Below are 72,089 nucleotides of genomic sequence, written 5' to 3' on the forward strand. Positions count from 1 at the left end.
AGATGACCAGGTCACTGCCCAAAACTTTGCTCACTTGGAAATTTCCTCTCATTCCTGTCTTTCAAGTATCAAGGGATACTGAGCCAATCCATTTATGAACCAAGCTCTGACTTTTTTCTCCCCCATCAACTGGTGATAACAGGTCTTCCACGCGATGTGAGAGAGAGGCACTGATAGAATAGTAGTAGATGACATTGGTGTCTAGGCTATCTGATCATGTAGACTGCATGTTCTGCACAGTCTTGCCTGTGCTTGATCTCACACGTACTAATTCTATCTCCTTATGGATTACTTCTGGGCCTGCTCAACCTTATGCCTTGGTGGGTCTGACAGTATACAGCTCAGGATAGGCAGTGCCATCTGCATGGTCATTTGATGGCCTTTCAAAACAGTGTAAATTTCTGCTGAAGATGGCACAATTTTGTTCCAGAACTGATGGTGTCTGCATTATGATTCCCATATTTGGGCTTTCCATAAATCTAATGGCATCTTCTTGTGTTACTGGTATTTCCAATAGTAAAGGATCTTTCATATTATGCAGCCCAGGAGGCACGGCTGCTTGCATCACTACCTGCATCTACTGCAAAATCCTTTCTACTACTCTCAGCCCCACTAAAATCTTGCAGCATTTCATCTTACAGAGAATGAGGTGTAGCATAGCATTATTCTCAGTTGTGGCATATGGTGCTTCCATTGTTGAAAGAGGTCTCCTAAACATTGTGTTTCCTTATTCATGGTAGAAAGTGCAAGTGTAAAAAGCAATAATTTGTCCTGTACTTTGGAGGGGATGTCTTAGAATGCCTTAGGACATTGGACCCTAAAACATTGCTAATATGGTGGTTCCCTGAAACTATTTAGAGGTTATCACTCCCCTCTGGAACACTTGTGTCTTAACAAGGCCTTCAATGAATAGTCACTTTTTGTTCATCTTGTTCAATCTGCATGATGTTATTGATATAGTGAATGAAGGTGATATTCTGCAGGATGTCCAGCTAACTTATATCTCTTCAGAGTATATTGTAATAGATGGCAGGACAGTTAACATAGCCTTGGGGTAAGGTTGTAAATTTATGGCCCATTTAAGAGCAGCCTTAGAAACACTGTGTTCAGACCATCTCCCAAGAACCTTACCAGGGTGTTAAATCCTCTATCCTAACACGGTGTTTCCTAACTGAGAAACTTTTATGTTCTACATCCTCGATCACACACCCTCCAAATCCAGTGCTGTACATAATCTCTCTGCTCCTGATGGTATATGCTGGTTAGATTCTGTAGCTGCTTTTGGATATATTCCTTCTTTTCAGGCCCAACATATCTGTGGCCAGATTTTACTGTTAATTAAGCCTACTTATAGATATAGGTATCAGGAGGGAAAGAGAGGGAAGAGCCTGGGAAAGCTAATGTCTTGCTAGGGAAAAGGCTTTGCATTGCCTTAAAGAAATGAGGGAATGCTAGTCGTTAAGAAAAGAGTAAGTCATTTCTAAAGACCAGATCAATTAAAAGAATCGAAGGATCATAATTTTCAGTGTCATCAACTTTATCCCATGTGTCATGGTCCCATTTCTCAACCAGAGTCCTGACCTTGGCATAGAAAATATGCATTTTTTAAGAGTTTAACCTTCTTTGGAGCTCTGCTACTCTTCAGTCCTAGTCTTGGTCCTCAGCTTTCTCTCTCTTCTTATTGTAGGAACTGAGAGAGTCGATGCTGCCAAAAAGTTCTTCCAGCCTCCACACTTAGCTTTTAGTTGCCAACTATCTTTTTTTTTTTTGTCTTTTTCTAGAGCATCAATCAAACTTTGAAATTGTCATTCAATTCCTTTATTCTTATAATTAGTATTTCCTCCATATTTTTCAAATTCTTAATTACAGTGAAGGCATTCCTTTCCAGTAGTATATGTTGCCAGTTCATCTCTGCTGGAAGTTTAAAAAAACTGCCAGGGGCTATCTGTGCTCCACAGACATTAGTGGTTAGGCATTCATTACCTGCCCAACAGTGGGTGACCCAGCTCCAAAATCCATCCACTTTGGCCTCCTTTCGTCTTTCCTAGCAACAAATGTCACAGGTTGATTTCTCTGGAAAGCAGACTCTGAGATAAAAATCAGCACACTGAAGACTTAATAGACAGTGCTATTTTGGCTATTATTTCTTCCAATATTCTTTCTGTTCCACTCTTGTCTCATCTCTCCCTCTTGGACTCCAACTACACGTTAGATCATTTGATATTGCCCTCCAGGTTACTAAAACTGTCATCATACTTTTTTGAATCTCTTTCTGTTCTTCACATTGGATAATTTCTAGTACTCTGTATGCAATTTCACTAATCATTTCTTCTGGAACCTATAATCTGACGTTTAGATTACCCAGTGAGCATTTTACTCCAGACACTGCACTTTTAGCTTGAAAAGTGACATTTGGCTATGTTTTCGGTCATCTCCATCTCCCTGTTGGTATTCCCTATCTGCTCAGTCTTATGGCTACCCTTTCTTTTAAGACCTTGAATATACTTATCACAACTTCTTTAAAGTTCTTTTCTCTTATTTCTAACATCTAGATTGTCTTGAGGTCTATTTTTATATACTGGAGGATTTTGAACAGAGCAGTGACATGCTCTAAATTTATGTTTTTGAAAAAGTGCCACTCCAATAGCCATGTGGTAAATGGAGTATAAAAGTCTATGTAAATGAGGTAAATGGATAAATAGGGATACAGAAGTCAAATATTGGACACAACTTATGATGAGTTACAGTTAGATGGAAGATGACAGTGGTTTTGTCTTAGGTGGTGGCACTGGTGTGAATGAGAGGAATTCAGTTCTGACCACCAGGTCTTGCTGTTAGACTGGACAAGGAGAGAAAGAGGAGTAAATTAAAGGATAAACCCCTGGTTATTGTACTCAATTACTAAAATGGGGTTGCCATTTGCCTAGATATCAACAGTGGAGAGAAAATATTCAAGGACAGAAGAAAACTAAGAGTTCTGTTAGTACATTTAAATATGAGGTATCTATTAAATAGCCAAGTGGAGATGTCGAATAGGCACTTGTATATGAGTATGGAGTGCAGAGTGAGGGCCTGGATGTTAAAAATTTGGAAGTCAAAGGTATATGGGTGATATTTAAAGCCACAGTCTTAGGAGAATAGATGTGAGGACTGAGCTCTGGTATACTTGTATTTATAGAGGTTTGGGGAATAAGGGGAACATAGGAAAAGAGCTTGAAGTGAGGTGGAAGGAGAAATAAGAGAGTGGTATCCAAAAGACAAAGTGAATATGGCTCAAAATAAAGGGAGTAATTGGTTTGTCAAATGTTGCTGTTAACTGGGAAAGGTGAGAAATAAGCCTTTGTTGTATCAATCTGTTGAGATTTTGGGGTTTGTTTTTGTAGCATATTAATGTATTAATCAATACTATGTAATACACCTTCTTGATTTTCTTGGAATTTAGATTCTAAAAGTAAGCATTTAACATTAACTAGTAAAGCTACTGAGAGTCCTATATGAGAAAATTTTGGGCATTTGGTCCATAATATGATCTTGTCAATTAGAACAGTTATTTTCTACTTGTCATTTGAATATTCATTTATGGGTTCTTACTTTTTCTAGTAACGTTTATAAAAATTATCCTAATAATTGTATTTCTGAGAATAATAATTTATCACTGAAATGTGCATTCACCTCCCTTTTGCAGCCCAGTGATGCAGAGCTTGATACACAGTTGATATTCAATAAATGGTAAATGTGCCCATTAAATATCTATTTTATTAATGTTATTTAACATGCTATTACCACAGTGATTGCACCATTAAATTAGGTTGTCAAGGACCAATCTCAGATAGCACAATGGATATGAAAGTGCGTTTCCTTACTGAAGGGTCAGAAACCTAATTTAAAAACATGAAAGGGAAATGAAGTATGTTGACTCAGGGCCACGAGGGCCACGGCAGAAGACTGTGTAGATGCCAAGGTCCTCGTTGAGGGTGTCTGAAGTCTAGGCCAGTCTCTAGTCTCCAACCTACTCTGTTAGGAGGCTTTACAGGGTGGAAGGAACACTTTTATTAGTCCACCCAAAATAGGTAGGTACCTTTTGGTAATCAGGTCTTGAGGGGGTACACTTATTAGCACAAATCAGCATATCTGCATATAGAAGATCTTGCAATGGAGTGGTATCTGGAAAAAAATATCATTTTCGGTCTGACGGGTTCAGACAACAGTTTTAAATGGGATCTCTCAATGTGTGATGAGAACCAGAAAAAAGTGGCTATTTCTAGTAGCTTCGGTACAATTGAGCAAGAAACACCAAAGGATGGTCTTTTCATAACTTTAAAGCAGTGTGGTTCTCAAGTAGGGGGTATATTTGCCCTCTGGGGAATAGTTGGCAATGTCTGGAAACATTTTTGATTGCCATGACTAGAGGGAGGGGCGGTCACTAGGCCTCTAGCGGGAGTAGAAGCCAGTGATGCTGCTAAATATCCTGCAAATACACAAGATGCCCCATCCCCAAGAAAGAGAAATGTCCATTCCAGAAGTCAACAGTGTCAGTTGGGAAACCCTGCTTTAAAGCTTATTTTCTTAGAAGAGGACAGCTTTAATACCTGAAATCTAATTTTATGTTTAGGCCCATGCCTATCTTCGAAGGACTCAATTCCAAGGAAATTCTGTTCGTAATGCATGCTTTCTAATTCCAGTTAATTATAGCGCCTTACAGTGTGCAGAAGGCAGAGGATTGTTTTATTCGAAAGTGATCCCTTTTACTTACCTACAAACAGATATCCTTAGTTTGAATATAAAGTTCAGATTTTTGCTTTTAATAATATTTATATTCCCAATCCAAGTCCTCCCAGAAATAGGCTGAGACGAAGGGAGGCCAGATATCAAATCCATTCCTAGAGATATTGTGTTCTGTGGGACCGAAAAAAGACAAAACTTGAACCTTGACTGGCACTCTAAGGATTAAATTCTGCTGCTCTTCTTAGGGTATCTATCGGACTGTCCCTTTGGTTGTAAGATACCACTGCCATCTCGAGGAGGACTGCATGCCTCTGTGCAGAGCCAACAGGTAACTCGTCCTGGCGGCTCTGTGTACCCAACCACAACCCTAGACTGCCAAGAACACTGCTCATTCGAAGGCGAGCGAAGCCGGGAAGAGGGCCAGCGTTAGGGGAAGGGTGGCACAAACCCTTATGTGAGCTGCAGCACCGGGGCAAGAACAACGGGGCAGCCCAGGCAGGTCTCGGGTCTGCGAGACCACTATGCGTTCTACCGGCAGTCAGAACCGCTGCAGAAGGGGCGCAAGCTGGAAGCTGCGGGAACGCAGCCGGCCGGGGAAGCTGGAGGGGGCGGACCCGGCCGGCGAGCGCAGGCGCTCCCTGGCTCACGCGCGCACCTCGGTCCCACCACCTACCCTTCCGCCGCGGCCCGCCCTCCGGGGCGGGGAGGAGAGCGCGCGAGCCGCGGTCTTCAGGACCCGCCCCTTCGCCTCCGCGAGCTGACGGGCGGGCTGGCTGCGCCGGGAGGCGGGGCCGCGGCGGCCGGCTGGGTGCGCCTCGGCGGCCTCAGAGCTCGCAGACGCTCGGGGGAACATGGCGGCTGCGGAGCCGGCGGTCCTTGCGCTCCCCAACAGCGGCGCAGGAGGCGCGGGGGCGCCGTCGGGCACAGTCCCGGTGCTCTTCTGTTTCTCCGTCTTCGCGCGACCCTCGTCGGTGCCACACGGGGCGGGCTACGAGCTGCTCATCCAGAAGTTCCTCAGCCTGTACGGCGACCAGATCGACATGCACCGCAAATTCGTGGTGCAGCTTTTCGCCGAGGAGTGGGGCCAGTACGTGGACTTGCCCAAGGGCTTCGCGGTGAGCGAGCGCTGCAAGGTGCGCCTCGTGCCGCTGCAGATCCAGGTGAGTCCTGCGGGAGGCCGCGCGCCTCCCTGTTCTCGAGTCGTCCCCGTGCTGTCCCCGTCCCCGTCCCTGTCCCCGCCTTCGCCGCGCTCCTCAGGTGCCCCGAGCTGCCCGGGCCCCGGGCCCTGCGCGAGTGGCTGAGTCCGAAGGACTGCGCGGCTTTCGCAAGTTCCGGGGCCGGCTGGGGAATGCCCCTGTCCAAAGGTGATGGTCACCAGCTGTCCCCGGCGGGGGCGTGGGCCTCGTAGCTGGTTTCAGCGCCCGCGAACGCCCCCACGTGTGTGGTCCTCGGTCGCCCGCATCCTCTTTTTATGCCAAGAGCAGGTCCCAGCCTCCTGCGTAACCAAAGGGCTGTGCTGTAGTAGCTGTTTTTATTTTGGGGTGATGGGTGATGCAGAATGGGGGGAAATGAGATCGTGGGAAGTATTGGTCTTAGGGTTTGTTCCTAGAGTTGTGTTAACCACTTGCGGAAACGCAAACTTTGGGAGTCAAACCCTTTCCCCCACCTCCCGCCTTCCCAGGCTCTCAGGTCCTTGGGCTTAAGAGTTCCCTAACCTTAGGCAAATAACCATTTGCTTAGCCTCCTCTTAGTAAAGTGTCTACTGACTTGATTACGTTTTGTCGTCTGCATTGAAAAAGTCATTTGACTCCAGGATTGTAATTCCTTCTTAAATACAAATACCCAACTTAAGCTAGACCTTGAGTTCCTGGGCCTGCTGGCTGGGAAAGTTGTTCTACCTGAGGACTGCTTAACAGCATTTATTTTAAGCTGTGCTCTCATGCTAGGCGGGTTAATCTCCCGCCCTCTTTAGGATCAGAGCGTTCACTGGCGAATTTATATTTTGGAAAGGAAAGAATATAAGGTATAATTTGGGTAGTACACTGTCAATATCATTTCTTTAGCTGAGAAACTGATAAGTCATTTTTTCAGAAGACCAAACTGAAATGTGGGATTCGGGGATAAAAGAGATTTTAATATTTAAGTGTCATTTTCTTTTTTGTTTTTAGTTTTTATGGGCACATAATAGTTGTACATATTTGTAGGAGATGTGATATTTTGATTCAAGCATACAGTGTAGTGATCAAATCAGGGTAACTGGAATATACATTACCTGAAACATTTATCATTTATTTCTTTGTTCCAAATTCACTTTTGTGGTTATTTTGAAATATACAATAAATTACTGTTAACTATAGTCACCCTATTGTGCTACTGAACACTAGAGCTTATTCCTATTATCTGACTGTGTTTTTTGTACCCATTAACAGTGCCATTTTCTGAGGATTATTCCCTAGTTTTTTTCCGCTGTAGTTGGCAGCTGAATTGATGATGTTTCCTGTCACCCCAACACCTGTGCCAGAAGTGTCCAAAGCAGGTACTTTAGCTTCGATAAAGTTCCTGCATTCAGAGGACAAAGTCTGAGAGACTGCAGTCTCTACCAGTGGAGAACCTGGAACCAGATACAGTGATCTGATACCCCAGAATCTGACCTGCTGCCCAGATAGGGAATTGCAGTTCTTATGTGCTTAAGACTCCCCATTTTTATGTCTTCAAGCGTTTTCGTGTCTGACACCTCGCTGCAGCCTTCCTTGTCAGTCCTTTTACGTTACTGCTGCCAGAATACTCAGATGTTGGATGCACCTTTGAGAAGTCCATTTATAAAGGCTAGAATCCAGATACTAACTGTGGAGGTCTGGGACTATACTTAGGATGCAGACTTCTTTACGAAGCATCTCCTGTTATGGCTGGGAGGGAGGCTGGGCTCTTATCTAAGTTAATGCTATTCTAAACTAGGCCCCAGCTCTGTAAGAGTCCCCCGCTCCAAGGTAGGATTTTTATATTTGAAAATTTCAGGGCCTTGGTCTGGCAACTCTTAAAAACATTCTAGAAATTAATGAAATGTATGTACCTGAAAACGCTTGTACATTCTCAAAAGGCGTTATATAATTCTGGTCACCTGTGGCTTTTGCAGTGTTTTGCTTGGTATAGGAGATTATGTATAGTTCATTTTTTTTTGTGAGGTTTAAAATAACAATAGCATTACTCTATTCCATCTTCAAAAGAAATTTTTTCCACCAACTAGTCTAATAATTCTTAAGCATTAGTTATATTTTTGCATTTATATAGCTTTATATTTTTAATTCTTTAAAAATATTTTCTCTTCTATATTATCTCATTTTAGTAGTTATACTTTGACTTCTTCAGCCTGATGCCTCTCCTAGCTTAGAGGTAGATAAAGGAAAGGGATAGATACATAAATATGCACACACTGTATACCGTATATACCTTCTGATACCTATTTATGTCTATATGAGAAGAGAGATATATATATACACACATACATATATATGCAATATGTGTGTATAATCTCAGAAAGTCATGATATTTCTCATGACTACTGTACTATATTCTTTGGAACCTAACAGCATAATCCTAGAGACTTGGATGTTTTATGGCTGTAAGAGACCGTACAGTTCATTCCACAACATGTGAGTGGCAGCTTTAAATGCCTGGCACAGTGAATGCAAACTTGGATTCAATTCTTGTTCCTTACCTAATAAATGAACTTTCACTTTGAGGAAGTGCAGAAGAACATAGGGAGGTGGAGGTGAGTAACTTGCTGCAGGTTACGTGGCAAGTCTCTGCATATGCCTGGCTAGCTCCTCCGCAAATGCGTGTGGAGGAGCTAGCCAGGCATATGCAGAGCGTCACTTACAGCCGAACACAGCACTACTGCTTGCATGTTTAATGAGAATTGAGCAGTCTGGAAAACAAGTCACAAACCTGAGCTCTTGTTTGTTCATTTGTCTTGATGCTGCTCCTTGTTCTTTGGAATAAATGCTTGTCACTTAGGAAGACTCAAGGTGGCCCATCAGTGAGTCCATGTTACTGGGGATGGTAGGCCCCTTCTTGAAGGCAGGGACAAAGAGCACAAGTTTGGCCACATGTAGTTCATTGCGTAAATAGCGATTTATTATTTCTCCACACTTGGGCCCTGGAGCCTCTGTGGCCCTGGCTCACGTACTGTTAGTCTAGAATGTATTCTTCATTTGCGCCATGGTATGAGTTGCCTTCATGCTTGTTGTGACAGCTGTGGCTGGTGACCTTGTGAAACACAGTGGCTGCTTTGCCACACTGCACCCGTGCTTGTTAGTGGTTCTATGAGAACTGATCTTTAAGACCCCCATTGCCAGTATTAGGCTGTGGTGAGTTTTTGGTAACTTCTTTTCTTAAATATTCTGTCAAAGTAACAGTGTCTGCTGACAGCTCAGGTAGATGAAGGCATAGCTCATGTTTCATGCTTGGTTTGTATGTCTGCAACTTTGCCAAATGCTTGAGATCTGATGAATTTTGAGACACGGGAAAGAATATAAATGAGAGGATTATGTAGTGGGGATTTGGGTCATTTTTATGACTTAAAAGTTTTAATTTTTCAAAAGGTATTTTCCAAGTTTTAGCTAAAGGAAACATTTAACTATGAGAATTTACATAAATGTGGTATCATGCTACCACCAGTGCATTTTCCAGCCTGTGGCCAGGAAAGACAGAGCCCAGGGAGAAGAGAGGAGGAAATGGACAGTGTAAGAAGGATGCCAGTGAGGGGATTTTACTTCTGTACATAGCAGGGAAGGCTTTGGCAGCTTTCTGTGGCCAGAAGATAAGGGCGTTCCAGGGAAGGTTATTTTGACCTTTTCCCAAGATGGTTAACTGGCAGGGCATTTTGCTCCAGCTTTCATTTTCTTGGAAGTTTATTACTATTATTATTATTTTAAACAGGGGCATGCACATTTTATAGCTAGAAGAGACTGACAGGTTCATGGTGGGAAGGGAGGGAAGGCAGGAGGAAAGGAACCTTGTCCGCCTTTGGCTTGATAGTTTGAAGGTAGTGGTTTTTGATTACAAGACCTTTGCCACTGGAGCGTGGCGGGAAGAGCGGGTAGATGAGCTAATGCTCAGAGAGGAGACAGCTGGATCCTGAGGTATTGTCTCCACCCCATTGGTTTGATGTGTGTCACTTTAAAAAAAATTAACATTCCAGAATAATACCTAAAGCATTGTATCCTTTTTTGCTCCTTGTGAATACATTAAAGCTACCTATAAATAAACTGTGTTTGAGAGTAGGAGCTATGATCTGAATTTTGAATTTTTTTTCTTGCATTTAGCTAACCAAGGAAATCCTAATGTAGATTCTAATGTCATTGTGGTCCTGGGCTTGTCTAGCTTCACCTTCACCCCATTCTGAGGTACAGTCTTAAGAAATCCTTCAATCTTCACCCCTGGGGTGGGTGGAGACAGCCAGCCTTCCTTGGGGATTTAGAAAACTCATACCTTAACTGATAAGCTACGGTTGTAACCTTATGCCAGTGACATCAATGTTCACAATAGGTGAATATGTTGTAAAAATAAGAGCCAATAAGTATTATTTCACAGCCTAAATTAAAAAGTCCCCGATCTGTTTTTCCATGAACAGTCTTGTCTTAGTGATTTGGTAAGGTCTTGGTAACATCTGGAAATCTACTTTATAAATTACTTTATGATTCACTTTCCTTATTCTGCATATTATGTTAACATAACAAGTTATGCAATGTTAGCATTCCTATAAATGTATTTATAGGTTTCTAAAGGGATCTTAATTGTAAATATTTATCCTCATTAGAGGGTAAGTTTTTTAACATATGCTAAGTTTTAGAGTGTAGTGTTTCATATATGAGGGACATCAGAATAGCCTAATACATTTATTGATTGATTATATGAAGCCCATTTAGTCCTTGAAATACCCCTATGATGCAGATACTATTTTTCTTGCTGTGTTACAGATAAGGAAATTGCATGTGGAGATATTTACCTAAGTTCATGTAATCGAAATTAGTGAAATTGAGATTTGGACTCAGATTCTAATGCCTACTGAGGCTTGTGCTATAAGGGGATCTTTGTAACCTGGGGGAGTCACATCACAGACCTCTGTTGTAAGTGAGTTGACATTGGAGCCAGGCCTTACTATAGCTGTGGTCATCAGATTTCCTCAGAAACACTTGGGAGTGAAATAACGATCCCCCAGGTCCCCTTGCAGACTTTCTCCCCAACAGATCATGCCTATTTTGTGACTCTAATTGACTACCAAATTTTTTAAACATCGCATTTATAGTTTCAAATTTTAATTATTCCAAATCCCTGTAGTAATTTGCTATGGGGCTGGGTGATGTGAAAAGTCTTTTGAATATGAAATCTAAGGTCAAATCCCAGCTATGACAATTCTTAAGAAAGTAGACAAAATATTTATACTTGAATCTGATCTCTTAAACTCTTGGTTGAGGAAGCCATTGGCTGTGATCAACTTTTTATATTTAAATATATATATATATATTTGTATATGTATCATGTGCAAATGTGTGTGTAGGACTATGTGTAGGCATATAGATATACAAAGGTGTGTAGATACATATATTTATATGTGATTTGTTTATATTCCTTAAATATGCATAGATCTGTAATTGCTATGCTTTTACTCCTGGTGGCATTTGGTCCAGTCCACTTTTAATTTGCTGAAGCAGGACTGGCTGTCTTACAGTTGCAACATGTAAATGTTTGGCTACTGGCGATATTTTTAGTTACCTTAAAGATTTTGTTTTAAGAGAACTTCATGAGTCAAAGTAAGAAATTTCCGAAATGTAGAGAGTTGTATGATTTTAACAGCCTGTTGGAATTCATGTGGATTTGGGGAGAGGATTTGGGAGGATTGGTTGGACATGATTAAAGTTTTTCAGTATGTTTTTGGTAGCCACAAAAGTTCCTTTCTGTTTGTAAGGTATAGAGGTTATTCCCCTATCATAGCATAGGGAGGCCATTAAAAAAAAAAAACAACTAACTTTTTATTTTAGAATAGATTTACAATAAAGTTGTAAAGATAGTACAGAGAGTTCATATACTCCTGTACCCAGATTCCCTGTTGTTTTTGTTTGTTTGTTTGTTTGTGAGACAGGGTCTTGCTCTGTTGCCCAGGCTGGACTGCAGCCTCAACCTCCCATTCTCAGAGGATCTTCCCACCTCAGCCTCCTGAGGAGCTGGGCCACCAAGCTCAGCTAATCAAAAAAAAAACAAAAACAAAAACATATATATATATATATATATATATATGGTTGGGTGTAGTGGTTCACACCTGTAATCCCAGCACTTTGGGAGGCCAAGACAGGCAGATCACTTGAGCCCAGGAATTCAAGACCAGCCTGGGCAACATGGTGAAACCCCATCTCTACTAGCAGTACCAAAATTAGCCGGGTGCAGTGGTGCACGCCTGTAATCCTGGCCACTTGGGAGGCTGAGGCACAAGAATCGCTTGAACCAGAAGGTGGAGGTTGCAATGAGCCGAGATCACGCCACTGCACTCCAGCCTGGGCGACAGAGTGAGACTCTGTCTCGAAAAAATATGTTTTGTAGAGACAAGGTCTCACTATGTTGCCTAGGCTGCTCTTGCAATCCTGGGCTTAAGTGATCCTCCCACCTTGGCCTCCGAAGTGCTGGGATTACCAGCATGAGCCACTATGCCCAGCTGGATTCCGTAACATTAACATTTGATATTCCTGCAGTACATTTGTCACAACCAAAGAACCAACATTGGTACGTTACTATTAACTAAACCACACTTTATTCATATTTCACTAGCTTTTTCCTAATGTTTCTGTTCCAAAATCCAAACTAGGATAGCAATTACATTTAGTTGTCTTGTCTCCTTTGGCTCCTCTAGTCTGTAGCAGTTTCTCAACTTTGTTTTTAATGACCTTGACAGTTTTGAGGAGCACTGGTCAGATATTTTGGTAGAATGTCCCTCAATTTTGATTCATTTGATGTTTTTCTCATTATTGGACCGGTGTTGTGAAATTTCAAGAGGAAGGTCATGAGGGTCATTCTCATCACATCATATCAAGGGTACATGTTATTAACATGATGTCATTAATTACATTAATCTTGATCACCTGGCTGAGACACAGTACTCAGGTCTCTCCTTTGTAAAGTTACTCTTCCCCCTCTATACTCTCCTCATAAGAAGCAAAGTACTAAGTGCAGCCACATTCAAGAGGATGTTGGGAGTTAAACACCTTACATAGATACTCTCCACATCATATTCAAGAGCATGTGGAGAATGTTTATGAAAGGTAGGGTATTTTTTATTCCGTAAATTGTAACCTGTACTCTGCTTTAAAAACATGCCTTGCCACTGTATTCTCTATGGTTTCTTTGTTTACTGAGTTTGTGGATTGTAAGTTCCTATACTAGAGAGATTTCCCAGGGCAGTGAGGATTTTAGGGCTGTATTTTTGACCTCCTCAATGTGTGTCTAATATGACACATCTGATGCGGTCCCCTGTCCAGAACCCATGGCTAAAATGAAGGGCAGGAAACACCAGCTGGCAAGAACTGGAGACCACAACTCTGGATATTTAGGATTCCTGGGTAGGTAAGGATTTATTCTTTTAAACACCTCAACTTAAAAATATCTTGACCATTTTATAATGTATTCCTTCTGAAATATATAATTTAACAGTTTTCTTAATGAGTGTGCTGGAATGATGTTTTCCTAATTTATAAGTTAGAACAGCTTGTTACTCTTCCACTGGCGGTCTAGACTGTAGCGTTATTTGAGTTTTGACCTGTTTTTATTGTATTTTGAATCTTTTCTCTGTCAGTCATCATTTCTTCCTGCTATCAGTTTGCCTGCCTCCAGCAGTTTCCTTCCTGATTTGCTGTTTATAGCCTTCTGTTAATTTAGAATCCAGACAATGAAACTTGTTAGGAATGTATACAGAGGTAGTCAATACAGTATAAAATAGGATCTGAGAGCTGGAATTCTAAGCAAGTATAAGCTTTAAGCATGTTAGTGAATGGCCTCCACCACACTTATGCAACTGCCCAGGAATTTTATTTTTCATATTTTTTTTTGTTTTTGCTGGTTCTGACCTGTTGTGAAATGGTGAGATTGGCTTAGTTGCATTATGCTTATTTCAGTAGGCCTGCTGCAGGCAAACTGCTTTATGTAGTGTGCCCTAAACACATTGTGGATGCCTAGGAGTCCATGATTCAAATTTATAAAAATGTAGATATTGAGCCTTTTGAGTCAATATTTGATGTTTACAGAGAATTTAGTGATTGGTTTTTAAAATAGTATCCTAAATGCACAAAAATTAGCCTTCCCAGCAATGCATTTATATTAGTATTTAAGATCCTAGTCACTGGTTTTGAAAATGACCAAAGTGGAGGCATAATACTTGCATTAAAAATTAAGCAAAGGAACAGCCAAAGCTAGAACATATAATATGCTTGAGAATTTATTTTAATCTTACTTTACTGGAAAAGTAGGAAAACCCTGTACATAGAGTAAGAATTACAGATGGCTCTCACATTCTAACATGAATTTGGTATTGGATTGTGCATAGCTAGTTAATACACATCTATAGAGTCAGTACCAGAGGGAGTTCTTCAGACCAGGACATAGATAAAACAAAGTGCAAACCAATTAGAACAGTTATATCATTAAGGATTAAAGATTTCTTAATGGTTAATTTAATTCATGTAGTAATTGTTTCCAGAGAGTCAACCCCTGCAGAGATACTAGGGAGAGTCTAAGGCTGTGCTGGTGGTGAAGCCACACCATGTAATCCGGACACAAACTCCTTTAGAATATTATTCATAATCATCTGTAGGTGGTTTTAGGGGAAGCAAAGTAGGATAATTAGAGGGATGATTTAAGGGAGTGGCTAGTAAGGGTATTGATAATGGTTCATTCAGGACTAGAATAAATCCTTTACAGAACTTCCTGCAATTTGCAAAAGAAAGAAAAGCACCTCAGACTTTTAAGAATCCAGTGAGAGTAAATTCTCATGTTTAATGGTGATTTTTGCTTTTTAGTGGATCCATATTGGGCCCAAATTGTTATAGACCAACTACAGCAATTAATATGAGGTTTGGTAATCTAATATCCACTTTTTGTGGATATTATTATTGTGATAACTATAGTTTAAGAATGGAGATGTCAAATATAGGTCTCTTCCTTGTGAAGTAAACGACAGTTCATTTAACAGCAATGGTGTGCTTGGTATCATTTCGTTGCATTTTGTTTGAACTCTAAAAGTTATTCTTGAGAATAGCATTTTCATATTTCTATCTTGATGATAGCAGTAATTCTGGATTTGCTTCTGTTTTTTTGTTTTTAGTTTTTATGTTCCTGCTACAGATATTTTAAGTTTTACTTTTTATACTTAACAAGCAGCAACATCAGATTTTTTTCTGTTGTAACACTTTTTCTGATTATAAAGAAATTTCCTTAAATAATATTCAGAAAATATGTTTAAATAACACTTGGAAAATATAGGAATGGTATAAAAAAAGAAATTACCAACACCCCTAATTATATAACCACTTGTTAATATTGTAATATACTACTACTTTTATTCATATTTTTACATTATTGAAATACTATTGAACTGCACTTTTTAAAAATTAATATTATGAGTATTTTTCCTTGGATGGTATGAATTCTTTGAAGACATATACATATGTTTTTTAATTGGCTAAAAAATGTTTTGTCATGTGAATGTGTTAAAATGTGTTATACCATATCTGTATTGTTGGCTGGTTCATTTCTAATTTCCACTATTAAAAGCAATTCAGAGAACATCTTTTTGGGTTATTTTTTTTCCTATAATTCAAATACTTTTTTTGGATAATAGCTGTAGAAATTGATTTACTGGCTCAAACAATAGGACCATTTTTCTTCCTTTATTGACCTCCACTGAAAATAAATGTCATTGTACAACAAGTGCTAAATCATTCTTTTTCTTTTTTCCTCAGCTCACTACCCTGGGAAATCTTACACCTTCAAGCACTGTGTTTTTCTGCTGTGATATGCAAGAAAGGTTCAGACCAGCCATCAAGTATTTTGGGGATATTATTAGCGTGGGACAGAGATTGGTATGCTTGTTTATTTGGTCATATTTGCTGAATCATGGTATACACTCATATATACACATATATGTATATAGCTAATTGTTTTTGTGTTTGGTTATTTGTTTCAGTTGCAAGGGGCCCGGATTTTAGGAATTCCTGTTATTGTAACAGAACAATACCCTAAAGGTCTTGGGAGCACGGTTCAAGAAATTGATTTAACAGGTGTAAAACTGGTACTTCCAAAGACCAAGTTTTCAATGGTATTACCAGAAGTAGAAGTGGCATTGGCAGAGATTCCCGGAGTCAGGAGTGTTGTATTATTTGGAGTAGAAGTAAGTACCTGTTACTATGATTTAGGTACAATATTATTTATAGAAAACTCGATATTTGTGGAATGTTATTTCATATATGGTATGCCGAGTAGGCAGTAATAATGAGGAAAGATAGCCACCATGTATTATGTTCACTATTTGCATGGCACTGATCCGAACATTTTATAGCTGTTTATTAAGTCCCTTCCAGCCACATAAGAGCCAAATACTCAGTAGTCTCCCCATGTTAAAGAGGATACTAAAATACCGAGATGTTGTGTAACTGACTTGAATGTATGTAAGCTGATTGATTCTTGGTTCTGTATTTTTAACTACTACTTTTGGAATACATTTTCACCAAAGGCATTTTTGTAATATATGTGTTGTAGGATTTCAGTTATGTCATATTTTTGTGCTAGAAAAACCTTGGAGGTCATGTAGTTCATTGTCCTTCAAATCATGTATGTATCTTTTTACAGGGGAAAAATACTAATGGATTCCTATTGCTGATTTCAATTGATTTATTCCTAGCTTTTATACAACTATTAAACTAAAATTTTAAAAATTATGAAAAAAACACTAAAACAATGAAATCAAAATATTAATTCAATGTGATTATGACAATTTGAAGGTAACTTTTATAGTAGTAGGTTTTAACAGTAGAAAGATACTTCCTCAGGCTTAGATGTATGTTCAATATTTCTATATTTTGGCACAGTAAAGAAGAAGCCTGTTTTGTATAAATATGTCATACCAAGTGCTGTTGCTGGCTTTGCACCTTTTTTTGCTTGTTCATCATCATTAGACCTTATGCTCAATCACAATTATCTTTGAGTAGTCCTTCAATGCTAATTTTAATGAGGTGTCATTTGATAATTCTCCAAAATGCTCTTGTCATGTGAAGATAAAGTTGACGTTGTGGCATCATTGAAATGTACTTTCATTGGTTGTAATACATGATTCAGTCATTGTTGAAGCCTGTTTTCACTCTATAGTATCTGTTAATGAATTGACACAAGTTAGTACTTACAAAGATGGAATCTGTATAATACATTTGCGGATGATATGAACTAGGTATTTTTTTCCTGTGTCATAAGTTATTTTTAACTTGGCCTACCTTTACTACAGAGTGCCTCGTAATGACTCAGTTTTCCCACTAAGTTCTCAGTCTGCAAGACTGCAGACTCATTCTTCATGTTGGACACTTAGGGTGAATGAAGAAAAAAACTCAAAGTCGCACCAAAACTGAGTGCTAGTAATTCAGCTATGTGAAGGTCATCCAGATCACATGGAGCAAAATCTTTAACAAATTCTTGTAGAACTCTAAGAATATGTTTAAGGTTCTTAGTATCAGAAACATTGGCCTAATTTAGTTCCTGATTTTACAAATGAATAAACCAAAACCAGAGATACTGTTTTATGCTCCAGATTATCTAGCTAATTAGAAGCAAAACTAGATGTAGAACAAGGTCCTTAGATGATCTGTAGTGCTCTGTCTGCTTTATCATGTTGTTGTACATTTGTAAACTACTTTTAGTTTATCATGTCATTACATATGATTTTTGTACTTTTCTACTAGACTCATGTGTGCATCCAACAAACTGCCCTGGAACTAGTTGGCCGAGGAGTCGAGGTTCATATTGTTGCTGATGCCACCTCATCAAGAAGCATGATGGACAGGATGTTTGCCCTCGAGGTAATTGTCCTGCTTGGGAATAGATCGTTTGTCAAGTTTTCCAAATAAATTAGAAGAATACTGGATATTTAACAGTAATGAAAGGTTTACCTCCTAAATTTGAGTTGGTCTGGCAATATCAGACTGATTGATTTCAACTGTGCACTGACTGACCCTTAAGGCTTCACCACCATATCCTATTTTATGTCTCATTTCCTCCTTAGATCAGGGTTTCTAGCGTTGCCACAAACTCCTTTACATCTTTCGTCCTATGTTTGCCCTAGTTTTATACATGAACTAGGAGATATTCCAAGAAGCCTAACCTAAACTGTTTAGAGGTTTGCAAATTAAAAATAGCTCAGTTGAGTTTAACTCATTTAGCCAAAAGCTAGAGCAGAGCAGGCCTAACCTGGTTTAACATGTAGTGGACCTTTTGTATCCGCAGGTTCTATGTCTGTGGATTCAACCAACCACAGATAGAAAATATCAGAAATAAAAAGCAATAAAAAATAACATCACAACAATAAAAATAAAAATAGAATGATAGTGCAGAATAACATCTATTTACATAGCATTTACATTGTATTGGTATTATAAGTAATATAGAGATGATTTAATGTATATAGGATATGCATAGATTATATACAAATACTATGCTATTTTATATCAGGGACTTGAGCATCCATGGATTTTGGTATGGGGTGGGGTGGCATCCAGGAACCAGAGATGACTATTAGATTTCCTCAGACTTGAATTTCTGGGACTAGGTGGTATGTCATTGACTGTGGACACCACTCACACCCAGTGTTTCATGGTATTCTGGCATTAGAGTGTCACCATGTCCCATGGAATCAGGAGTCTGTAATACTCTGTCAACATTGCCCAACAGTAGGATGTCAAGCATTTTCTTTTCCAAGACTGTTAAAAAGCAAACTACCACATAATCTTGGGAAATATTCGATCCATATTGTGGTTTGATCTCTCTCGCTCTCCTATTTAGTTCTAATTTTGTAATAATTTTAGAGCAATGTGCATGTGAATTTAATTGCTGAGTTCTTTAACTGTTTATTGAGAATGGGAAATACATGGGTTTGTTTTGTTGAGACCCTCCAGTGTTCTATGCACAGTCTGGCCTGTGAACTGCCTTGTCTGTAGTAGGAATAGTAACTCATCCCTTTAGCCTACTGTGTTCCCCAGGGTGGTAAGATAGAGCAAATGAGAAAGGGGAGGGGCTTATCAGAGGAAAGAAGGGATAAGAGTACAGGGCCACAGGGTGGTGGGAAGCAGGCGGGTAGCTGGCCACAGCAGTTGTTTTAGGGTCCTTATTGGCTCTCCCTTCTCTATTATTGCTGAAGCAGAATCCTATATTGAGATTACACATAGAAATTATTTATTTTGTTTAGCTATTTTCAAGTCCATTAGGCTATTAGATTCTCTGGTAGTTAGGTACTAAGTATTGCTACTTCTTCCAATCTCAACAAAGTCATTTAATCCATTTCTTTTTTTTTTTTTTTTTTTTGAGAGATGGAGTCTTGCTCTGTCGCCCAGGCTGGAAATGCAGTGGCACAATCTTGGCTCAACTGCAACCTCCACTTCCTGGGTTCAAGCAATTCTCCCTGTCTCAGCCTCCCGAGTAGCTGGGATTACAGGTGCCCGCCACTGCACCCGGCTAATTTTTGTATTTTTAGTAGAGATGGGGTTTTGCCATGTTGGCCAGGCTGGTCTCGAACTCCTGACCTCAGGTGATTTACTTGCCTCGGCCTCCGAAAGTGCTGGGATTACAGGCGTGAACCACTGTGCCCGGTCAGACCTTTAATCTATTCTTACAGTCATGAGTTAATCAACTCCTATTTTTCAGGTTTTCCTGGTAACCAGAGTTTAAACACTTCACTGTCAGGTCCTCACCACCTCAGCAAGCAGCTCTTTCAGCCACTGTGGATAAACCTTTATTGTAATGCTGAGGTCCAGAACTTTGGAAATAAAAAACAAAAAACACAAAACAAACTTCCTTGCTTGTAAAAAAGGACTTTTTTCAAGGACTTTTCTCCTACATTCATATTTTCTTAGATATGTCTTTGTTATGGCAACTTAATGACAAAATTTTGATTGGCAATTCTGTCTTTGCACAAGACTCAGATTAAAAACAATTCCCATCTGAACCATTCTTTTTAGAGGCAGTCTGTAATGTCTCGGATTAGGAATCCACACAATGTGGGGATAACGTGGGTTTGAACGCAGGTTCTGATGTTTTGTAAATTTGTGTCTTTGAGCAAGTTGTGTAATCTCTATGCCCAGATTTCTCATTGGTGAAATGGAAATGATAATAGCAACAAGATCATAGGATTTTTGTGAGAATGGAATGAGATATTGATAGCAGTTAGGACAGTGCATGACACAGTAAATACTCAGATGTTAGCTGCTGCTTTTTTTGTTGTTACTGATCGTTGTCTTCACGTGGTTAGTCACCAGAAATGTGTAAGTATATAACCTCTAAGACCCAGAAGGGACTGGTTCTTGGAAGTTCTGAGAAGGGAGGGAAAGAATCTGTTGTCTGGGGTGGATTTGGAAGGGCCTGGAGTACCAGCATTGCCTGGGGTTAAAGTGTTGAGGTTGAAAGGGAAAACCGATCATAGATAAGTCAGGTGGTGATTGATAGGGAAGACCTGCCGTATTGCAGATTTTTTTCCTTTTAGTCTTGATTTGATATGGAGGCGATTTACCTTGTTCCTAAATTTGAGGAGGGGGGCAATGTTAAGTGTTCTGGTTTGTTTTCGTAAGTGTGAAAGTTAAAATACCATTGTGGTCCTCTCCCCTTCCTCTCTATTCCTGTAGAACATAACTACTTAAGATAATTCCCAAGACTAGCTATATTGCCTGTTAAGATTATTTTAAGATTCATAGTTTGCATTGTTGAAACTTCACTGTACCAGGGTCTGTGGCATGTGCTTTATTCAAGAAATGTTTTCTGGGTATTTGTCATCTGAAAGACATTACTTCTTTCAACTAACAATTGTAGAGTGCATGAAGAATAAGAGAATAAAATCCTCTCTTGACCTTGATGTCCTTGTATTTCTGGGGAGTTTTAGTGTTGCTTGGAAATCTAATGGGTTTAGTCTTTTTCCCCCCTCTCTGAGGCTTTCATGACTTAGTGCACATGCATTTTTTAGGTTTGTGGGTCAGAGCAATCCTTCTTTTCCTTTGGCCTAGTTGGATTAGTTTTGCAAGTGTAAGGGGAGAACTTCAGAAGTCTAATGCACAGGTACCCGTGTGCATTAAATGGCTGGAGTTTTAACTGCCCCTTTTTAAGCCAGGAGAGAAAGTGGACTTGGGACCAGCATTGTCAGGATGGTGGGCAGGGACCTGCTAGGTATGTCTGGAAAGCTCCTGCTGTTCTTTCTCTGCTCAGGCACCTTCTTTGGTTGGGAAAGGGCAGGCACTGTGGGAACAGCTAAGAGCCAGATTGAAAACCATTGCATTTGCTAAGCTACACCTTTCCCTAACACAGGTTCCGGGCTAGATTATTTTAAAACCCAGTCAGTGTTGGCCACATTTCAGTCTTGAAGCAAAGCGATAGTGTATGGGTGTCACTTTCCTAAAATGTATTTCTGTGATGTACACTTCCCACTCTGCCCCTGCTATGGCCACCTGAGTCTCAGCATCACTGAGGCTTGTTAGGCTCAGGTCAGTAGAGCACTAGGGAGGGCTGGACATTGTAGACAGGCTTCTTGCAGCGTCACCAGATTCCTTCCTTAGACCTGGGAACAGGTTTATCTTTCCTGCCTCACTAAGGAACTGGGGAGATTATCGAGAACTAACCTTTATTGGCACATTGGAGTATACAGTGTAAAGCACTCTCACAGACATTGAAAGCCTGTGATTTAGTCCTTGATTCAGACTGAATCATTGCAAGTCCATTGATTCAACAGTGAGCAGTAAGGAAGACAGGGCTGAGCAGGGCAGGCAGCTGGTGATGGGGAGAGCTGGACATGAATGACTAGACATTCAGTGCTGTTTTCACGCAACTGGACTGCAGCTTATCATATTTATTATCTGCCTTTCTGTCTGAAGCAAGCACACAATCTTTTCACATTTTTGAATGGTTTTGATATGATTAATCAGCGGACTGTAAAGCAAGGAGGAGGAAATTAGGGCTTCCAGAAGTCTTAAAAAAATCCTCAGAGATAACTCACCCCTGGTGTGTGTCTGAGCTTATTGCCTTACCCCAGGCCCCCAACCCCCATAAATAGCTGCTGTTTTTGTTTTGTTTCATTTTGTTTTTTTAAAAAATTGCTGCAAAGTTCTGGTTAGCTGCTCTGCACCCTTTTCTGTACTGGTCATTGAGGTCCAAGCTTGCTTTCTGACAGGTAGGTTATGGCTTATACTCCCTTGTACTTCATTACGGATAAAGATAAAGAGTCTGCCAGTGGAAAGGTTCAGTCTGCTGATGTACAGCCATTGAAGGAAGACTGACTTACACTCAGCAAGGCTATTTTGGCTCTGCAAGGGCTTCCTGGGTTTTTTCCTCTGACTTACCTAGGAATTGTTTCCAACCACTTCCTCTTTCACGCTTTTTACATATACGCTTTTTGTGATAACAGTTTGTGTCTTTTTTTCCCTGGGATTTCTGATAACACATAAATCCAGAGAATGAATCTGTGCTATAGAATTCTTCTATTTTCTTCCTTTCCTCTCTCTACCCTTTCCCCCCGACTTTCTGTTCTTTGCTGTCTTCCTTCCCTTCCTTCCCCTTTCCCTTCTCCTTTCTGTCTGTCTTTTCCTCCTTGAGCTTTCTGTCCTTAGTATTATGATTCCACTGGGGTAGTTTGGCAAGGATATTCTTTGACCTGTCAGTGAAACTTTACACAACCTTGAATTTTACACTCTTGTTTAGTGGTATTAAAATGTTTATGATGGCAGCAGTAGTGGTGGTTCTCTTATCATCCAGGGGGTCTCCTGACACAGAGAGAGCTCTTTTAGCACCAGTCATTTCTAGACAAGGGAACTCTTAATTATAGGAAGGACTCATATGCTATAGGTCAGATGTTTGGGTGCAGTAAAAAGAAATTAAGAACCGTCATTTTAATTCTTATAGTAGTTTTAATCCAATTAAACAATTTATATGAAATTTGATAGTAAATTACTAATGTAATGTTCTAGCAGCTACAATTATATCTGTAGTACAGCTAATGGAGCTTTAAAATATTACACTCCCCTCGATTTTTAAAACATGAAGAGCTACAAAATGCCAGGAGTGCCAGGCATAAGTATTAATATGCATCACGATCTCATGTATTATCAGTTAAACTACAGAGGGGGAAAAGTGGACAGGGGCACCTTTTAAAAAAATCTCAGTAGTAGAAATAGAAATAAAATTTTAATAAATTTAGAAGTCACAAGCAGCCCTCATTTGAGTCAGTGAATGAGTAAGACATGAAGCACAAACCTGCCAGGAGTGTTCAGGAAATAGCAGCAACTAAATGTCCAGATGTTCAGTGATGGGCATATAGTAACAACCATTCCTTTTCTTTCTCTCATCTCATGTTTCACAGTCATTTGCCTTGATGACTCTCCTGTTCTGGGCACATATATGTCATAACTTTGGCTACCTGTTCCGTTTTACACATTCCTAGTCCATTTTACTAATATTAAGAATAATCATATTGACTTTGTGGTATGCCTGGTCTTGAAATCCATCCCCATCACTGAACTTGATGGTATGGCTGGGAACCATGGTTTCAGTGGAGGACACTAATTAATGCATCCCAGCATAGTGTTACTCTTCTGAAATAGTGTTCATTCTCATGCTCATTTCTTGATTTGCCTTTATCTTTTTGTTCAAGCGTCTTGCTCGAACCGGGATCATAGTGACCACGAGTGAGGCTGTTCTGCTTCAGCTGGTAGCTGATAAGGACCATCCAAAATTCAAGGAAATTCAGAATCTAATTAAGGCGAGTGCTCCAGAGTCGGGTCTGCTTTCCAAAGTATAGGACATTTGAAGAACTGGTATGCTACTCACTGGTGAAGGACAGTCAGGTGAAAGACTGTAAGCCCACACAAGCTCTTCTTATCTCTACTAGAATTAAAATGTTAAGTCAAAAACAGCTCCTTTTTTGCGCCTCTTAGTGAAACTTAACCAGCTAGACCATTTGAGTACCAGCATTTAGTTACAAACGTCAAAGGCTTCCGGTGCTGCTTACCTTCCTTTTTTGTTAATGTGCTTTTATTTATTAAAAAAAAATTACAATGAAGGTGCCTGTTTTGTCTATACTGTGTACTCTGATCGTATCTTTCCAAAGTGCAGACTCTTGTGAAGTTTTCTTAAATTGTGCACTTTAAAGAAAGTGAAGTACCAACAATGATTTGACTTTTATATTACTGTAAGATGTTATAATGTTAATGTGGATGTAGTACTTTTACTTTACAGATTGATTGGAATAAGATTATCGTATATGAATTTACCCACAGGTCTCTGAATCATGTTACCCACTCCCCTCACAATGTTGTCCACTTACTGATTGAGTTGCATTGATCTATCCATACCAAATGATGTTGAATAATTACCTACCTTTCTTGACTATACTGATTTCTTATTTTGGTCACTGTTACTAAATCTCTGTTAATGTTCTCTCTTTTAACTGAAAAGGGATGGGATAGAAGGGTTTGCAATGCCATATTATTGGTGGAGGGCTGTTTTAACATCTTTGAAGTATGACTTTAGCTGAATATCTTTACCACCATCTTGAATATATCTTCTAGTGTCCACAAGATTTAGCAAAAAGATAAAGCCTGGGTAGAATATCATTTTAAAATGTTCATGTTCTGTTCTATATTTTCTTCACCTACTCTCCAAATATTGTAATGCAAAAAGTATCAATAATGATTTGGTAGTGTTAATTTTGTGGTCATTGTTACTCTTCGATAAATTTATTTTCGTGAAATACTTATTAGAGGGTTTTGAAATTTTTTCAAATATGTGAAATGTGAAACATTGCTGTCTTTTCTATTAAAGTAATTAAAGAAAATGTATTGTGATTGAAATTATTTTGTCCTCTACAAGATGGCTCTATGAGTATTCTTCCAGGGATTCTAATATTTATTTAAGGTAATAAAATCTTGACATTTATAATCTTTCAACTCATGGGAGTTTTCAAAGAAGGGAAGTCCTTTGTACGTAGGGGCAGATGGATTTTACTAAAGGGTGAAAGGCCTTCTTCATTAGGAGCAGATTTTTTTTATTTTTCCTATTGGCAGTGGTAACAAATAGCAACCTGGTGTGTTTAAATACTTTTTTCCAACCATTTGTGTGTCAAAAAAGAAGAATCAAAGATTTCTGCACCTTTAAAAAGTTTTTATTAAATTTAACCTAGTGCTTCTCAAACTTTAATATGAATGCAGATTATTTGAGGATCTTGTTAAAATGCTGATGCTGACTCAGTAGGACTGTTGTGCAGCCTGAGGTGACATTTTGCATTTCCAAGGTGACATTTCGCATTTCCAAAAATTGGGCATTTTCCACCAGTGCTGTTCAGAAAGGACCATATTTGAAATAGCGAGAATTTAACTCACAGACAACTGTTTTCCTCCACTGCACCCAAACCTTTCAGGGCTCAGTGAAATACCAGTACAGTGAAGCCTTTTCACAGGTGAAACCGCTTCTGTGACGCCAGATTAGTTTCCCCTGCCTTCATAACAAACTATTATACCACAAACAGTGTTGTAAAACAACAGTACAAGTGTATTCTCGCAGTTCTATAGGTTAGAATTCTGAAATGAGTCTTAGTGGGCTAAGATCAAGGTATCAGTAGGGCCGTGTTCTTTTCCGGAGGCTGTACGGAAGAAGCTGTTTCCTTGCTGCTCTGTGCTTCTAGCATTCACCCATTTTTTTTTTTTTTTTTTTTTGGCCCCATTTCTACCTCCTCTAAGCCAACGAAGGTGTATCTGGTTCTTCTTATGTCACATCTGTCTGACTCACTCTTCTGTCTTTCTCATTCTGACTTAAGAGCTCATGTGATTTAAGGTCATCTGATCAGAACCTTATTCCATCTGCAACCTAAGTTTTCTTTTGCTGTGTAACAACATATTCACAGCTTCCAGGGATTACAACATTAACATCTCTGGTGGTCACTCTTTATAACACAGACACCACCATGTGATTTAGTATTTTATTTCATTTTGTCATTTGTCATATTTCCATCTTTCCCGCTATATTATAAGCTCTCTGGAAGCAGAGACTGTGCATTATATATAGTAATTCTGGAAACATTTTGAAAACCCACTAAGTTCTAAACATTGTGCTTTGTGCTTAGGATAAAAAGATGCCCCTAGGAAACTTACGCTGTGGCACAAAATCAGATACAATTCTCAGTAAATGTGAATTGAATTAAATTATATCAGAGGTCCAGGAATGACAATATAATGCTAAAGTTCAGAATAACTGTGAATTCTGCCTTCTCTCTTTTTTTGTACACCATGCCAAGCAGGTCACTGACAAGGCTTTATTATTACAAGAAAACCAAATTGATTTTAATACATTATGCCTTAAAATTGGAAGCATCTGTAACTTTGTAGTATAATGAAATCCTTTCAGCTGATGTAAATAGAGAACTTGACTACATAAGCAAAAGAGTAGTCCATTGTGTTGAATTGCAAGGGGATGGGAGCAGAAGCAAGAGGATTCACTTATTGAAATGCTAAAACATCTGTAGAAACTTACTCTAAAATTAAAAGTGATAACTTATTCCAATCAGGAAACAAAATACCCTGTTGTATCCATTAAAGTAATACATTTCTCAACGTGGAATATATTCCCTCTCTAAAAGTTGATGTTTGTGTAAATATGACTTTAGAGCTGGGTGGAACTATAAAGATCATGATCTCAAAGGTCCATTTCAGCTCCCAAATTCTAAAATGGTTTTATTTTACAGACACAGTTAGTGAGGCCCAGAAATAAATGACTTTTCCACAGTTGCACAGCAGGATGAGAACTGAGGTTACTTAATTCCCTGTCCTGTACTTTCTTACATTAAGTGATAATGCTAAGGATTATTAAAGAAAAGAGAGAGGAACAATAAATATATACAAAAGAGTATGCATTTTACAATTTCTGTAACAATAATTTTGATTGGCAAAGCTAATGGGATATACTCTTACTGCTAATAAGTTTCCCTGGCTGTAACCTTAAATCTAGTCTTATTTCTTCCTTGATGATTTTCTCTAAAGCACATTTCCTAACTAATTTGGGGGAATGGCTAAAATGTATGAAAATTAGTCATTTTCATTATTAATTTTGAATTAATTTTCCCACATCATTAAATTGATTAGTGCTTCCTTAGTCCTCCATAGAGCATTCTTTCACCATGTAAACTTTGATTTAAAATATTTTAAAAATCATTAAGCTACCATAATGAGATTTATCAATTACCTAGATATGATTGAACTGAGTTTTTTAAATATGTGGAGTTGGCTTTCAGAATTTTTATGTCATATTGCTTTCCTTTAAGTTGTTCCTAAGTTTTATTTACTGTACCTGAACAGCAGACCATCTTATCAAGAAAACTTATTTTTGGAAGACAGGCTACTTGATATACGGTAAGAGAGTAGTTCTTAAATGTTCACGCACACACACACACACACACACACACACACCTGTGAGATGATGGCTATGTTAATTAGCTTGCTGTGACAATTATTTTACTGTATATATGATATATCAAAACAGCACACACCCTAAATATTTGCAGTGTTTGTCAATTATTTCTCAGTAATGCTGAGAAAAAAATTCAGCATTGCATTTATATACTTAAAGATTTTTGACCCGCAGTATGTAAATAACCTATTATTTCCTATTAGAGAGATTATAATCTTGATTTGCTTGCTGTAGGAAACAGTTCTGAAATGGACCCCAAGAGTCCCACTTCTCTGGTATACACACACCTCATGATTATGCAATCAAGTGCTAATCTAGGTACCTAGGTAACAGGTGTGAAGAGTTTTTGCTGAGGCTTTTTAAGGTGAGTTTTTTAACACACACCCTAAATATTTATAGTGTTTGTCAATTAGATCTCAATAATGCTGGGAAAAAAATGCAGCATTGCATTTATATACTTAAAGATTTTTGACTTACAGTATATAAATAACCTATTATTTCCTATTAGAGAGATTATAATCTTGATTTGCTTGCTGTAGGAAACAATTCTGAAATGGACCCCAAGAGTCCCACTTCTCTGGTATACACACACCTCCTCCCGATTATGCAATCAAATGCTAATCTAGGTACCTAGGTAACGGCTGTGGAGAGTTTTTGCTGAGGTAATTAAGGTCTCAAAGCAGTTTACCTTAAAATAGGGAGACTAGCTTGGTGGTCCTAAGCTAATCAGGTGAGCCTTTAAAAGGGACTGGGCTCTAGCTGGTGAAAGAGATTCTAAGAGTGAGAGGTCTCTGGTAGGAGAGAGATTCTCCCTTGCTGACTTTGAAGATGTAAGAGACCACATGGTAAAGATGTGAGGATCCTCCATCATTTGGAAGCAGGCCTTCGCCAGCAAGGAAGCAGGGACCTAAGTCGTACAACCACCATCACTTAATTCAGCAAACAACGTGAAGGAGCTTGAAAAAGAGATTCTTCCCCAGAGCCACCAGATAGAAGTGAGGTCTGGCTGACACTTTGATTTCCGCCTGTAAGACCCTGAGCAGAGAATCACCATGCTGTGCTTGTACTTCTGACCTACAGAACCATGAGGTAATCAATTTGTGTTTTAAGCTAATAAATTTGTGGTAATTTGCTACACAGCAATAAAAAATGAATACTTTTGTATTTGGCTTTTTAAAAAAATGGCAATCATTTTTATTTGGAGAGAGCTGTCTTACTAAACACTCAGGACTTCAGGTGGATATTATCAGGCTCACTTCGTGTTTGTAATAAAATGAACTTTTTTCCCCAATTAAATAAAAGCATTGTTTTTGAAACTAGTCCTTGCCAGAATACTGGGTTTACTCTTTGATTTTTAAAATTTTAATAGCATAACAGGCAAGGGTGTTTTAAGAAAAGAGTGGAACTGTATTGTGAAAAGCAAGAGTTTCCTACTCCTTCCCTTTGCTACCCCACCCTTATTCTTATTCCCTGGAAGAAACCACTCTAACAGCCTTTTTGTCTTCCTCTGCCAGCTGCCTTCATAACTGAAAAATATGTTTATGAAAGGTGTTATTTAAACTTTTAGATAATCTCTACTAATTGTTTCCCCTGGAAGATCAGGATTTTGGCTTACTTACATTATCTTATCTCCACAATGCTCCTCCCTGTATCATCATTCATGCAGTTTAGTTATATTTTCAGTTGTACTATCTATGTTATTTGGCAGAATCGACCTGTCTTTCTTGTCCTGGACATGGACATCTTTTTGGGCTGTCAATCTGCCTACCACAGAGGATAACTGAGATCTCCCTAAAGGTTCAGGTCCCAAGTCGGGCTCCTTATCACTGGTTTCCTGGTATGGGCTCCCCCTCTCCAGCATTCTTTAAGTCCTGGATTCAGAGAGTCAGAGAAATGTCACAGCACAGGTGATAACTGCAGAACAGGAAAGGGCAGAAACCTCCCCTAAAGAGAAGGATAATTCTTATCTGAGATGTGTAAAATCAAACGTCTGTATTAACTGAACTGAACTCTCTAGCCCTGTGTTTCTACTGATGTGGAAAAGATAGCTAAACATAATTACTTCAAGATCTCTTTAAGTTTCTTTTGGGGTAAATAGCTTTGTTCTTCAGAGGCTTATTTGCTGACTGGCCTTTGGTCTTTGGCTTTTCTCCAAATGTCCAGTCTTCACTGGTTTCTGGTTACAGACCCTGTCATACTGCTTGAATTGTGTATTCCCCTTGGCTCCCCAGTTTCATATTTTTACAGTTCACTCTGCCTTTTCTTAACCACAGATTTTCTCTAGGGCCTCTGGCCTTTTCTCAGCCTTATTCAAACTTTGGAGCTTGGGAAGATTTGGGATTATCTCTTGAACCAGCCCGGAGCTGAGAGGGGAGAAGTGTAAGGAAGGATGCTCTGGGCTCTGTGCCAGGTCATCCCTTCCAAGGGGCTTTAATGAGAATTGAAGTATGAGTTGGCTGTTAAGCTTTTTTACATTATCAGGTGTTTCCTCTTGCTCTCTTTCCCCAATTGTTCATTAGAAACCATATCAGTCAGGGTTCAATAACAGAAACAGACCAGTAGGCGATATAAAGTAATTTATTACAAGGAATTTGCTTAGCCAATTTCGAGGGCTGTCTAGACAAGTCTGAATTTGTAGGGCAAGTCATCAGGAAGGGCAGGAGAGAACTCTGTGGTAGAAATTGACACTGCAGTCTGTAGGTGGAACTTCTAGGAAACCCCCATTCTGCTCTTAAGAGCTTCCAACTGACTAAATCAGGCCTACTAAGATTATCAAGGATAATCACTATTCCTTAAAGATCATGAACTTCAGTCACATCGACAAAATACCCTCACAATAACACCTAGACTAGTGTTTGGATAGCTGAGATCTTAGCGCCCTGCCAAGTTGACACGTAAAGCTGACCATCAAATGAATTATTATTCAATAGCAATCTCTGCCTGAGAAATTAGAGTAAGACATTGCCTCAGTCCATTCAGACTGCTATAACAAAATACCATAAACTGGGCAGCTTACAAACAACAAATTTATTTCTTGCAGCTCTGAAGGCTAGGAAATCTAAGACCCATGTGCTGGCAGATTGTGTCTGGTGAGGGCTCCAGTTCTGGTTCACAGGGCCTTCTTGCCTCTCACGTGGTGGAAGGGGACAAGAGAGCTCTTTGGAGTCTCTATCATAAGGGTGCTAATCTCATTCATGAGGATTCTGCCCTCATGATCTAATCACCCCCTAAAGACCACCCATGTCCTAATACCATCACATTGGTATATGAATTCAACAGGAATTTGGGTGGGGGAAAGGAAGCACAAATATTCAGACCACAGCAAGCATTTTGACAGAAAAACTTAGCTTCTATTCCTGTGTCTAACAAGTCATTTTCTACTGTGTGAATCTTGGCTAGCTGTGACTGCTGTGACCATTGGAATATGGGGGCAATGACACCACATAAGCTCTGGGCCTTGTCTTTAAGAGGACTGACAGCCTCTGGGTGAACTCCTGGAGCCCTGAGCTACCAGGTAAGAAGTTCCAACTCCCCTGCAGGAGAGACCATGTCTAGCATCTTCCCAGTTGATAACATCCCCCTGTATAGTTTTTGTTCCCAAAATAATAACCTTTCATGTTTATAGTATTTGTTGCCTTCTGATTGTGATAGACCTTAGGCCATCTGTCCATCCTCCCCTACCTGCTTGACCGATTCTGTTATCTATTGCTGTGGAATAGATTATCATGAAACCTAGTAGCTTAAAACAAGAACTTACAGAACATGATTTTGTGAGTCAGGAACTGGGTTAGAGCTTTCTGATTCTCCTACCCCCCAACATTGTATTGACTTGAGTAACTTGAGCTGTTCACTGATAGCTGGGCAGGTCTGGAGGGTCAGAGCTGGCTTTACTTACACACCTGATACCTTGTCAGGGATGGCTGGAAGGTTGGGCTCAGTTGGGTTTCCCCATCTCTCTCCATGTGGTCTCAGGGCTTCCCTACATTGTCTTTCCTGCAGGGGAGTTGTACTTCCTTACATGGTATCTAAGGGCTCTAGGAAACCACAGCAGAAGATGCCAGTTCTCTTAAAGAGGAGGGTGGAGCTGGATTGGTGTCATTGTCCCCACGCTCCAATGATCACAGCAGTCATAGCTAGCCAGACCCAAGGGAAAAGCCGGAGTCCCCAGTCTTTGAAGCAAATCTGCAGCCATCTGTAACTCTCCTTATTGACCTTATCTCTAATCCTTTGCTCCCTGTTTACCTGATCCAAGGCACACTCCAGCCTCTTACTGTTCTTGAACATCTTGGGCACACTCTGCCTTAGGACCTTGGCTTTTGCTGTACTCTCTGCCTGACCCTATCTTCTCCCAGATGTCCACATGCTTACCACTGTCATATCTTTACTCAAATATCATTTCAGTGGACCTTTGCAGACTGCCCTATTTAAAATTAGGGTCCTTCTTCCCACCACTACATATATAGTTCCTACCCACTTTTCTGTTTTGTTTTTTCCATCCCATGTGGTGATATCTAACATACATTTTATTTTAAAAATTTTGGTTCTTTCCAAGTAAGTTGTTGTTGTTGTTGTTGTTCTTTTGAGATGTAATCTTGCCCTGTTGCCCAGGCTGGAGTGGTGCCATCTCAGCTCACTGCAGTCTCCGTCTCCCGGGTTCTAAACGATTCTCCTGCCTTAGCCTCCCGAGTAGCTGGGACAACAGACGCCCGCCACCATGCCCAGATAATTTTTGTATCTTTAGTAGAGATGGGGTTTCACCATAGTGGTCAGGCTGGTCTTGAACTCCTGACCTCAGGTGATCCACCCACCTTGGCCTCCCAAAGTGCTAGGATTACAGGCATGAGCCACCGTGCCTGGCCCAAGTAAGTTTCATGTGCGTGAGGATTTTTGTATGTTTTTTCACTGTTTATCCATATCCTCAGCTCTTAGAACTTGCATTTATCACAGAAGTTGCACTCAACAAATATTTTTGAATGAATGGGAAGATGCAAGAAGCTATACCTTGCTTGCTTCTTGGCTTATAAGTTTTATCTCACAAATTTAAAAATATTCAATTTGTTTTTGAATAATGAAGATCACCTAATTACGGTTTTTTCCCTAAACACCCATTAGGTCATAGGGAAGACAAGGAGAGATATTTTTGTGCTAAATGTCTCATATTCAGTAATAGGTGATATTTCTGACTCTTCCAGCAATACTTTGATCTGCATTTCCCCCATAGTGGTACTAGGTTTTTATGCCAGTCAGATTTATTAAATAAATCCATGTATTCTTAGTTTGTTGCCTGATAGCAAAACATATGCAATTATTGCAAGACTGGCTACCGTGTTACTCATGGAATTGTTGATACAGAAGAGCCAAGCAGATTGATTTATGAATGTAATAATGTTGTTCTGATGCTTTCATTATGGTCAGTCTCTACTAATGAGGAAAAGGAGGAGGGAAACAAGAAGCTGAAGGCCATTAGGAGACTAAAATGAGCCTGTCTTTTACATTCCGGTTAGCTCTGAATTTGTTTCCAGAAAAATCGGGCAGAGAGGAAAAATGTATATCCTATAATCCATTGTGTTAAATAATGTGGCATTTTTCATTTTAAGGTTAGCTTTTTGTATTACTGCAGAAAATAGTCAACTTAGAACACACTTGTCATATCTGAAGTTTAATTTCTTCATATAATTGTTAGTTGCACAGTATATTTTACTGCTCAACTCTAAAAGTCACTCAACTTCAGATTTGTTCATTGTTCTTGCAGCTGCTTCCTTGTTAAATCATTCCTCCCACTTCAGACAGTAGATGCAAGAAATGAGAGGTGATTTGTCACAGAACCTATAGTTAATACACAGGCACTCATTGTTAATGTATGTTGATCACACGTAGCTTTAAATTGGGTTTCTGGAAAATTCATATTGTGCTTTTAAAAGAGCCTGTTTGGCAGCCCCAACTAAAAATATGGAATGCTTTATAAATTAAAATGTCGAAATGTTCATATTTTTGCAAGAAATGAACACTCTAGGAAGAATACATGAAGCATGAATGAAGAATTCAAGAATAAATTGTTAGTCACCACCCGAATTTTAGCATGTCTTTGGTTTTATTGTTGGTATGCCAATAAGTAAGTGCTTCACCATGAGACACAGGTAAGTAAGACACACAACTAACCAAAACTTACATGTGTTTTACTTACCTTTGTCTCATGATGTCAGTATTGGATTCAGCAATTTATTTCTGTAGGTAGACAGCATGGTTTACATCAAACATTGCATACACACATGTATACAGTCATGACACCTAATGACAGGGATACATTCTGAGAAATGAATGACTAAATGATCTCTTTCTTGGCCACTGTGCTAACATTATAGTGTGTACTTAACACAAAACAAGATATTGTAGCCTACTGCACACCTAGCCTGTGTTGTGGCTTCTAGGCAACAAACCTGTACAGCATATTATTGTACTAAATACTGTAGGCAAATGTAACACAATGGCAAATATTTACATATCTAAACATATGTAAACATGGAAAAGGCACAGCAAAAATATGGGAAAAGATAAAGAAGGTAAACCTGTATAGAGGAGCCGCATTATGATCTTATGGGACCACCGTCATATATGTGGTATATTGTTGGCTGAAATGTCGTTATGCAGTGCATGACTGTATACATACACACACTTATACACATACCTTTTCAAATTTAAAAATGGTTGGTGTTGCTGAAGGAAGTTGGCAAAGTACACAAGAAAAATGGGAGATTTCCCTCTTTATGCTGGAGAAAGAGCCAGTGGTTATGTGACGCCCTGTATGATGGAAAGCATTGAAATGGCAGACCCGCTCGCATTCTTAATAACATTGACAGTTGGGGCAAATTTCTTATCTATAAGATAAAGAGATTAGACTCATCATATCTAAGATTCATTGCAGTTCTAAATTCTATGCTTCAGATTTTTTGACTTAATAAAATTTATTTCAACATTTGATTGCCCATCATATTAGGAACTGTTCACTAGATATTTACTATGTGCCATGTACCTAAATGCTTTATATCTATTAACTCAATAATCCTTATAAACATAAATAATCCTTATAAACCTACGATCTAACTAAAGAACAGAGTAAATAAGTAGCCCAAGATCATCCATTTGGTTGGAAGTGGAGAGGCTTAAATTTTAACTTGAGATTTTAGTCTAGAATTTAGTAACTGTGCCTGTAACAGTTGTATTATACTCTCTTTCCCATCCTGTGAGCCAGACACCATGCTAGGCACTAGGGAAACCTCTGAGCAAGTCATGATGATGCAGGAAGCATAGGTGGCAAATTGGGAGCTTTTTATTTCTAAGTTTCTTCTTGATATATGTAGACAACCCTCTGTAATCTCAGATATGCTATACATAGCTTGTTTTTTTCAAGACTTCGATTTTACATTAAATTCTTTCTTTAGAGAGCTCATTAAGAAATATAGAAGTTCCACTGAATGCCAACTATCTTGCTCTTTTAAACTTTCCTTTAAGCTTTCATTAATTTGCTTTAGATTTGCGTTCAAAAATGCAATGTTCTTAGAAATTTTTTTGTCAACTCACTCAACCCATGTATTCAAATCTTTCAGAGAGAAATAGCTTATTTTATCTACAAGGAATACTCATTGACTTTGAGAAATTACTTTCTGCATATTTTATTTTTGCTGACAAAGTACCTCCATACTTATCTAAAAGTAAAAATCTTTAACTTTTCTAAGTATCTGAATATGTTAATTAGCATTAAGGTTAGTAAAATATAAATTCATCAGTGACATAAATATTGTGATGTAAATTAGTATAAGAGTTTATTAGAATTCAGAGAATTGGGAACATATTATGGGCCCCTGTTTTCTTTTCATACTGACCAATCTGATATGTCTTGAGTATTTATAATCAAATCAGTTGCTGTGATAACGAGCTCTAAACATGAATTTTCAAGCCAAAATCAGACAGTTTCAGGCCTGGGATTTGATTTTACTCTTCTTACAAGCTGATCAATTAGCCTATTACTGTTTCATGGATGCTAGCACTAGACATGAGATTTCAGGATCAGAAACAAAGGACTGTGTTACCCATGGCACGGCAAGCAGCATCAACATTAGCATATTTGCATCGCCTCCCTTTGTCCCTCAAGTCCCATGGGGGTGAGGCAGTATGTGCCAGACAGATGCCATTCATGCAGTGGATTTATACTGAGCTTTCGTAGCAAGCAGTAAGCAAGCCTGCTGTTTGTCCAAAAGGAGCTGTTACTTCATCTCTCCAGGTTATCAGCTACATAAACATAAAAATGCCCTGGATAAAAGAGTGTTGAGGGCCATGAAGCCTTGGCACACCAGCCAGACATGTAAGACCACAAGAAGCCCAAGGGGAAGTGTCTCCCAACAGACAGACGCAGTGTACTGTGGCGGAAAGGACAGAGTCTGTGACAGGGTTCTGGTTCTTGTAGCTCTTGCTAGCAGCCTTCCAGAGGCCTGTCTGAGATATCTCTAAGCACTCTCACAGAGAAAATAGAGTTGGATGAAATGACAAAAAATGTCTGCCCTTTCATCTCAAGAATAAGTATTAATGTCATACTCTTCTGTAAACCTTCCTTTAAAATAAAACCTGCAGCTTGCTTAGGGCTAAAACTTGAGCCACAGAGAATTTTCACATAACCAAGCAATATAAATGCAATATGACTGATCGCCTCCAAGTGTTAAGTGGATTTTTAGAAGAGAAAATTAATCATTGTAATTGTTCGGTGAAGGATACCATTTATAATTTTAAGAACTAATATAGAAAATGTGAACACAATTGTAAGTGCATGACTAAGAAATGTTACCTCATTTTCTTTTCGATAAACAAAAAAAATCAAGTGACTGGACAAGACATGAGAATGTTGTGAGCATTTTAAAAATTATTTTAGAATGTTTATTGTTTTAAATGTTAGAAATAATTTATTTTTCATGAATGAAAAGCTTATTCTCTGAAGCATTTTATACATTTTTATTTTGATATTGAAATAATTTCTGTGAAAATATGGATTTGCTAAATAGTACTATGTTTAGATCAGTTTGATTGGTCAACACTTCTCAAAATAGGTTCAAGATCTCTACCTGTTGAAAACATTTACTCTCTTGAAAGATCTAATAAAGATATTTTAAAAAGATACTTGGGAAGGGAGGACGTTAAATGATTTCAATGCACACTTAGTTGCAAAACCGCAAAGCATGGTTCTGGAAAAATCAAGCCTGCTATCATTATTGATAAAATTTGGATTCCACACCGGTAAGCCTTATTTTGGCTAACTGGAATGTAGAAAGATTTAATTCCAGGTGCATAGGGATTTATTTATATTAAAATTGTCCAAAAACACAAGATGCTGTGTCACCAATAGCCTATAGAGGCAGAAGTTTTAAAGGACTTTAGTACACAAAAAAACATAATGCAGGCAAACTTTAGCTACCAAGAGTACTCTGGAATGAGTATATGGATTCGTTTGTTTATCCTTTCAGTACTGCATTATTGAGTACCTACATAAAGGAAGCCCTCTGCTGGGGACAGTCTGGATAAGAGAGAGCTACTGTTTCTGAAGGAACTAAGTCTAATGAGAGAGACAAAATGAAGGCCACCTAGGGTGGTTAGTGCAAAGATGAGGAACTGGACACAATTACGGAAAGTCAGATGACAGATTCTCCTCAGATAGATTAGGGCTTTTCAGACCAGAGCCTCTTCACTTTAGTTTTTTTGTTTGTTTGTTTTTTTCGGTTTTGGTTTTGGTTCATCAGTTGAATGTGTAAAGTATTTCCTGGCCTTTTGTTTAACAGGGTAGGAAATCTTCCTTCAAGTTTATCATCTCTTGAAGGAGCTTACAGTCTAATTATCTAAAAACAACTGTTCTACATAGACAGTATATGCAACTCCTATGCACAGGTGAAGAGCATACAAAATGGATAATAAAGGCAGCTTGGCGTAGATCAAACACTTTGCTATGAGCCAGGCACTTTGACTAGTGCTTGACTTATGTTATCTAATTTAATTCTCAGAACCTTTTCAGATAGTTCAGAACACAGAAGTTAAGTATCTAGAGTACTGGGCTAGGAGTTGCAATGTGTGAACTGTTTTATGGGCTCTACTACTAGCTGTGTGGCCTTAAGAACTACTGAGTATCAGCCATGAAGAAGGACAGCTTGTTAATACATGTCCCGGGGCAATGTCTAAAATTTCTGTTGAGGGGTAATGATTTATGTACAGTCACTCTTGATTAAAGATAACTATGCTGGGGAGTTTCTAGTCAGGCCAAGTGACCTGGAGTCAATGTGCAGTAGGCATTGCATAACCCAGAGCTCTCAAACTCAATTGGCCGCAGTGCAAGGCAGGTAATCCAAACAAATGAAATGAGACAGGTGGGGCCTGGCACACTGGAAAGTATGCATGTACATTTTATTTATTTATTTATTTTTTTTTTATAGGTTAAAATTTTTTTTATTATTATTTTTATTATTATTATTATTATTATACTTTAGGCTCTATGGTACATGTGCACAATGTGCAGGTAAGTTACATATGTATACATGTGCCATGCTGGTGCTCTACTCAGCTCCACCTGGTTTCTGCCAAAGGAAAATGCAGACCCAGTGGTTGCAGAGACTCCAAATCTTCTAAAGAAAATGGCAATCCTGACTTTTAGATGTTGGTCTGTAGGCCATGAGACCAGTCTCTGAGGTGCAGCTCATCAACTGCAAGTGGTACTCTTCTCATTCTTCCTCATTCATAGTTTAGGAATCTTTGCTCCTTCTTTCCTTCCTTCCTTCCTCCCTCCCTCCCTCCCTCCCTCCCTCGTCTCGCTGTGTTGCCCAGGCTGAAGTACAGTGGCACGATCTCAGCTCACTGCAAGCTCCGCCTCCTGGGTTCACACCATCTGCCTGCCTCAGCCTCCCGAGTGGCTGGGACTACAGGCGGCTGCCACCACACCCGGCAAATTTTTTGTATTTTTAGTAGAGACGGGGTTTCACCATGTTAGCCAGGATGGTCTCGATCTTCTGAAGTCCTGATCCGCCTATCCTCCTGCCTTGGCCTCCCAAAGTGCTGGGATTACAGGCATGAGCCACCACACCCGGCTTTTTTTTTTTTTTTTGCTCCTCCTCCTTGGGTTCAGGCAATTCTCGTGCCTCAGCCTCCCGAATAGCTGGGATTACAGGCGTCTGCCAACATGCCCAGCTGATTTTTTTATTTTTAGTAGAAATGGGATTTCACCATGTTGGCCAGGCTGGTCTCAAACTCTTGACCTCAGGTGATCCACCCGCTTTGGCCTCCCAAAGTGCTGGGATTACAGGCATGAGGGACCATGTCTGACCACTATTTCAATCTATGTAAGCACTCTCAGGCAGTGGTCTCAAGATTTGCTACCTATTAGAATCAGCTGAAGAGCTTTTAAAACTCCAAAACCCAGGTCGTGTTCCCTGCCAATGAAATCAGAATCTCTGTAGGTAGGACCTAGATATTGTTGATCTATTTTTAAAACTCCCCAGGTGATTCCAGTGTGAAGTCAAGTTTGAAAAACAGCACTCTCAGACCTTGCTACTCAGCGTGCACCTCAAAATGACACCAGCACCATCATGCCTGTGGCAAATGCAGAATCTTAAGCCCAATTTCAGTAGTCCTGAGATGGGACCTGTAATTAAACAAAATTCCCAGGTGGTTCCTATGAAGGTAAATGTTTAGGAAGCATTGCCTAATAATTATCAAGTGACTCATGAAACCTCACTTTTAAGCCTTTGGACAGTGATTATTAACCATGGCTACATATTAAAATCACCAGAGAGTTTAAATTTACCATTACTGGGTCTACCCAAGGAGATTCTGATTTAATTGATCTATGGTAAGTCCTGGATATTAATGTTTATAAAAATCGTACCAACATGAGTCTAATCTACCACCAGGGTTGAAAACAACTAATTGCCTTAGTTCCATTTTTTCCCATTTTGCAGTAATATGAACTTGTCATCACCCAATAAATCTTTTTACTATATAGTCATCTGATAATTCATATTAGAAAAAGTCACTGGGAGAGTTGTACCTGCTACCAAAGCTATGGTAGCTCTTATATCTGGCTGTGAATGTTTTCTGATTATTTATTCTAATGAAGTCTTCAGGTAGCACTCTTGAAGCTGGAGTTAAGAGGTTTTTCTGCCCTAGTTTTAAAATAGGTAGTCTTCCTCTCTGTGGTTTTTAAGCCGTCTGCACAACAAAATCATCTAGGGACTCTTTCAGAAAATAAGGATGACAGGATGCATCCACATGTACAGTACTCTCACAGAGCCCAAGAGATCATTGTGATGGGGTGAAGGGCAAAATCAGTGCTGCAGTCCCTTATGACATAGGCCCATAATGAGCTATAGGAATGGCTAAATCAACCGGTGTCTTACCTGAGGGAACTTAGAGACCATCAGGGACAAATTAAATATCAAATTACTCCCATGAACTCCAATTTCTTAATCTGTTAAAAAATAAAAATAAAAAGAGATAACACCTCTTGTGTTATTCTTTATGAGAAGAATTCATACAGTGTTTATAAAGTACTTAGAGTGTCAACTCCTCAATATTTAAAGCCTAACTTAACAGGGCAGGTTTTTTTCCTGACAGAAGACATTCATTATAAGTAGTATAAATCAAGGATCTTGGCTCTTCTGTCTTCAACTTCTACATAAATTATAGCAGTTTTGTTAATTTTTTTAACATTGCATGCCCTTCAATCATAAAACAGAAAAGTGACTACCTTTTCCTGTGAAGATGGCATGGCTTACATACAAGAACCAGAAGTAATCTCTAATAAGTCAAATGAACTCTAATAAGTCAAAAGCACCTTAGTGCTTTTCCCCCCCAGTAAACTAAGCAATTCAATTTATTCAGCTATATGGGGCATGCTGGAAAGCTAATTATGTGGATGAGCCTGACCTTGAAGTTCATACTAAGTTTCTTTTGTCAAAGTAGCCAGCAAGTCATGCCTGTTACTCAAGTTTAACCGGCTCACTTATTTGTGTGTGGAAATAAAGAAAAGCCAACATCTCCAAAGGGCACTTTGGAATTAACAGTTAAAGCTTATTTAGCATGGACAACATGCTTCATTACTCTGGCTGCCCAAAAAGATCCATATCTGGAGACAAGTACACCTGTATCCAGAGGCACTTCTATGCACAGAACACCTATGCTAGAAGCTCTATGGTGTCCCCTCTGGGCCTGCCATGGTAATAAGGCTCTAAATACTGCTTTATCCACAACAGCTTAACATTTCTGTTTTATTATTTATCTTGTACCTAAATCTTCATTTGTAGAAAAATAGACTCCCTACCTTTGTGGAACTTACATTCTGGTGATATGTCAACTCTTCTTTTATAAAAGTGGATCGGATAACCTAGAAACCGTTTGAAGAAAATGAAAATATTGGAGCTCCACTCTGAGATATTTTCAATAGTCTGTTTGAAATCTGTTTTAATAATAGACTCTTAGGAATTTTTCTCCTGGTTTTTAAATTCTCTTGTTTGTAGGAAGGCATACATCTTTTGTTTCTTGTAGTAAACCTTAGGTGGTGAGATATGTTGAGAGATTGTGAATATTTAATTAGAAATCTAAGAGTTTTCCAGCAAATGCAAGCTTAGAAGTTATCTCATCCAATTTCCTTTACAGATGAGATGCTGAGATATAGAATTAAGTTCTCAGCCAGTGATCCATTCATTTGGCTTTAGTGTCTTACTAAACAGTCTCCATCAAAGCCTTTCAGATTCCCCATAGCTTTGAGGCCATATTGTTTATTTGGGAGAACGTGATATTTTTCTATGCCTGGCTTATTTCACTTAACATAATTGTCTTCCAGGTTCACCCATGTTTTCCCCAATGACAGGATTTTTTCCTTCTTTTGAGGCTGAATAGCATTCCATTGTGTATCTGTACCACAGTTTCTTTATCCACATATCCATTGATGGACACTTAGGTTGAGTTCATATCTTTGCTCTTTGCAAGTGATGTTGAAATGAATGAACATGAGAGTGCAGATATCTTTTCCCCGTACTGTTTCCCCGTACTGTTTCATTTCCTTTGAATATATACCCAGTAGTAGAATTGCTGGATCATAAAGTAGATCTATTTTTAATTTTTCGAGGAACCTCTATTCTATTTCCCATAAAGCCTTACTAATTTGCATTCTAAAGTATAGTGTGCAAGGATTCTCTTATCTCTACATCTTCAACACTTTTGTCTTTTTAATAATCGCCATTTTAGCAGCTATGAGGTAACATCTCATTGTGGCTTTAATTTGTATTCCCTTGATTAGTGATGCTGAGCATTTTTTTCGTGTATCTGTTGGCTATTAGTATATCTTCTTTCAAGAAACAGCTCTTCAGGTCCTTTGCCCGTTTTTTTTTACTTGGATTTTCTTGCTATTGAGTTCTTTATGTATTTTGGATATTAACTCATTATCAGACATATGCTTTACAAATACAGTCTCCTATTCTGTAGGTTGTCTCTTCACTCAATTGTTTCCTTTGCAATACAGATGCTTTTTAGTTTGATGTAATACCATTTGTCTATTTTTGCCTCTCTTGGCTTTGTTTTTGGGGTCATATTCCAAAAATCATTGCCCAGACCAATGTCATAGAAATGTATCTCCATTTTATCCTAGTTGTTTACAGTTTCAGGCCTTATGTTTAAGTCTTTCATCTATTTTGAGTGGATTTTTGTATATGGTATGACATAATGGGCACAATTTCATTTTTCTGCATGTGGATATATCCAATTTTCCCAACATCATTTATTGAACAGATTGTCGTTTCTTCTTTATCTTGTATTGGACCTGCTTTCTAGGTCATTTTCAAAGCATGGAGGGGCCAATTTCTTTTTTTCTTCAAAAATAAATTATAAAACTCAGCATTCTCAAGATAGCTGAATTTTTCTTTTAAGAAAGGATCTTAGTCTGTCACCCAGGCTGGAGTGCAGTGGTATGACCTTGGCTCACTGCAACCTCCGCCTCTCAGGCTCAAGTGATCCTCCCACCTCACCCTCCTGACTAGCTGGAATTACAAGCGTGAACCACCATGCCTGGCTAACTTCTGTATTTTTTGTTGGGATGGAGTTTAGCCATGTTGGGTAGGCTGATCTCAAACTCCTGACCTCAAGTGATCCGCTTGCCTTAGCCTCCCGAAGTGCTGGGATTACGGGCCTGAGCCACCACACCTGGGAAATATTAAATACAAACATATCTAGAGCCTCTAAATATAGTATTTATATTTTTCAAGGTACCACATTGAGAGTTTATTTAACAAGTCAACTAGGCTTAGATTTAAAGTTCATTCACAATGGCAGAAGGACAGAAATAGCAGAGATCAATCAACAAGGCAGATTTGGAAAGATGGCCACTGAGACCAGAAAATGAATGATTAATTTCTAAGCTTATCTTATCCAATCTTAAGGATGGGAAGAATGATAATAAGATATTAGATATTTAAAGGCCACACTAAAAGATTATTCAAAATGTTCATTTATTACTCATATTTCTTTCATTAAATGTATTAACCCACTAAATAATGATAAATTTCTCATAATTTTGAAGTTATAGAATAACTGTATTCATTTATGGTTTAATTTGCAAGTTCAGCTCACATTTTCCAAAATAAAGATACCTTCAAAGTGAGCTCTAATTTAAAATAATTATCTTCCATATACGATATGTAAATAGGTAGGCTTATCTCAGGTTTAAAAAACAGTCACATAAGAAAATACTACGAAATGTGGACACAAAATAATTAAAATCCTATATTGTACAAAAAGTCTGTAATTTTAAAAGGCAAATATCAGCCAGGGAAAATTCTTCAACATTTACTTTAAAAGGACATATTCTTTTTTACTGAAAGACTTGTAACCAATTTTTAAAATGGCATATTTTTTCCATCAAAAATGAGGACACAGAAAATTACTAGACATTTACCAAAAAGAATGCAAATGATAATAGCATCAAAAAATGTTGTTATTCATCAAAAAAATGTAAATATAATAGAAAACTGCCATTGTTCACAATACTTGCAAAAGCAAGCAAACCTAAAGGCAGTTCGATACAGTATTGTAGCATATAAATTGGTACAAGCTTTCTAGAAAGCAGTTGGTAATTAAAGAAAAAACAAAATTCATGTCCTTTGAATTCTAGTACAATGAATTTTTAGGAAATGAAATATCAAGAAATACTCATATAAATGGATTTTTTTTTATGATGGAGAGACTGGTTGAATATAAATGCTTTAAAGGAAATTTGCCAAAATATCAGTATTGGTTATAGATTTTTCAATCACATTAAACAAATATTTATCGACTGGCCAAACTGTGGGCCAGGAACTAGTCAAATACTGTGGATACAGCAGTGCTCAAGATGATTCCTGCCTTACAGAGCTTACATGTACAGAGCTGAAATGTAGTCTATTTCATTCCATATGCTTCTTGCTATTTTCCAAATTTTTCCAGTGAATAAACTTTCTTGCATTACCAGAAATGCAGGTTACTTAATTCTAATAAAAAGATAAACATTTGATCTATCTAAATATCTATCATGTCATACAGAAATATTTGAAATAAGCCATTCTTTGCTGTGGTCCTTTAGTGCTTTGACATTTTATTGAATTGGGCCACAAAGGCTCCAGTTGTATACAAAAATATGACTGAATATTTTTCTAATTACCAGCATTATCTCATCCAGCAAATAGATTTTCTAAAAGGAAACAACCTTTTCAATTTCTTTCTGACAAGCATTTTGAGAATGAGAAAACACATAAAAAGTTTCTGGAGAAATTTATTTTCCTCATCACTGATGCCACTGGACCATAAAAAAATCCTGAGTTTTACCTGAGATTTATACCATCTTCAATACACGCTACATCTAAAAGTAGGGGTGGTGGGGAGGAAGAAATGGGGTAATTCAGGGATACATGGCACATTGTTGCATAATTACCTGTTAAACCTGAGTGTAAGTTCTTAATCTCATGTGTATCAGAATCACCTAGAAAGCTGGACTTTAAAAAGATTTTCATGACTCTGCATAAGAAACTGTGATTTAGGAGGTCTGTGGCTGGGCCAAGCCTGTGTACTTTTATCAAGGTGATTCTGATGACATTGGACACATTAGAAAACACTGAGAATAAATACCTTTGGGTCTTGAAGCATATATCCCAGTAAGCTTCAAGATGTTAAATTATCGTTTTGAAATGAATCTCTAAAGAAACAAATCCCTTTAGTACAGCTTTCAAATACATACCACATTTCTGCAGTAGGTTTCTAAGTCCTCTGCACAATTATATGCTGAGCCTTTCTTGAAGGTCCACTTGGGGAGCTTTACCTTTCTGGGCTCTCCTTTTCTGAGTCTAATAGATTCAGACTGAATGGAAATGACTAGGTCACCTCTAGCAGTTGTTTTCTTTGAGGGTTTTCCTATTTACTCTTTTCTCAAACTTGAGCAATCTGTGCTCAAGGGGAAAAATCTTTCAGGCTATTTGATTTCCAAACACTCCTGTTTGACAAATACTAACCTGAGCAACTGATATTTCCAATTGGAAGACATTTTCAGAGAATAAGATATCACTGCAAAATAAAACAAAAACAAAAAAAACAATTTTTGGCTTTTCAATTAGCAAAACAAATTTCCTTACATTCAGCATTGAAATGAAAAGATGAAAATTAAAAACTCTCAGCATTTAGGGACCCCTAAATTAATGTATACAAATCCCTGTGGATCCTGAGATGTCAGGTTAAGGTCCATTTTAAATCTACTTCAATGTTCTTTACCTAACCTTGGATACAATTATGAAAATGTTAACTCACACCCTGCTTCCTGATTCTACTCTATCTAATAAAGTGTCCACTTCCATCTTTCTTTGGCACCAGGTCCTATGGATGTTCTTTCTGCTTGTTAACTGCTTTCGAATCTGCCTTTCTCAGCTGCTAACAGCAACTTAGAAATAGATGCTTTACTTTTTCCTGGGAGTTGCATTTTGTGGATGGAAGGTTTTGTTCTATTCAAAAGGAATGTCAGATATTAGCATGAGTTCAAAAAACCATTTGTGGGGGCTTTAGGGGTTTCCTCTGAACTCGACCTCCCTGAGGCTATTCTTTTTCCTGTGAAACCAATCCTGACTTTTAATATTCCTTAATATTTTGATGATATGGCAGTCATAAAAAATGCCCATAATAGACACGAAAATCTGTCCCTAAATACATTTATTTTTATTTTCTCCTTAGTTTCTTAAATGTACAAATATGAATTTATATGGAGAGTTAAAATGTGTACATATTCCCATATTTTCTGTAAATTTCTGTAAAATTGAGATTACTTTCAAGTAATTTTTGCGTGAACTATTTAAATTATTGCATAAGAATTATGCTTGTTATATCATGGAGACATAAGACAATAGAGGCATGTGTCATGTTGAAAAACTGTACTAGGATAAAAAAGTGAGAAAACGGCTGCACTAGGTAATGAAACACCAGAGATTTGGTTTGTAAACTCAGACATTTGTACACTTAAATGTACTTCGTGATTTTATTCCTCAAATAGCTTGCTTTTGTTTTATTTTGAACGTTTTTTTTTATGAGAGAGCAATAGAAGAGATAAGCCACTCTTAATATGTTTTAAATATAAATGTTTTAAATTCCAAGCTTAACCTATTGCCTGGCATATAGGTATCCTCAACAGATATCTGTTGATTGGCTTAGGAAGTATTAGGCATCTTCGAGCTATAGAAGAGGGTCAAGTGGAAAGTGAACTGGATTCAGTCTGGAGTAAGTCCTGCCCCTATGTGAGAGCAGGACAGTCATTTCACCCAGATTCTCTGAACCATTCAATTGTCCAGCTTGCACTTATTGAGTCACAAAATTTCATAGTTGATAGAGAAATCACATATTATCTAATATAGCCCCCCTTTTTACAGATGAGGGATCTGAGGCCCAGAGGGGCCAGGTAATTTGCTGTAATTAGAAGTAAAACTTTGCCACAAATCCTCATCCCATCTCTTAATTGTACGCTTTCACTATTGCCTTTATATTTCTGTAATGTGCAACACAATTCTAATACTTCTGAGCTCATGTTGTATGCCCTCAACTATGTGTGGATGGAATTTAATAACATCCCCATTTGACCAATGTGAAAACTGAGGAAATTAGACTCATTCAAGGACCTATGCTTTGTAGGATTACAAGCACATTCCTCTTTCTTCTTTATGGTATTCCCTCTTGTTGTGTGAGCAATGCTTCTAAGTCTGTCAGCTGAACTATTGTGAAGGTTGCCATATTTGGAAATATTTAGATTTCCTGCAAATGTGATTTGTCCTCACCAAAACTCATGTTGATGTTTAATTGCCTGTGTGGCAGGTTTAAGAGGTGACGCCTAGTGGGAGGTGTTTGGGCCATGGGGACAGATCCCTCACAAATGGATTGGTGCCATCTGGTGGGAATGAGTGAGTTCTTCCTCTCACAGGGGTGGATTAGTTTTCACAACGGCAATGACTTATAGAGTGAGGTTGCTTCTTGTGTTTGGCCCTGTATACACACCTACTCACCTTTCTACTTCTCCATGTCTTGACACAGCACATAACCCTTACCAGAAGCCAAGCAGATGCTAGTGCCATGCTCTTGGCCTTTCTGTCCTTCAGAATCATGAGCAACATAAACCTCTTTTCATCATATATTACCCAACCCAAGTATTCAGTTATAATAACAAAGTACTCTAAGATGTTTCCCTTTTAATCTTTTGGAAAATAACATGTACTCCATCTGATTCTGAAACTTAAAGACAGTTCTTTATAGAATTAGAAAAAGCTATTTTAAAATTCATATGGAATCAGAAAAGAGCCCATATAGCTAAGACAATCCTAAGCAAAAAGAACAAAGCTGGATGCATCATGCTACCCAACTTCAAACTATACTACAAGGCTACAGTAACCAAAACAGCATGATACTGGTACAAAAACAGACACACAGACCAATAGAACAGAATATAGAACTCAGAAATAAGAACGCACATTTACCATCAACTGATCTTTGACAAACCTGACAAAACCAAGCAATGGGGAAAGGATTCCCTATTCAATAAGTGGTGCCGAGAGAACTGGTTAGCCATATGCAGAAGATTGAAACTGGACCATTTTCTTACACCATATACAAAAATTACCTCAAGATAGATTAAATACTTAAATGTAAAACCCAAAACTATAATCCTAAAAGAAAATCTAGCGAATACCATATAGGACATAAGTATGGGCAAAGATTTCATGACAAATGCCAAAAGCAATTGCAATAAAAGTGAAGATTGACAAAGGTGATCTAATTAAACTAAAGAGTGTCAGCACAGCAAAAGTATCATTTGTACCATCAGAGTGAACAGACAACCTACAGAATGGTAGAAAATTTTTGCACTCTATCCATCTGACAAAGGTCTAATATCCAGTATCTACAAGTACTTAAACAAATTTACAAGTAAAAAACAACTCCATTAAAAAGTGAGCAAAGGACATGAAAAGACACTTCTCAAAAGAAGATATTTATACAGCCACAACAAATACATATAAAAAAAAAAGCTCAACATCAATTGATCATTCGAGAAATGCAAATCAAAACCACAATGAGATATCATCTCATGCCAGTCAGAATGATGATTATTAAAAAGTCAAACAGCAGATGCTGGCAAGGTTGCAGAGAAATAGAAACACTTTCACACTGTTGGTGGGAATGTAAATTAGTTCAACCATTGTGGAAGACAGTGTGGCGATCCCTCAAAGATCTAGAACCAGAAATACCACTTGACCCAGCAATCCCATTACTGAATATATACCCAAAGGAATATAAATCATTCTGTTATAAAGATACATGCACATGTATGTTCATTGCAGCAATATTCATAATACCAAAGATATGGAATCAACCCAAATGCCCATCAATGATAGACTAGATAAAAAAAATGTGGTACATATACACCATGGAATACTATGCAGCCATAAAAAGGAATGAAATCATGTCCTTTGCAAGGACATGTATGGAGCCAGAAGCCATTATCCTCAGCAAACTAATGCAGGAACAGAAAACCAAACACCGCATGTTCTCACTTATAAGTGAAAACTGAATGATGAGAACACATGGACACAGGGAGGGGAACAACAAACACTGGGGCCTGTCAGGGGAGTGGAGGGAGGAAAAATAGCTAATGCATGCTGGGTTTAATACCTAGGTGATGGGTTGATGGGTACAGCAAACCACCATGGCACATATTTACCTATGCAATAAACATGTTTCTGGAGACAAAAATAGGATTAGTTGACATTTTTAAAACTTAAGATAGATTGTTTGGAAGAATAAAAATTATTAAACAAAAAGATGATTCATTGATATGATTTTTAAAACTTAGATTTCTTGGAAGAATGAAAAAATAATTTTTTAAAAATTTAGGCCAAATGTGTTAGGCTAAAGTGTTCAAAGGAAACCAGATCTTTAAGTGAAGATGATTCTCAGCTTCATGGTATGTATTTTTTGCTTCCCTTCTAAAAAGACATATTATGGGACGACAGATCTTAGTACAGGAAAAAAAAAGTCCAGAAATAGTTAGATGACTTGAAGGGAGAAAGGCAGTATACATTCCCCTCCAGAATATGAAGACTCCAAAATAGAATACAAATTATTTCATAACATTTTATGAGAATGTTTTACATGAGTGGTAGGGTTTAAGCTAATGTTATGATATCCACACACACATTCCAAAGAAAATCATGTTTCACCATTCATGATGAAAATATATTCTATATAATTTAAGAAAGGGAGGTTATTGAGTCAATATTCTCAGGTTACTTCTGGACAAAGGCTTAGAGATCTAAAGTACCTTGTCCAATCTTTCACATACAGGTGCCAAGCCAGCACTAACCCTGGCTCCCTGGCTTCCTTCTTGGGACTCTGTTACTAAAATAAACTGTGTTTATCAATAACATAATTAAGAGACAGTGAACAAATATCTAGAAGAACTGTACATGGCACATGTGCAGGAAGGACAAAGCTGTGTTTTTACCGAAGATCGTGAATGTACAACAAACCAGAACATGGATGTCATTTACGGTTGCCAGAGCGAAATGTTATCTAACAGAAACCTGGGAAATGAAGACAGGACTTTCAATCTAGGTGGCTGACAAATCACTTTTAGGAACAGCAAGTGTGATATTTAGCAAAATTCCTGCAAAAATATTTTTCTAGATTTTTAAACCAAATAGTAGAAATTTGAGGAACAGTCTTACACAAAAACAGAATAGAGTGTCAGTGATCTATTTATCCAAGATAGTAGAGCCACTTTTAAACCACTGATGACAAAAAGGAATTTCTATTCTTTTAAAGATCCCCAGAGTGGAGTTGCCTTTGAGAATTTGTTCCAATGTTTGACCACACATAAATTGTAGGAATTTTTAAACCCAAAATATCACATGATGAGGTTTAAGCCCATTTGATCTATTAAATCAGGGTACGTTAGAATCACTTATTCCATTAATCTTATGCTTTACTACCATGCCTACGTTTTCCCTCAGGTCTTTAAGTCAAATACATATGAGTGTTTATTTTCTAAGTGAATCATAAATACATATAATTTTTGTTCTGTTGAAACCTTTTCATGCTCTTCTCAGTTCTTTATTTGCAGTCTCTGATAACTCTCCGATTGCCATTTGTTCATGCATTCACTCATTCATTCCATGTATATTGAATGCCTACTGTCTGATAGGCACAATATTTTATGCTGGAGATACAAGAATAAACTCTAATTTCTGGCTTCAGTTTAAAACTCAAATATATGCATGTGTTTTTTAACATAGTATAACATGTCTATAATAAAAAGCAAAAACATGCCTGCCCTACTCCTTCCCATCCTCATTCTCACATGCCAACTTCTTAAAACACAAAACTTTCGTTAGCATATATCCAGAAAATTACACAACCCATACCTGAATATTTCAATGGATTCACACAGTGACCAAATTCTGGTAACACATTAAGAAGTACAGTATGATCAGTTCTCCAAAGCTCCCCACTTGTGTTCTTTCCTAGTTTTATCTCCCCTCAGAGGTAAATTCTATCTTGACTTTTTTTTTAAAAATGTTATACTTTGTCTAGGGTACAGGTGCACAACGTGCAGGTTTGTTACATATGTATACCTGTGCCATGTTGGTGTGCTGCACCCATTAACTCATCATTTACCTTAGGTATATCTCCTAATGCTATCCCTCCCCACTCCCCCCACCCAACAACAGGCCCCGGTGTGTGATGTTGCCCACCCTGTGTCCAAGTGTTCTCGTCGTTCAATTCGCACCTATGAGTGAGAACATGCGGTGTTTGGTTTTCTTTCCTTGTGATAGTTTGCTAAGAATGATGGTTTCCAGCCTCATCCATGTCCCTACAAAGGACATGAACTCATCCTTTTTTATGGCTGCATAGTACTCCATGGTGTATATCTGCCTCATTTTCTTAATCCCGTCTATCATTGATGGACATTTGGGTTGGTTCCAAGTCTTTGCTATTGTGCATAGTGCCACAGTAAACATACATGTGCGTGTGTCTTTATAGCAGCATGATTTATAATCCTTTGGGTATATACCCAGTAATGGGATGTCTGGGTCAAATGGTATTTCTAGTTATAGATCTTTGAGGAATTGCCACACTGTCTTCCACAATGGTTGAACTAATTTACAGTCCCACCAATAGGGTAAAGGTGTTCCTTGACTTCTAATACTATAGATAAGCTTTGCTGCTTTGGAACTTGAAAAAATTTTTTAGCCACTCTACTATTCATAGACATTTGTGTAATGGTTTCAGCTTTGGGCTGTGTGAATGGTGCTGCTACAATCAATCTAACAGATTTCATTTTGGCGAATATATGCACACATTTCTTTTAGGTTTATAAGAGTGCAATTACTGTGTCATAGGTTATAAATATTTAGAGCTCTAATAGAGACTACTAAACAGATTTCTGAAGTCATCATATCACTTTATATGCCTAGCAGCAATATATAAAAAGAATCAATCACTTTGAAAAGTTTTTACTTCTGGTAGCTCATTTCTCTAAATAGTATCTATCTTAAAAAGCTTTAAAATAATAAACTTGTTCTGTTCACTTACCCTGCACCCCAGCTTATCTATCTTCACCTTTCTCAAAAAATAATGGTTAAATTATTTTTGCTTGGTTGTATTTGTAAATTAACAATCTTTTATGTCTTCTTGCTTTGTCAACTTAATAAGCAGTTTCCCTTGCTCTGTTATATGTAAATACGAGTGACTCTCTATATCCATTTGTTAATTTCTGTTGCCTATATTTTTAAATCCCTTTTTTAAATTTTGAAATAATGTTAGATTTACAGAAACACTGCAAAGATAGTACAGTTTTCCCTATTAACATATTATATAACCATGATACCTTTGTCAAAACTAAAAACCAACATTGGTACATTACTGTCAAGTGCAGACTTTATTTGTATTTCACCAGGTTTTCTGCTATGTACCATTTCTGTTCTCTTCCAGGTTCCAATCCAGGATACTACAATTCACTTAGCCACCATATTTCCTGATTTTCCTCTGGTCTATGACAGTTTCTCAGTCTTTCCTTGTTTTCAATGACCTTAATTGTTTTCAGTCCCCCAGGGTTTCCATCCTCTAATCTACTGCATATAGTCACTTCCTACTGGTTGTGGGCTGGACATGTGAATGTGATGGGATAGCCTCCAGGAGCCACTCTCAGGTTATTGGCTACTGTAACCTTAGGTCATTCTGGGCTTCTACTGGGAAGGCTGGCTTTTACTTCCACTTAGGTTCCCCCATGGTATTACTTTTTCATCAACATACTTCCAAGTACTTTCAGACTTTGAGAAGTGTGTGAAAGACTCTGATCTCCCCATGTACATCCACACTTCTGAGTTTATTCATTTTTGTGTTCCCTTATTGCTTCAGGAAGGAGGAGGAGAGGTAAGCATATGTGCACATTTTAAAACTAGCAACAAAGAGCTCTCTTTCAAATCATAACTTGCCACTGCCAATTCCAGGCTAACTCGTTAGCCTCATGCCTTTGTAGTTCTTTTTCTGTTATACCCATCTATAGCCAATGTTCTTATATGTGTATGTTTCGCAGTGGTAGTAGTTACAGGACCAGGTTTTAAGCCTGGCTCTGGAATTATCTGATATATCGCTTTAGGGGAGTTGCTTAAAATGTGTGCCTCGGCCAGAACATAATTAAGATTATTACTGTTGTCTACTTCAGAGAGTAATCTGAGAATGACTTCATGCATTTTCACTGCCATTGCATTTCTAAAACTGTCTTATGATTTTAAAATAAGCTTCTCTGTCATAAAAACCATAAGCAGACACAGAAGAATGCCAGAAGGCAGAGGTAAACTGAGTTCACTTTCCAATGTTCCATCAACACATCTTGAAAATTCTTCATCATTCTCACTGGCAAGTAATTCCTGTCTAACATCCAGAATGCTAGACTTAGGGGCCAGGAAGCAAGAAGAGCAGCAATATAACTTTCTAAATCCTGCCCCTTGGTATAACTTATTCTCAGTGTTGATTTCATTTTATAATTCTGTTGACTAAATAAGAACTTGATGAATCATTGCATAATTAATTAACCATGAAACAGCAGGTGCATTTTCTGGACTTTCTCAAGCAGGCAGGACACGTTTTTATTCCATTTGTTTGATAGTAGAAAGGTGTCTCAATGGGGAGAGTTTTTCTTGCTATGTCTTTTCATAGAAGAACTATATAGGGAGAAATAAATTGTATCACAAATACCTCAGTTTTTATTAGTAACCTTTAAAATTTTTACAGACAATTGACCAAAGAAGAGGTACAATCTTTAAATGTTCCTTTATGTGTTTCCAAGGTTTGGATTAACTAAATGAATCATTTCCATCTTGGTCTGGGTTCTGTCTCTGGCAGAGACACTAAAGGATTATTGTGGGAGGGCTTGGTTATTGTCCTTGCTTTTCATCTCAGAAAATTAGTTGAAGAGCCAAAATACATTGATTCCCTTAATATCCCATGTCAATGTCAGCATATATATGTATATCTAAAACTTTCATATTAAATTTTTTCGTCGTTAATTAAGGAAAAAATAAGTTCTGTAAACCTACTACTGTTTATAAAGTAGTTCTATTTTTAAGCATTTTACAAGGCACAGACCAGGTGTTCTGTTAGTTGGAGTTTTTGTCCTTTTTCCTTTCATGTGTGTTTCCTTGAGTATTTTGTGCCATGAGCCCATACCCAATCCATTAAAGAGTCCTGAATTTTTAATCTGTTTTTATGTAGCAGGAAGCATTGCTTTTATTCTTTTTCATCTTTCTGGTTGGCCCTCTATAAATCTACTAGCACCTTTTATGGTTTTCTTTAGCAGAATAACCACAGTTGCATGTAAGTTCCAAGCTAAAGATTTGCCATATCTTTAAAAGCAGAATAGGATTATATTTTCTGTTTTGTTTCTAGCACTATCTCTGAGAGATTCTGGCACTTTGTTAGCTTTTGTGACCACTGTCCTATTGGGTTCAGACATCAGGAAACATGGCGGCCAGCGCCCTGTCCTGGGCTCTGACTGATAATGGGTTCTGTAGTTGGATTCCCTTCCCACTAATTATATTACTATGCACACTGACTTGACCTTACCTGAGATGTTTCTGCCTGTCCCTATAGACTTTAGAGCACTCCTTCTTACCCTGAGAACTTTGATATTTCAAGGTTCAGAAATGTTTACTATGGGCATCTGCAAACTGAAATAAATAGTAAATAACACCATTTTTGACAGATTCTGAGGAGGCTTTTCTTTGTGCTGCCTCTCCTAGAGATGTGCCTGTTTTTGTTTTTTTTTTCTTTTAGTTTTTATCCTTGTACAAGTTATTCACAACAAAAATGTCTTCTCATTCTCTACTTTGAGTTTATAAGGGCCATTATGGGTAGAACCGTGTTACTGATTTCTGAAAACAGATTACCACCACTGCCTCCTCACATTGCCTCCCTCCCCTGTTCTCCCAAAATTTGTTTAACTAATATGTAATATCTCTTGTTTTCCTAGAAGTTTACATTTACCAAAACTATTTGAATTCTTCATTGATCAATGAAAAGAAAGGGCTAAAAATTGGTAAGATGAGAATGGAAATAGAAAATCAATCTCCTACCCAATACTCAATTTAGTTTAAGAAGACACTGTTTTGTTTTACAGTTTAGTTTCTCCTGACCCCTTTGAAACTAGGAACTTCAAATTGTCATTTAAATGTTCTCCCAACATTGAGTAAAGTAGTAAGGATTGTTCCATCTTATCAAGAGAATGTATGCCCTTATATACCTAAGCAAGTCATTCCAGTGCCCTGGAATATGTCTACAAAGAGTAAAAACATATCTAATTTAATTTCTAATAGCTGCATTTTCAATCTGCTGTCACTTAAGTTTTATGTTTAATCATAATCATCTATGTTCTTATCGTAGCTTATGTGAAAGCATTTTAAGATAAAAAGTTATGAGCACAGATTCCAGAAGAGTATCTTTAGGATACTACTGGTGATTGATATGTTTTAGGATGACCTACGTAGACTATGTTCTTAGGCCAAGAGTCTTAAACCCTTCATGTAGTTTTATAAATAACATTTATGTTCTGTATGTTGTTTGGTGTTTTATGATATCCAGACAAGATGCTGAAAATACTTGTTTTTTTACAATAAAGCTATTGACATTTTATTTACTTTGAAGAAGATAAACATCACTCAAGCTTTTGAAAGAACCATGGGAACATTTGATTTGGGGGCTTCTTGAGAAAGGGTTATATAAATGAATTGTATTCAATGAATGCTTATTTACTGTCTTCTGTGTACAAAGCACTGTGTTGGCTACAAGGATTACAGAGATAATATTATCCTTGATCTCTAAACTGCATGTAGTCTAGTAGAAGAAATAAGAATAAAGTAGAACATAAGAACTCTATGGAAGTACAAAGTTCCATGAAAACAATGAAAAAGGAGCTATTATTTCCAGTTGTAGGCTCCCCAAAGCTGTAAGAAGCCTCCATTTGCACTAAATTGTTGCCCTTTGTTAGCAGCCATCTCTACCTTGGGGAAGTAGAGAATGGAACATATCACATTTCTCTTGTCTTTTCCCACCAAATCAACCTCTATTCTTTTTTCTGTCTTAAGTTTTCTGCCCTGTACAGTTAGTTCTAAAGAACTAATTTTGTACATCTGGAATTCCTCATTAAACTGGATACAGGATATTGAGGATAAGATGGGTCTTAAACTTTTTGTACTTTGTGGATAAGCCAATAAATTTCTTTGCCAGTCAGCCAAGAGTTCATATTTTTCAAAGAATTCTTGAAATAAACATGAGGATAATTAAAATGCATAATTTTAGGAAAAGGGCTTAGACTTTTTTAAAACTTGACTTCCTAAGTCAAGCTTACATTATTTACTGTGAAGTTAAGTGACAGAAGGGTGAAGAACATTGGTGTGTTTCTGTGATGAAGATCACAACGATGATGTCACCTTGCTCATCACTTTAAAAGTCACACCCTATTTGCTAGGTACATAAAACTTTGTCCTGATGTCCCCTGATAATTCAGTGTCATCTGCTTCCTTTATCACATATTCACCCTCATTCCTGTCCTTTTTTTTTTATCATAATTTAGAGGGGCTAAAGCAGGGAAAATTAAAACCAAAGAAGTGTGAAGACCTGGAGTTGGGGTGAGGGTGTGTCAAACAAGGAGAAGGCCAAATGTCCAGCTGGTTCCACATGAAGATGCCAGGTTTTTTTTTTTTAATTGACAAAACTTGAACATATTTATTGTGTACCACATGACATTTTGAAATATGTATACATACACATTGTAGAATGGCTTAGTTGAGCTAATTAAGATATCAAATCACATATCATTTTTGTGATGAAAACACTTAAAAGTTTACTCAGTGATTTTCAAAGTACAATACATTGTTATCAACTGTAGTCACCACTTTGTACAATAGATCTCTTAAACTCATTCCATCTGTTTAACTGAAGTTTTGTATCCTTTGACCAACATCTCTTTAACCTCACACTCCTACCAGTCTCTGGTAACCATCATTTTACTGTTTTTTATCAATTCAACTTTTTTAGATTCCACATAAACATGAGATCATGTGGTATTTGTCATTCTGTTTCTGGCTAGTTTCACTTAACATAATGTTCTCCAAGTTCATGCATGTCACTCCAAATGGCAGCATTTCCTTCTTTTTAAAGGCTGAGTAGTATTCCGTTTGTATATATACCACATTTTCTTTATACACTTAACCATTCATGGACACAGTTTGATTTCATATCTTAGCTATTATGAATAATGCTGAAATGAATATCGGAGTGCAGACATTTCTTTGACATACTGATTTTGTTTCTTTTGGTTATACACCCAGTAATGGGATGCAGAAACATATGGTAGTTCTATTTTTAATTTGGTGCGGAACCCCCATACTCTTTTTCCATAATGGCTATACTAATTTACATTCCCACCAACAGTGTGCAAGCATTCCCTTTTCTTCATATCCTCACTCTTACTTATCTTTTGTCTATTTGATAAAAACTATTCTAATGGGTGTGAGGTAATATCTCATTGTAGTTTTAGTCTGCATTTTCTTGATTAAGGATGTTAAGCATTTTTATATACCTATTGACCATTTGTATGTTGTCTTTTGAAAAATGTCTGTTCAGTTCCTTTACCCATTTTTATTTTTTTTTTCATTTTTGAACAGCTGTATTGAGGTGTACTTGCTATACAATAACCCTTACATATATAAAGAAAATGATTTGATAGTTTTTACATACGTATACACTTGTAAAACCACCATCACAATCAAGATAACAAACACATCTTCCACTCCCCCAAGGCTCCTGCCCTTTGTAACCTGTCCCTCCAACCATGCTCCCCCATCCTCAGGCCCACTCTGGTCTGCTTTCTGTCACTACCAACTAGTTTGCTTTTTCTAGAATGTTCTGTAAACAGCATCACACAGTGTATATTCTATCTTGTTGTGTTTCTTTTGCTCAGTAGAATTGTTTGGAGACGTATCCGTGTTGTTGTGAGTATCATTAGTTTGTTCCTTTTTATTCCTGAGTAGCATTCTACTGTACAGATATACCTCCATTTGTTTATCCAGTTATCTGTTTATGGACATTTGGGTACTCTGCAATTTGGGCTACTGTGAACACTATGCATACGTCAATGTATGGACATGTGTCTTCATTCCTCTTGGTCTGTCTGAGCTCCATGCCTAGGGGTCTTTGGAATTGCTAGGCCATGTGATAAGTTCTATTCAACATGTTAGAGAAATTGCTGAGGTGTTTCTCAAGTGGCTGCACCATTTTCTGTCTCCACCATCAGCTTGTGAGGGTTCTAATTTCTTCACATCCTCACCAACACTGTTACTGTCTGTTTTATGTTTATTATTTTTGTGGCCATGCTAGTGGGTGCAGTGATATCTTGCTGTGGTTCTTATCTGCATTTCCCTAGTAACAATGCTGAGCATTGTCTGAAGGCCATGTTGCCATGATTACATCTTCTTTGGTGAACTGTCCACTGAAATCTCTTGCCCATTTTTTTTATTATACTTTAAGTTTTGCGGTACATGTGCAGAACATGCACGTTTGTTACATAGGTATACAAGTGTCATGGTGGTTTGCTGCACCCATCAACCTGTCACATACTTTACGTATTTCTCCTAATGCTATCCCTCCCCTAGCCCCCAACCCTATGAAAGGCCCTGGTGTGTGATAGTTCCCTCCCTGTGTCCATGTGTTCTTATTGTTCAACTCCCACTATTGAGTGAGAATAGGCGGTGTTTGGTTTTCTGTTCTTGTGTTAGTTTGATGAGAATGATGGTTTCCAGCTTCATCCATGTCCCTGCAAAGGACATGAACTCATCCTTTTTTATGGTTGCGTTGTATCCCATGGTGTATATGTGCCACATTTTCTTTATCCAGTCTATTATTGATGGGCATTTGGGTTGGTTCCAAGTCTTTGCTATCGTGAACAGTGCTGCAGTAAACAGATGTGTGCATGTATCTTTATAGTAGAATGATTTATAATCCCTTGGGTATATACCCAGTAATGGGATTGCTGGGTCAAATGGTATTTCTGGTTCTAGATCCTTGAGGAATCACCGCACTGTCTTCCACAATGGTTGAATTACTTTACACTCCCACCAGCAGTGTAAAAGCATTCCTATTTCTCCACATCCTCTCCAGCATCTGTTGTTTCTTGACTTTTTAAGGATCGCCATTCTAACTGCATGCGATGGTATCTCATTGTGGTTTTGATTTGCATTTCTCTAATGACCAGTGATGATGAGCTTTTTTTCATGTTTGTTGGCTGCATAAATGTCTTCTTTTGAGAAGTGTCTGTTCCTATCTTTTGCCACCTTTTGATGGGGTTGTTTTTTCGTTGTAAATTTGTTTAAATTCTTTGTAGGTTCTGGATATTAGCCCTTTGTCAGATGGACAGGTTGCGAATTTTTTTTCTCCCATTCTGTAGTTTGTCTGTTCACTCTGATGATAGTTTGTTTTGCTGTGTAGAAGCTCTTTAGTTTAATTAGATCCCATTTTTCAATTTTGGCTTTTGTTGCCATTGCTTTTGGTGATTTAGTCATGAAGTCTTTGCCCATGCCTATGTCCTGAATGGTATTGCCTAGGTTTTCTTCTAGGGTTTTTATGGTTTTAGGTCTTACGTTTAAGTCTTTGATCCATCTTGAGTTAATTTTTGTATAAGGTATAAGGAAGGGGTCTAGTTTCAGTTTTCGGCATGTGGCTAGCCAGTTTTCTTTCCCAACACCATTTATTAAATAGGGAATCCTTTCCCCATTGCTTGTTTTTTGTCAGGTTTGTCAAAGATCAGATGGTTGTAGATTTGTGGTGTTGTTTCTGAGACCTCTGTTCTGTTCCATTGGTCTATATATCTGTTTTGGTACCAGTACTATGCTGTTTTGGTTACTGTAGCCTTGTAGTATAGTTTGAATTCAGGTAGCATGATGCCTCCAGCTTTATTCTTTTTGCTTAGGATTGTCTTTGCTATGCAGGCTCTTTTTTGGTTCCATATGAAATTTAAAGTGGTTTTTTTCTAATTCTGTGAAGAAAGTCAATCGTAGCTTGATGGGGATAGCATCGAATCTATAAATTACTTTGAGCAGTATGGCCATTTTCACAATGTTGATTCTTCCTATCCATGAGCATGGAATGCTTTTCCATTTGTTTGTGTCCTCTCACTTCCTTGAGCAGTGGTTTGTAGTTCTCCTTGAACAGGTCCTTCACACAACTTACGTTGTATTCCTAGATACTTAATTCTCTATGTAGCAATTGTGAATGGGAGTTCACTCATGATTTGGCTCTCTGTTTGTCTATTATTGGTGTATAGGAATGCTTGTGATTTTTGCACGTAATTTTGTATCCTGAGACTTTGCTGAAGTTGCTTATTAGCTTAAGCAGTTTTTGGGATGAGACGACGGAGTTTTCTAAATATACAGTCATGTCATCTACAAACAGAGACAATTTGACTTCCTCTCCTCCTGTGTGAATACCCTTTATTTCTTTCTCTTGCCTGATTGCCCTGGCCAGAACTTCCAATTCCATATTGAATTGGAGTGGTGACAGAGGGCATCGTTGTGCCGATTTTCAAAGTGAATGCTTCCAGGTTTTCTCCTTTCTGTATGATATTGGCTGTGGGTTTGTCCTAAATAGCTCTTATTATTTTGAGATATGTTCCTTCAATACCTAGTTTGAGAGTTTTTAGCATAAAGGGGTGTTGAATTTTGCTGAAGGCCTATTCTGCATCTATTGAGATCATCATGTCATTTTTGTCATTGGTTCTGTTTGTGTGATGGATTACATTTATTGATTTGTGTATGTTGAACCAGCCTTGCATCCAAGGGATGAAGCCAACTTGATCGCGGTAGACAAGCTTTGTGATGTGCTGCTGGATTCAGTTTGCCAGTATTTTATTGAGTATTTTTACATCAATGTTCATCAGGGATATTGGCCGGAAATTTTCTTTCTTTGTTGTGTCTCTGCAAAGTTTTGATATCAGGATGATGTTGGCCTCATAAAATGAGATAAGGAGGAGTCCCTCTTTTTCTATTGTTTGGAAAAGTTTCAGAAGAAATGGTACCCTCCCCTCTTTGTACCTATGGTAGAATTCAGCTGTGAATCCATCTGGTCCTCAACTTTCTTTGGTTGGTAGCCTATTAATTGCTGCCTTAATTTCAGAACTTGTAATTGGTCTATTCAGGGATTTGGCTTCTTTCTGGTTTAGACTTGGGAGGGTGTATGTGTCCAGGAATTTACCATTTCTTGTAGATTTTGTAGTTTATTTGCATAGAGGTATTTATAGTATTCTGAGGATAGTTTGTATTTTTGTGAGATCAGTGGTAGTATCCCCTTTATCATTTTTTATTGCATCTATTTGATTCTTCTCTCTTTTCTTCTTTATTAGTCTGGCTAGTGGTCTATCTATTTTGTTGATCTTTTTAAAAAACCAGCTCCTGTATTCATTGATTTTTTTTTTGAAGGGTTTTTCATGTCTCTATCTCCTTCAGTTCTTCTCTGATCTTATTTCTTTTCTTCTGCTAGCTTTTGAATTTGTTTGCTCTTGCTTCTCTAGTTCTTTTAATTGTGATGTTAGGGTGTGGATTTTAGATCTTTCCTGCTTTCTCTTATGGTCATTTAGTGCTATAAAATTCCCTCTAAACACTACTTTAGCTGTGTCCCAAAGGTTCTTTGGGACAAAGTCATGTCTTTGTTCTCATTGGTTTCAAAGAACTTATTTATTTCTATCTTAATTTTGTTATTTACCCAGTAGTCATTCAGGGACAGGTCATTCAGTTTCCATGTAGCTGTGCAGTTTTTAGTGAGTTTCTTAATCCTGAGTTCTAATTTGGTTGCACTGTGGTCTGAGAGAGTGTTATGATTTCCGTTCTTTTGCATTTGCTGAGGAGTGTTTTGCTTCCAACTATGTGGTCAATTTTAGAATAAGTGCGATGTGGTGCTGAGAAGAATGTATATTCTGTTTATTTGTGGTGGAGAGTTCTGTAGATGTCTATTAGTTCTGCTTAGACCAGAGCGGAGTTCAAGTCCTGAATAGCCTTGTTAATTTTCTGTCTCATTGATCTCTCCAATATTGACAGTGGGGTGTTAACTCCTATTATTGTGTGGGAGTCTAAGTCTCTTTGTAGGTCTCTAAGAACTTGCTTTATGAATCTGGGTGCTCCTGTATTGAGTGCATATATATTTAGGATAGTTAGCTCTTCTTGTTGCATTGATCCTTTTACCATTATGTAATGCCCTTCTTTGTCTCTTTTGATCTTTGTTGGTTTAAAGTCTTTTTCTTTTTTTTTTTTATTTTTGAGGCAGAGTCTCGCTCTGTCACCCAGGCTGGAGTGCAATGGTGCGATCTAAGCTCACTGCAAGCTCTGCCTCCCAGGTTCATGCCATTCTCCTGCCTCAGCTTCCCGAGTATCTGGGACTACAGGCACCCACCGCCACACCTGGCTAATTTTTTTTTTTGTATTTTTAGTAGAGATGGGGTTTCACTGTGTTAGCCAGGATGGTCTCGATCTCCTGACCTCATGATCTGCCCACCTCAGCCTCCCAAAGTGCTGGGATTACAGGCGTGAGCCACCACACCCAGCCTAAAGTCTGTTTTATCAGAGACTAGGATTGCAACCCCTGCTTTTTTTTTTTTTTTTGCTTTTTTTGCTTTCCATTTGCTTTCCATTTGCTTGGTAAATATTCCTCCATCCCTTTATTTTGAGCCTATGTGTGTCTTTGCACATGACCGGATCCCCTGAATACAGCACATCAATGGGTCTTGACTCTTTATCTAATTTGCCAGTCTGTGTCTTTTTATTGGGACATTTAGCCCATTTACATTTAAGGTTAATATTGTCATGTGGGAATTTGATCCTGTCATTATGATGTTAGCTGGTTATTTTGCCTGTTAGTTGATGCAATTTCTTCATAGTGTTGATGGTCTTTACCATTTGGTATGTTTTTGCAGTGGCTGGTACCAGTTGTTCCTTTCCATATTTAGTGCTTCTTTCAGGAGGTCTTATAAGGCAGGCCTGGTAGTGACAAAATCTCTCAGCATTTGCTTGTCTGTAAAGGATTTTATTTCTCCTTCGCTTATGAAGTTTAGTTTTGCTGGATATGAAATCCTCGGTTGAAAATTCTTTTCTTTAAGAATGTTGAATATTGCCCCCCACTCTTTTCTGGCTTGTAGGGTTTCTGCCAAGAGATCCACTGTTAGTCTAATGAGCTTCCCCTTGTGCATAACCTGTCCTTTCTCTCTGGCTGCCCTTAACATTTTTTTCCTTCATTTCAGCCTCGGTGAATCTGATGATTATGTGTCTTGGAGTTACTCTTCTGGAAGAGTATCTTTGTGGCATTCTCTGTATTTCCTGAATTTGAATGTTGGCCTGTCTTGCTATGTTGCAGAGATTCTCCTGGATAATATCCTGAAGAGTGTTTTCCAACTTGGTTCCATTCTCCCTATCACCTTCAGGTACACCAATCAAACGTAGGTTTGGTTTTTTCACATAGTCCCATATTAGAGGCTTTGTTCGTTCCTTTTCATCCTTTTTTCCTCTAATCTTGTGTTCACGCTTTATTTCATTAAGTTGATCTTCGATCTCTGATATCCTTTCTTCCGCTTGATCGATTCAGCTATTGATACTTGTATATGCTTCACAAAGTTCTCATGCTCTGTTTCTCATCTCCATCAGGTCATTTGTTTTTTCTAAACTGGCTATTCTAGTTAGCCATTTATCTAACCTTTTTACAAGGTTCTTAGCTTCCTTGTATTGTGTTAGAACATGCTCCTTTATCTCGGAGGTGTTTGTTATTACCCACCTTCTGAAGCCTACTTCTGTCAATTTCTCAAACTCATTCTCCATCTAGTTTTTTTTCCTTGCTGGTGAGGAGTTGTGATCATTTGGAGGAGAAGAGGCATTCTGGTTTTTGGAATTTTCAGGCTTTTTGCACTGGTTTCTCCCCATCTTTGTGGATTTATCTACTTTTATTCTTTGATGTTGGTGACCTTTGCTGTGTCTGGATGTCCTTTTTGTGGATGTTGATGCTATTCCTTTCTGTTTGTTAGTTTTCCTTCTAACAATCAGGCCCCTCTGCTGCATGTCTGCTGGAGTTTGCTGGAGTGCCACTCCAGACCCTGTTTGCCTGTGTATCTCCAGCAGAGGCTGCAGAACAGCAAAGATTGCTGCCTGTTCCTTCTTCTGGAAGCTTCATCCCAGAGGGGCACCTGCCAGATGCCAGCTGGAGCTCTCCTGTATGAGGTATCTGTTGGCCCCTGCTGGGAGGTGTCTTCCAGTGAGGAGACATGGGGGTCAGGGACCCACTTGAGGAGACAGTCTGACCCTTAGCAGAGCTCGAACACTGCTGGGAGATCCGCTGTTCTCTTCAGAGCCACCAGGTAGGGACGTTTCAGTCAGCTGAGGCTGAGCCCATAGCTGCTCCTTCCCCGAGGTGTTCTGTCCCAAGGAGATGGGGGTTTTATCTATAAGCCCCTGACTGGGGCTGCTGCCTTTTTTTCAGAGATGCCCTGCCAAGAGAGGAGACATCTAGAGAGGCAGTCTGGCTAAAGCGGCTTTGTGTGTGGATATTTATTTTCCCAGCACTATTTGTCAGAGAGACTATTCTGTTCACATTGTATGTTCTTGGTGTCTTTGAAAATTTATTGACTTTAAATGTGTGGATTTCTCTGTAGTCTATTGTATTCTGTTAGTCTATGTGTCTGTTTTTATTCCAATGCCATGATATTTAGTTTACTATACTTGTGAAAAAATGTCACTGGGATATTGTTAGAAATTACATTTGATCTGTAGATCACTTTGGGTAGTATGGATATTTTAACAATATTATTTATTCAAAGCTATGAACATATGTTTTATTTATGTTCTTCTGATTGGATAATTTAATCTATTTACACCAAATTCATAGGAAAAAACTGACTACTGTCATTTTGTTAATTATTTTCTGTTTTTTAGATCCTTTATTCATGTCTTGCTGTCCTCGTTTGTGATTAGAAGATTTTCTCTAATGGTATGATTTGATTCCTTACCTTTTATCTTTTGGGTATCTATCAGTTTTTGCTTTGTGATTACCATAGATTACATAAAACATCTATAGTTGTAATAGGCTACTTTAAGCTGATAACAACTTTGATCACATACAAAAATTCTACACTTTCTTTCTACCCACGTGTGGTTTTTGTTTGATCTCACAATGTACATCTTTTCATATTGTTTATTTCTTAACAATTATTATAGCTGTTATTTTTGGCTTTGTCATTTAATCTTCATACTAAAGATTTATGTACCACCATCACTATATTAGTGTGTGCTGAATTGTGTATTTTCACTAGTGAGTTTTATACTTTCAGCTGTTTTCATATGACTAATTAGTATCCTTTTCTTTCAGCTTGAACAACTACATTTAGAATTTCATGTAGGACAGGTCTGGTGGTGATGAAATCCCTCAGCTATTGTTTTCTGAGAAAGTATGTCTTTCATTTCTGAAGAAATGGAATATGTATTTCTTATTATATTGCAAATCACACATTTATACTGGTTTTTACCACTGTCTAGTAAAATAAGAAAAACTAAAGTTTATTTTAAATAAAGTTTATTGAGGTAATTGCATTATGTGCATAGTTTTTAAAAATGTTATTTACTCATATGACTATCACTCCAAGCAAGACAGAATATTTCCATTACCTCTGGAAAGTTCCTGATTCCCTTTTCAGTCAATCTACCTACCATCCTGCCCCATCATCATGCAACCATCAATCTTAGTATTGCCAGTTCTAAATCTTCATATAACTGGAATCATAAAATATATGCTCTTTTGTATCTGGCTTCTTTTACCTAGCATGTTTTTGAAATTTGTTCATTTGCATATATCATAGTTTAATGTTTTATTACTGAGTAGTATTTCTTTGAAATTTATCACAGTTTGTTTATTCCTCTGCTCATGGATATCTAGATTATTTCCAGTTTGGATATATTATTAAAGATTTATGACCATTTGTGTATGAATTTCAGTGTGATCGTGTATTCATGTTGTGTGCGCACTCTCTCTCACGTGCATGCTTTCTCTCTCTCTCTCTCCAACTCTGTTTTCTCCAATACTCTCACCCACAAATTCTATCTTTATCTCCCTGGACTCTTATTTTTGTCTCTGTAACTCAGTAAAACTAACAGACTCTGATAGGATTGCCCCTTTCTGTGGTGTCTCTTAGAAATGCCTCCAAGCTGTAAGCTCTGACAATTATCTGGCTTACTTTGTTTGTCTTTGCTAAGGAATAATATTACTGGTAAGAAGTAACTGAGTTATTGGTGGCAAATTGTTGGGTCTGCAGCAACCTCAATTCTTGCTTCCTCAGAAGAAAGAATTTGACTGAGGGGCATAAGGCAGAAAAAGAGGCTAAGACAAGTTTCAGAGCAGGAGTGGAACTTTATTGGAACAGGCTTTAGAATAGGAAAGAAAGGAATGTGTGCTTGGAAGAGACCCAAGCAGGTGACTTGAAGGACAGGCGTGATGTTTAATCATGATCCTAGGACTTTATAAGCTGACCCCTTTCCCATGATTCTTCCCTTAGACTGGACCGCCTGCATGCACAGTGTCCTCCTTACCCTTGGCAGGTGAGCATGCACAGTATGTTTAGGAAGTTGTGCACGTGTCTATCTGAGGCTTTCTTCCTTTTTCCGGTCATATGCCCCTGGAAGGTCATACTCTGCCATTTTGTCTCTTAATGCACATGCCTGGGAAGTTGCTTCTCTTTGGCATCTGCATTCAATTAACACTTTAGTGCAACAGGTATGGAACATCAGGAAATGGCCTCTCCCTGAAACCAGCTGCCAATTTATCACTTTTAGAGAGGCAATGTGATAATTGTTGAACCATCACCCAACATTTCTAGTGGATGGGGGAAGAGCCTCCTCCTGCCCTGCTAATGCCTGTCTCACTACCTATAACAGTAATAGTCATTTGCTGTTTTATAATATCTAAGATCAATTGTTTTATATATGTTGTGGAGTTTTCTAGTTATTGAGGAAGAGAAATTACTGTTGCCTTTAATCATCCATAGACAGAAGTAAAATTCTCCTAGTTCATTTTTATAATTTTCATTTTTAAGCTCGTATTTCCTATGTGTTTATTCATTCTATTTTAAAAAAATTTTGAGCACATTTTTCTTTAGTTCTTTGAGCATTTTTATAATACTCATCCTAAAGTCTTTGCCAAATTCACCATCTTGGCCGTTTTAGGGTTGGTTTCTATGGACTGATTTTTTTTTTTTTTCATTTTCTTACACATGTGAGATACCATGCGCAGACTTCTTCTTTAACTATATATAGCAAAATTTTGGTTTTTGTATGTGTAATATTGTGAAATACATATTTGGTCTTCAATCCTCTTTATAAGTATACAATTCCTAAAATCCTTAGGATCTCCAAAGTGATGTCTTTTGTTAAAATCCTTAGGATCTCCAAAGTGATGTCTTTTGTATGTTAATAATTAAGTGATGGCTGGCTGCTCTGGGCTAGCTTCAGAATGCAGTCTCATCATCACAAAGCCAAGGCATAGTTAGAACATTGGGATTTTCAGCCCCATCCCTGACCTCTAGGCAGAGGAGAGGGAATGAAGGTTAAGTTAATCACCAATGGCCAATGATATGCTCAATTATACCTATGTAATGAAGCTTCTGTGAAAATCCAAAAGGACTGGATTCAGAGAGCTTCCAGATAGCTGAGCACATGGAGATTTCTGGAGGTGGTGTGCCCAGAAAAGCCATGGAAGCTCTACACTCCTCATTCAATACCTTGCCCTATGCATTTTCATCCATATCCTTTTTAACATTCTTTATGATTAACTGGTAATTGTAAGTGTTCCAGAGTTTTGTGAGCCACTCTAGAAAATTAAGCCCAGAAGGGGTTCTAGGGATCCCATCTTGAAGCTAGTTTGTCAGGAGTTCCAGATACCTGGGCTTGTGACTGACATATAGAAGGGGGTGGTCTTGTGGAACTGAGTTCTCAACCAATAAGACCTGATGCTATCTCCAGGTAGACCATTTTTTAATTGAATTGAGAACATCAAGCTGGTGTCTGCTGCAGAGTTGATTGCTTGCTTGGTGTATCGGAAGAAATTCCCACATGTTTGGTCACAGAACTCTTCTGTGTTGGTTGGCAATGGTTAATGAGTGAGAAACTAGAAAATGCACTTTGTATGAATTTGTTTATTCCTCAGAATATGTTTCCATTTTTTTTCATGTGTGCTGCACATCGTTGATGAAACATTGTAGAAACTCTGGATTGTTGTTTTTTTCTTTTAGCGTGCATGTAGATAAGTTTATCAATTGACCACATTAGGCTTGTGTAGACTTGATTTTTATGCTTTGTTAGGGAGAATCTCTGGAAAACCCAGGTGTTTCTCAAGTTCCTCTTACTAGTGTAATCAACTGTTAAACTATATCTCCTAATTGTAATTTTTAAATGCATGTTTTTTTTAAGTTCAGTAGTACATGTACAGGTTTCTTATATAGGCAAACTTGTGTCATGAAGGTTCGTTGTACAGATTATATTGTCACCCAGGTATTAAGCCTAGTACCCACTAGTTATTTTTCTTGATCCTTTCCCTCCTTCCAGCCTCCATCCTAGGTAGCCCCCAGTGTCTCTTCTTCCCCTCTATGTGTCCATGTGTTCTCATCATTTAGCTCCCACTTATAAGTGAGAACATGCAGTATTTGGTTTTCTGTTCCTGCATTAGTTTGTTAAGGATGTTAACCTCCAGCTCCATCCATGTACCTGCAAAGGACATGATCTCATTCTTTTCTATGGTCGCATAGTATTCCATGGTATATATTTACCACATTTTGTTTATCCATTTTGCCACTAATGGGTATTTAGGTTGATTCCATGTCTTTGCTATTGTGAATAGTGCTGCAATAAATAGATTTGTGTGTATGTCTTTATGACAGACCAAATTATATCTTTTGGAATATATACCCACTAATGGAATTGCTGGATCAACTGGTAGTTTTGCATTTAGGTCTTTGAGGAATTGCCACACTGTTTAACTGATTTGTAACCCCACCAACAGTGTATAAGCATGCCTTTTCCTCCACAACCTCACAATTATCTTATTTCTTGACATGTTGATAATACCTATTCTGATTGGTGTTAGATGGTATCTCACTGTGGTTTTGATTTGCATTTCTCTAATGATCAGTGATGTTGAGCTTTTTTGCATATGCTTGTTGGCCATAGGTATGTCTTATTTAGAAAAGTGTCTGTTCATGTTCTTTGCCCACTTTTTAATGGGGTTGCTTTTCTCTTATAAATGTGTTTAAGTTCCCTATAGATGCTGGGTATTAGACCTTTGTCAGATGCATAGTTTGCAAATATTTTCTCCCATTCTGTAGGTTGTCTGCTTACTATGTTGATAGTTTCTTTTGCTGTGCAGAAACTCTTGTTTATTTAAATCAACTTTGTCAATTTTTGCTTTTGTTGCAATTGCTTTTGGTGTCTTTGTCATGAAATGTTTGCCCATTCCCATGTTCAGAATGGTATTACCTAGGTTGTCTTCCAGAGTTTTCATAGTTTGGGGCTTTACATGTATGTATTTAATCTATCTGGAATTAATTTTTATATACAGTGTAAGCAAGAGGTCCAGTTTCAATCTTCTGCATATGGGTAGCCATTTATCCCAGCACCATTTATTGAATAGGGCATCCTTTTCCCATGGCTTGTTTTGTAGATTTTGTCAAAGAGCAGATGGTTGTAGGTGGGTGGCCTTATTTCTAGGCTCTCTATTTTGTTCCGATGGTCTATGTGTGTTTATCTGTACCAGTATTATGCTGTTTTGGTTACTGTAGCCCTGTAGTATAGTTTGAAGTTGGGTAACGTGATGCCTCTAGCTTTGTTATTTTTGCTTACGATTGCCTGTGGTATTAGGGCTCTTTTTTGGTTCCATGTGAATTTTAAAATAGTTATTTGCTAGTTCTGTGAAGAATGGCATTGGTATTTTAATAGGAACAGCATTGAATGTGTAAATTGCTTTGGGAAGTATGACTGTTTTAATGATATTGATTCTTCCTATCCATGAACATGGAATAGTTTTCCATTTGTTGGTGTCATCTTTGATTTCTTTGACCAGTGTTTTGTAGTTCTCCTTGTAGAGATCATTCACCTCCCTGGTTAGCTGCATTCCTGGATATTTTGTTCTTTTTGTGGAAATTGTGAACAGGATTTGCATTCCTGATTTGGCTCTCAGCTTGGCTGTTGTTAGTGTATGAAAATGCTTCTCTCCTTCCTCCTACGCTCCACCCTCAGGTAGGCTCCAGTGTCTGCTTTTTCCCTCTATGTGTCCCTGTGTTCTTATCATTTAGCTCCCACTTATAAGTGATATTTGTACATTGATTTTGTATCCTGAAACTTTGCTAAAGTTGTTTATCACCTTAAGGAGCTTTTGGGCTAAGACTATGCCATTTTCTAGACATAGAATTATGTCATTTGCCAAGATAGTTTGACGTCCTGTCTTCCTATTTGGATGCCATTCATTTCTTTCTCTTGCAGCAAGGACTGCAAGGTATTTGCATTACTCTGGCTAGGACTTCCAATACTATGTTGAATAGGAGTGGTAAGAGAGGGCATCCTTGTCTTATGCCAGTTTTCAAGAGGAATGCTTCCAATTTTTGTCCATTTAGTATGATGTTGGCTGTGGGTTTGTCATAGATGGCTCTTATTTTGAGGTATATTCCTTCACTACTTAGTTTATCGAGAGGTTTTAACATGAAAGGCTGTTGAATTTTATTGAAAGCCTTTTCTGCATCTATTGAGATGATCATGTGGCTTTCATCTTTAGTTCTGTTTATGTGATGACTCATGTGTATTGATTTACATACATTGAACCAATCTTGCACCTCAGGGATAAAGCCTACTTGATCATGGTAGATAAGCTTTTTGATATGATGCTGGATTTGATTTGCCAGTATTTTGTTGAGGATCTTTGTATTGATATTCATCAAGGATATTGGCCTGAAGTCTTTTTTGTTTGTTTGTGGTATCTTTGCCAGGTTTTGGTATCGGGATGATGCTGGCCTTATAGAATGAGTAAGGGAGGACTCCCTCTTCAATTTTGGGGGAATAGTTTCAGTAGGAATGGTACCAGTGCATTGTATATCTGGTAGAATTTGGCTGTGAATCCATTGAGCACTGGGTTGTTGGTTGGTAGGATATTTGTTACTGATTCAATTTCAGAGCTTGTTATTGGTCTGTTCAAAGATTCCATTTCCTCCTGGCTCAGTCTTGGGAGAATGTATATGTCCAGGAATTTATCCCTTTTTTGCTAGATTTTCTAGTTTATGTGCATAGAGGTGTTTATAATATTCTAATGGTTGTTTGTATTTCTGTGGGGTCAGTGCTAATATCCCCCTTGTTGATTCTAATTGTGTTTACTGGGATCTTCTTTCTCTTCTTATTTATTAATCTAGCTAGCAAACTATTAATTTTTTCAAATAAACAATGCTTGGATTTGTTTTTCTTTCGAATGGGTTTTTGTGTCTCAGTCTTCTTCAGTTCAGCTCCAATTTAGGTTATTTCTTGTCTTCTGCTGGCTTTGGAGTTGGTTTGCTTTTGGTTCTCTAGTTCTTTTAGTTGTGATGTTAGGTTGTTAAATTGAGATCTTTCTACCTTTTTGGTGTGAGCATTTAGTGCTATAAATTTCCCTTTTAACATTGCCTTAGCTCTGTCCCAGAGAGTGTGGTATGTTGTATTTTTGTTCTCATTAGGTTCAAAGAACTTCTCTTGATTTCTGCCTTAATTTCATTATTTACCTAAACATCATTTAGGAGAATTTTATTCAATTTCCATGCAACTGTATGATTTTGGGCAAATGTTAGTCTTGATTTCTAATGTGATTGTGCTGTGGTCCAAAAGAGTGATTTTTTTATGATTTCAGTTCTTCTGCCTTTGCTGAAGAGTGTTTTATGCTTGATAATGTGATTGATTTTTAGAGTAAGTTCCATGTGATGATGAGAAGAATGTATATCTTTTGTTTTTAGGTGGAGAGTTCTGCAGATGTGTATCAGGTCCATTAGATCCATTGATGAGTTCAGATCCTGAATATCTTTGTTAATTTTCTCCCTTGTTGACCTGCTTAATACTCTCAGTGAGGTGTTGAAGCCTCTCACTATTATTGTATGGAAGTCTGAGTCTCTTTGAAGGTTTCCAAAAACTTGCTTTATGAATCTGAGTGCTCCTGTGTTGGCTGCATATATATTTAGGTCTTCTTGTTGAATTGAACCTTTTACCATTGTGTAATGCCCTTCTTTGTCTTTTATCTTTGTTGGTTTGAAGACTGTTTGTCTAAAATTAGGATTGCCGTCCTTGCTTTTTTCTGTTTTCTGTTTGCTTGGTAGATTTTTCTCCATTGCTTTATTTTGAGCCTATGTGTGTCATTGCATGTGAGATGGGTCTCTTGAAGACAGCGTACCTATGGGTCTTGGTTCTTTATCCACATTGCCACTCTGTGCC

General features: G+C 38.0%; 1 protein-coding gene across 1 annotated transcript; it reads left to right on the plus strand.

The window, feature by feature from the left end:
* Positions 1-5,456: 5,456 nt before the first annotated feature.
* Positions 5,457-24,832, plus strand: ISOC1 (isochorismatase domain containing 1). The gene is made up of 5 exons (XM_002815844.5): positions 5,457-5,885; positions 15,729-15,848; positions 15,953-16,156; positions 17,715-17,831; positions 23,651-24,832. The coding sequence occupies exons 1-5, from the start codon at positions 5,577-5,579 to the stop codon at positions 23,795-23,797; spliced, it is 897 nt and encodes a 298-aa protein (XP_002815890.1). The 5' UTR covers positions 5,457-5,576; the 3' UTR covers positions 23,798-24,832.
* The last annotated feature ends 47,257 nt before the right edge of the window (positions 24,833-72,089 follow it).

This window comes from Pongo abelii, chromosome 4 (genome assembly GCF_028885655.2).
Source record: "Pongo abelii isolate AG06213 chromosome 4, NHGRI_mPonAbe1-v2.0_pri, whole genome shotgun sequence".
In the NCBI taxonomy this organism is placed as follows: domain Eukaryota; kingdom Metazoa; phylum Chordata; class Mammalia; order Primates; family Hominidae; genus Pongo; species Pongo abelii.

Bases quoted from the DNA above. Each gene is read 5' to 3' on its own strand.
- ISOC1 (XM_002815844.5), top strand. From the start codon at position 5,577: ATGGCGGCTGCGGAGCCGGCGGTCCTTGCGCTCCCCAACAGCGGCGCA. The intron at 5,886-15,728 runs GTGAGTCCTGCG...TTTTTTCCTCAG, and splicing joins TCGTGCCGCTGCAGATCCAG to CTCACTACCCTGGGAAATCT. The intron at 17,832-23,650 runs GTAATTGTCCTG...TTTTTGTTCAAG, and splicing joins ACAGGATGTTTGCCCTCGAG to CGTCTTGCTCGAACCGGGAT.